General features: G+C 39.0%; 1 long non-coding RNA gene across 1 annotated transcript; it reads left to right on the forward strand.

Moving 5' to 3' along the window:
* Window positions 1-18,981: 18,981 nt before the first annotated feature.
* Window positions 18,982-23,302, forward strand: LOC142182540 (uncharacterized). Its single transcript, XR_012711344.1, has 2 exons — window positions 18,982-19,665; window positions 23,027-23,302. It is a non-coding gene; the product is annotated as an uncharacterized LOC142182540 (long non-coding RNA).
* Window positions 23,303-72,089: the final 48,787 nt, after the last annotated feature.

Raw genomic sequence — 72,089 nt, forward strand, 5'->3', positions numbered from 1 at the left:
CTTATACTGCCGTGATTTCCAACCAAAGTGCGTCCCCTTTTCAAAAAGTCTTAAATGGGTCGAATTGGATAGGTTACATGGCCTTCTCCTCACTCGACTTCTAGAATAATTGACTATATTATTGTCATGTTAGGGGAGTTTTTCTACCCTTGGTATTGTATTCCACCTCCTTGGGTGGATAGGAGTGTCATTTGTCTTTCTCCCTGGAGCATCATGTTAACCATCAGAACGCCTCTAACCAATACATGATTTCACCCCAACATCTAGATGTCCTAACTATGTGGTTTTACTCGTGAAAGGGTGAGATTAGATGCCTTCAAATTTTTGCACATATCATGAGCATATTGATTTGGAAGACAAGTTGTCATATCTTTAGTTCTCTCATATAGGATTAATTGTCAGGGACGGTTAAGATGTTTGAATTATGATAATCTTATAAGTGTTTAACTTCATTTTCATCCTCATGGGCTTATGGCATAGATTTCTTGTGTCAGCTAACGTCAGGAGTGTAATTCCACTTCATGTATTTTGAATCCCATATCGCATTAAAGGTGCCAGAGTGTAAATTGATTTTCCCTACACTCTAGGAGATGACTGGGTCATGTACTATATTCCTCCTTAATGATTCCTATTACCAATGTACTACTTACCCCTATGCCTCATTTGTGTAATAATTTATGTCATCACAGTGATTAACCATGTCAGCATTGTTAGTTGTAACTTTCATGTCCCTTAGCATATAACCTCAGAAAGTACTCTACTCAGTGCATTAATGAATTCCTTGATAACTCCAGCCCAATCTTGAACTCTGTGTTCCTCATTGCATTAAATTTATTAGGTATTGAAGGTCCAAACAAGTCAAATGGGGATCATCACTGTGTGATCACATATGTTCGATAGGTAGTATTATGGCCAGTTTATGATAGAACATCTTAGAGTAATCATCAAAGGTCATCAAAGGTTTAGCATGAGTGTTAGAGTAGAGATTTAGAATTCAGGAGGGTGAACCAGTTATTCTCAAAAATTTCCCATGTAGATATAATGTGAATTGATGATAAAGGGTACGCAAGCGCATTTCCCATTGGGTCGCACTAGGAGTATGATGTTTCCCCATAGTTGTTCCTCATGAATTTGTGTTTTCATATGTCTATGTCTAAGAAGGTAGGTGGAGATCATTTGTGTATCATCCTGGTGTAAATTATTGATGGTGAATGTTAATGGATAGTTAGCTTATGCAAGGTATCTAGTTGTCATCCTTGTTAGATAAGTTTAGTGGTTGGGATTGCTTCCGTGAATGTGTTATGGCAAAGCTTGTGAGTTGAGGATGCCTCCTTGAAGGCCGAAAGTATCGTGGAAGGAAAATATTTTCTCTTGATTGTATATCAAAAAGCTCTAACTTGAAAGGTACCTTATAGGTGTTATGATTTACAAATGTGCAGTCCATGTCCAGGTATCATCGTGATAATGAAGTGCTTGTAATGCTGAGGTTCATGTTATTGATATATATATTGTGGTGATTTATCGAGTTGTGGATGCATTTTTAGGATAGTTTTGGTAGTTCCCTGACAGGTGAATAGTCCTAGTTACAAAGGAGACTCTGTCGGAATTTCTAAAAAATTTGGGAGTTAGTCAAAATTTAGGGACTTAAAGTAGGTTAGAAAAGAGATATGTGATGTTAAAGTGTTTGGGGCGGACTCTACTCCTCATTCAAGGACGAATGATCCTAAGGGGGGTAGGATGTAAGGCCCCGAAAACTTTTGCTAGGTAATCTAGGATTTCGTGATACCACGTAGGCTAATTATAATATTTTATGTTCTATTAACATGGTGGGCATCAATTGGATTTGGTAAACAAGTGTATGAGTCATATATTAAGTAAGTTGGGGTCCAAGGAGAGGCCTAAGTGTAAGCCAAATAGGAAAATTTTCATAATAGGCTAGGATTCCAAATGAATTTGCACAAGTCCACACTTTGAACAAACACATCTAAATATGTATAAGGTTTTATGTGGTGAATAACTTATCATATGAAAGGTCCTTGAATCTAGTTTCTAACGCTTCAAACCGTTCGTCATTTGGTCATTCCTACACAGTTATGATCAAATTAACAAAGGCTAGAAAAATGCGATCCTGTGTCGAATCTGCGATCGCAAATCTGTCGCATTTTTGATTTTGCGGTCGCAGATCTGTAGCAAATTGGGCCAGTGTTGCCCAGTTTTTGGCACCTATTTTGCAGTGCATTATGCGGCCCACGTTCTTGTTTTGCGGTCCATTCTGGGATCGCAGACCCAACGTCGGAGGCTTATTTATCCTATTTTTATAACCCGACCCCATTTTAATATATAGGCTTTGGGGTTCATTTTGGGGTCATTTTCTACTAATTTTAGAGGGATATGAGAGCATATAGAGAGATAAAGGAGGGGCCTAACTTCGTAATCATCCAAATCCTGCTCAAGTCTTCAAGAATCAAGGAAGATAACCATAGATTGTCCTCCATCCGGGCAAGTCCTACTTCCAAAACTTCATGCAATAGGTTAAAGGTTCAAATATGTTTTGGGGGTCATAAATAGGCCATGCATGTGGGACTAAGTTTTAGTATGTGATGTTAAAGAACTACTATGGGTAGTTCATGTTAAAATTGGTTGAGGGAGGAATGAATTGCCATTTCTAAACCTTGTAGTCTACTTCACATGCTAGGTGTTTGATGAAACTCTTAAGAGAGTTACACCATGGATAATCTTCCTAATTATTAATCAATTTCCGCTCTCTCCTTATAGATTGTTATTGCTAGAGGTTTTGGTGTATTGTAGAGAATTAAGGAATGCTTCATTGAGATATGTATGGCTAAAACCCCGTCTTTTAGAAATTGAGCTTCATCGATGTTTGTGTGAATATGGTAAGATTAAAGTTGAATTGTTGTATTGATTGTTGTTTCACATGAATATGGGGTTGCGACCTTATATGCATGAAAAATGTATCTCAATATGATCAATGTGCTATTCTTGATAATTTGAAATAGGCAAAAGATATGAATTATGTATTAAAATGCTTAGACCTTAAATTTAGATTGAAGTTGCATTGTTGTGCCATCTTCGTGAAGTCTTATCTATGCTTACAATTTAAATTGCTCTTCTGGGCACCTACTGTTCTAAATGGCAAAGCTAATATTGAATGTGGGAATGATATAAAAATGCAGCATAGTGCCAAGGATATTGTGATACGTTGTGGCCCCGAGTGCATACGAAATGATATATGTGAAACGAAGTGATTAATGCAAATGGAACAATGCCATGGAAAGGTGGCCTAGCCGATCGGGCCGAGATCGGACTCCGCTCAAGATAGAGGTGGTATTGTGAATGAATTCCGGAAGGCAAAATGAGATTGTGATTGAAGTATATGCCTCAAATTAGGCGACCTAGCCGATCGGGTCGAGATCGGACTCCGCTCAAGATAGTGGTGGTATTGTGAACAAATGATGAATAGTGTGAAATGCCCCAAACTAAAAGCTATGGGAAAATGATGAGAAAGTTGTATGATTCTTTTATTTGATAATGTGGTGATCATTTAAAGTTTTGAGCTATACTTGTGATTTCTTATTCTTGTATGAAAGTTCTTTCTAAGCAGATGGTGTTTAGTTATACATACTAGTGCTATTCGATGGCACTAATGTCCCTTTTGCCGGGGGCGCTACATCTTTAATGGATGTAGGTGTTTCTATAGAAGGCAGTGTTGGTCGTAGCTAGTGCTGCATCATCCTTTCAGTTGACTTGGTGATCCCCACTTCATTTCGGGGTCCTGTTTCATCTGTTCATCATGTACTTTGTATTTGAGGTATAGCCGGAGCCTTATTACCGACATTTCCATATTATATTACTCTTCAGTTGTGTTTACAGGCTCCGTAGACAAGTTTTGGTAGTGTCGGGTATTAGAATTAAAGTAGAAATATTGATGTTGGCAAAGACTTATAAAACTTGTAATATTTTGATAATTATGATTTAAGCTGCTAATGGAAATGAAATGGAAGTTGTTAATGAAATACTTACTAAGTATGATTAATGGAGTCCATCTCCTAGTTATTCATGAATTAGTTTGGGTACAATGAAACCTAACAAGCTTGCTCAGTTGGGTTTACTCGGTTGAGCGTCGGTCGCGCTCCTCGAATTTTGGGGCGTGACAGTCTGGGGCAGAGTTAAACGCCCAAAGATTATATCATCGATAGGATGGGAAAGATGTTCGTGAATATGATTGAAGAATGCTGTGAAGGAACTGACATCAAGACATTGACTATTAGGGATGCCAAACTAGGGGAAGAATTGCAGAATTTGATAACCAGGCTATCTTTAGTTCACCCAGAGTCTTGATAGTATGGAACTATAAACGTTTTCTTTTGAAAGAACACAGTTAATTGAGTCATGTATCGTGTATGTACCTTTTTTGTCATTTGCTTCTTATGAATGCTTAAGACGTTCCCTTTTGATAAAATCAAAAGAATCTTTTTTTTGTTAAAAATCATAATTTATTTTACTATTTTTAATATCTAGCTTTTCTTTTCAGTAATCAAACCGATAAAAACTGTGTTCCACGATTTTGACATGTAACGAAACCGCTGAGTGCAACGATTCAGATTACGAGGAATATGACGAGAGTATGATGCCAGACAATCTCCCGCAGGAGATCGAACAGCTGGAGAGTCGAAAGAAGCCCAAACTCGAAGAAACGAAAGTAGTCAATCTTGGAAATGAAGTGATACATCTCGCGTTTTCGTACGGTAAAATTTTGTTTTCAGTTAATTGACGTAGACTCGCCGATGAGAACATCTTGAAATTAACGTACTTACGTTATTTACAACAAGCGATAAATAAGTGTTTTGAAGGATAAAGGGGTACATGGATTAAAGAAAACGAGTTTCATTAAAAATGGCCTATTTGGAATAAAATATGAGTCGAGCGATAATACCCGATAATTATCAAATAGTACCATGCAAGGTACCATATGACCACGGTAACATAATATATAAAGTATATATGAAGTATTTTAAAAATAAATAGAATTTTAAGTAATTTGTGGTAATTTCTAAATTATGCGGGTAATTGATTAATTACCGGGTAACTGGACATTACCCAATGAACTAATAAGTGGATAAAAATTAATAAAATAACCCCCCCCCCCACCACCACCACGTGGCAAGAAGCCACACACCTTGAAATAGACTAAGTAGTCATTATTCTAGGTGGCCACCTATGAGTTAAGTTAAGTCTTGGAAAGACTGGTAAAACTTTATCCAATTCTTGCCAAATTAGCTTCAATTTATATCCTTGGCTTGAAACCAAGAAACAGAAACATTTCATTCAATTCCAAAGATAAGAAACACACTCCATCTTTCCAATTTCAATTCCTCAAACTAGAGGAAGCCTATTTAATCATTTGGTTCAAAAAGAGCAGAACGTCATTTGGTTCAAAAGAAGAGAAGCAGTTTCGTCTAAAAATTTCAACGAAATAAGGAATGCATAAGCAAATTCACTACGTGAAGACCAACAACTAAGATTTCGACTCTCTTCTTCTTTGGTTTTTTAGTATCAATAATCACGAAAGATGAGTTCAATCAGCCAATTTGAGAAACAATAGGAAATACCAGGGGTCAGTGGATATTTAAAAATCCATTAAACTAATCGAACTGTATCGCACTGAATCAATTTTTAGGTTTCTTTTAAAAAAACATAAGTTTTTATAGAAATTTATAACCATAGAGATAATTAGGATAAGTTTTGTATTTAACAAAAATAAACCGGAAAAATAATGAATTGTACCGAATAAATTTTACATGTGAAAAATATATTTATATGGTAAATTTAAAAATAATAAAGCATTAAATTTTTCCTTGGACCATCCAAAGCCAAATTTCGTGTGTAAATTTTGCGGAAGCAGATTCATTTAAATAATTCCAAAAACAGGTATCTTAAAGCACTCCCTTCTTTATTTTGGCATATTCTAAATTGTACTAAAGAAACGTGCAAACACACAGTTTCCATAAATTACTCTATTCATAGAATTATTAGGGGTGTCTATATTCTTGATTCCCCAATAAAAGTATTATTATTTTCTGTACATGGGTCTCAGAATAATTCACAGTTGGAAAAGTTTATTCGGAAGGAATATTAAGATTATTATGTATTTTTCATGCATTTCATGCATGTGCATTGACCCATGACCAGATGTCATTATATACGTGTATATATGTAAATATATGTATATGGGATATGGGAAAAGGTTACGGCGTTATATACGCACCACCACCTGATCAGCTGGTATATGTTGATGATGTTGCCCACAGTGGCTGAGATGATATGATGGGATGCCTTGAGTGGCTTGATGATATTACGTACACTCATAACTATGCATGACACGACATTTATATGCGTGTGCATTACATTATAAATGTTACAGAATTTACAAAGTTATTCAGATTTAAAGATGTGTTTCATTATTCCATGTTTCATCTATGCCTTTTACGTACTAATTTTCATGCCTTACATACTCAGTGCATTTTTCTTACTGATACCCTATTTCACATGGCCTGCATTTCATGCCCGCAGGTGCAGGTAGGTAAGCTGATGGACCCCCTTCTTAGGATCCTTGTTCAGCGAGAGTTGGCGTGCTCCACTTGATCCGGAGCTACTTTTGATTTTGGTACGATACGTTTGTATATATATATATAGGTATATGGGTATTACGTGGCTCAGTCTCGTCTTTGTATAATTATGTTTCTATTAGAGGTCTATAGATAGTATGTCTAGTTGGGTTGTATGTGGCCTTGTCGGCTTTCAGTTCTGGATGTATAGTTGTCTATAGCAGCCTTGCCGGCTCTCCCACTGTATTCTGCAGGTATACGTACATATGACTTTATGGAAGGTTTCCTTCACGTATGTTATTTTCGTAATGTTGTAGATGTTATTCAGGTTCATATCTTAGACGCATTCTTAGGGGTGTTTGACAGGTAGTACTCAGGCACCCATTATAGCCCATCGATTTGGGTTGTGACAAAAGTGGTATCAGAGCAGTTCTGTCCTAGGGTTGTCTATAGACCGTGTCTAGTAGAGTCTTGTTTGTGGGTGTGTCGTGCACCACACTTATAAACAGGAGGCTACATGACATATAGGATGTCATCCTCTCTTTTTATCTCAGATCGTGTGATACAAGAATTCATGTTCCTAATGATACGTTATATTTTCAGCAGTGCCTCCAAAGAGTACGGCCGCCCAGAAGGGATAGTTCGTGGCTGGTGAGACTACTAGTCGAGCTCTACGAGTTACTAGGGCTTGGGGAGAGTCTCATGGTGAGGTTCCATCTTAGACTTCATATACCGTGCCCTTTCCAGAAGAGCTCTAAGGGGCACCAGCTCCGGCGCCCACCCCTGTACATTCAGCACCTTAGCCAGATGCACCAGGTCAGGAGATGAGAGATGTTATTCAGTTATTGACCCGATTAGTAGCCGTATAGGCTCGGCGTTATGAAGTAGGTATTGGTTACGCAGATAGGTCCATGAGTGCGAGGGTTTGTGACTTTATTAATATAGACCCTCTGGTATTCACTAGAGCTGATCCAAACGAGAACCCTCCGGTATTTATTGATAGAGTGCAGAGGACGTTAAGGGTAATGAAGGCCACTGCGACTGAGTCAGCTGAGCTAGCTTCTTATAGACCCCGTGATGTTGCAGTAAATTGGTACGGGTCTTGGGAATTGTCCAGAGGATGAGGATGCCCCTCCAGCGGTATGATAGGAGTTTATAGAAGCTTTTTATCGTCATTATCTGCCACTAGAGCTTAGGCGAGCCAGAGTTGATAGGTTCTTGATCCTTCGATAGGGTAACATGAGTGTTCGGGAGTACAATCTTTAGTTTGATTAAATGGCTAGGTATGCTCTCACTATTGTATCTAAGATGGAGGATCGGGTTCACCGGTTCGTAATGGTATTAGAGCGTTACTTGCTTAACAATTGTATGACAGTCTCACTTCAGCCAGACATGGATATTTCTTGTATTCAGGCATGCGCTCAGGGTGTAGAGGAGTGTAAAGAAAAATAGAGGGCTGATTGTGAGCATAATAGGGCCCAGAATAAGAGAGCGAGGTCTCCGGGTCCTTCTGGTGAGTTTCAAGGTGGTCAGAGGCAGCAGTACTCGAGGTATATAGCCCAGCTCTCGGCTAGCGCGCCCCCTCAGTTTGGCGGTAAGAGACTTTATTGTGCTACATATTGAGGGTCTGGTCAGAATTTCAGGGCCTCAGGTTCTTAGTATGGGGTGAGTCAAATTAGATGAAGCCACCCTTGCCACGATGTACTCAATGTGGTAAGCAGCATACTGGCAGTGTCGTATGGGATTAGGTGTTTGTTATACTTGTGGTTATCCGGGCCACGTTATGAGGGATAGTCCGATGAGAGGTGATGCAAGCATAGCTCAGCCATCAGGATCTGTAGTTGGTTCGTCATCATCAGTACGCCCCTCTGGGCAAGGTCCCCAAGCACCAATGAGTCGTGATAGAGGCGGAGGCGGAGCATCTAGCTCGAGCAGCCCTCAGAACTGCATTATGCGTTTGCAGGACGATAGGACCAGGAGTCATTGCTTGATGTTGTTACAGGTATATTATCAGTCTCCTCATATGATGTATATGCACTAATTGAGCTAGGTTCCACCTTATCATATGTTACTCTGCTAGTTGCTGGTAAGTTTGGAATAAAACCTGAATTGGTTAAACCTTTTGAGGTATCTACACTTGTTGGGGACTCGGTGATAGCTAAGCAAGTATATAGGGGTTATATAATAGTAGTTCATGGTCGAACTAACGTAGCAGACTTAATCGAGTTAGATATGGTAGAATTTGATGTTATAATGGGTATGGATTGGTTGGCTTCTTATCATGCAAACGTTGATTGTAGATTAAAGATAGTCAGATTTCAATTTCCTGGGGAGCCTATTTTGGAGTAGAAAGGTAATACGGCATCGCCGAGAGGAAGATTCATTTCCTATCTCAAGGCAAGGAAGATGATTAGAAAGGGTTGTATTTATCACTTAGTTCAGGTTCAAGATGTGGAAGGGGAATCACCAACCATTCAGTCCATCCCTATAGTGAATTAGTTTCCCGATGTTTTTCCCGAGGAGCTTCCGGATCTCCCACCAGAGCGAGAAATTAGGTTTTCTATTGACCTACTACCAGATACTCACCCAATATCTATTCCTCCCTATAGAATGGCCCCCGCATAGCTGAAAGAATTGAAAGAACAATTAAAGGACTTACTTGAAAAAGGTTTTATCAGACCTAGTACGTCACCATGGGGAGAACCTGTTTTGTTTATGAGAAAGAAAGATGGTTCCTTACGAATGTGTATCGATTATAGGCAGCTGAATAAGGTGACAATCAAGAATACGTACCTGTTCCCAAGAATTGATGATTTATTTGATCAGTTGCAAGGTGCTAAGTGTTTTTCAAAGATAGACTTGAGGTCTGGGTACCATCAGGTAAGGGTTAAGGATGAAGATATTCCAAAGATAGCGTTCAGGACTAGATGTGGGCACTTTGAGTTTCGAGTTATGTCATTCGGTCTGACCAATGCCCCAGCAGTATTCAGGGATATGATGAACCGTGTGTTCAGGCATTTTTTAGATCTGTTCGTAATTGTATTTATCGACGATATATTAGTGTATTGTCGTTCTGAGGATGAGCATGTTGATCATATGTGTATTGTGCTCAGAGTTCTACAAATAGGAAAGTTTTAAAGGGGGAAGGATGTTACATCTCGCATTTTCGTATGGTAAAATTTCGTTTTCAGTTAACTGATGTAGAGCGGGGATGAGATCATCATGACGTTAATGTACTTATGCTATTTATAACAAGCGATAAATAAGTGTTATGAAGGATAAAGGGGTATACAGAATAAAGAAAATGAGTTTCGTTAAAAGTGGCCAATTTGGAATAAAATACAGGTCAAGCGATAATAGCCGATAATTATGAACTAGTACCATGCAAGGAACCATATGACCACGGTAATATAATATATAAAGAATATATGAAGTATTTTTAAAATAAATATAATTTTAAATAATTTGTGGTAATTTTTAAATTATGCAGGTAATTGATTAATTACCGGGTAACAGGACATTACCCAGTTAACTAATAAGTGGATAAAAATTAATAAATTAACCCCCCCCACACACACACACGTGGCAAGAAACCACACACCTAGAAAATGACTAAGTAGTCATAATTCTAGGTGGCCACCTATGAGTTAAGTTGAGTCTTGGAAAGACCTGTAAAACTTTATCCAATTCTTGCCAAATTAGCTTCAATTTATTTCCTCAGCTTGAAACCAAGAAACAGAAATATTTTGTTCAATTCCAAAGATAAGAAATACACTTCATCTTTCCAATTTCAATTCCTCAAACTAGAGGAAGCCTATTTCATCATTTGGTTCAAAAAGAGCAGAACGTCATTTGGTTCAAAAGAACAGAAGCAATTTTGTCTAAAAATTTCAACGAAATCCAAAGCCAAATTTTGTGTGTAAATTTCGCAGAAGCATATTTGTTTAAATAATTCCAGAAATAGGTATGTTAAGGTCCTCCCATCTTTCTTTTGGCATGGTCCAAATTGTACTAAAGAAACGAACAAACACTCAGTTTTCATAATTTACACTATTCATAGAATTATTAGGGGTGTCTATATTCTTCATTCCCTATGAAAAGTATTATTATTTTCTGTTCATTAGTCTCAGACTAATACGCAGTTGGAAAAGTTTATTCGGAAGGAATATTGAGATTATTACGTATTTTTCATGCATTTCATACATGTGCATTGACCCATGACCAGATGGCGTTATATACGCGTATATATGTAAATATATGTATATGGGATATGGGAAAAGGTTACAGTGTTATATACGCACCACCACCTGTTCAGCTGGTATATGTTGATGATGTTGCCCACAGTGGCCGAGACGATATGATGCGATGCCTTGATGATATTATGTACACTCATATCTATGCATGACATGATATTTATACGCATGTGCATGACATTATAAACATTACAGAATTTACAAAGTTATTTAGATTTAAAGATGTGTTTCCTTATTCCATGTTTCATTTATGTCTTTTACGTACTAATTTTCATGCCTTACATACTTAGTACATTTTTCGTACTGACGCCCTATTTCACGTGGCCTGCGTTTCATCCCGCAGGTGCAGGTAGGAAAGCTGGCGGTAACCTTTCTTAGGATCTCTGATCAGCGAGAGTTGGCATGCTCCATTTGATCCGGAGCTGCTTTTGATTTTGGTACTATACGTTTGTGTATATATATATATGTGTGTATATATATATATGGGTATGACGTGGCTCAGTACCGTCTTTGTACAATTATGTTTCCATTAGAGGTCTGTAGACAATATGTCTAGTTGGGTTGTATGTGGCCTTGTCGGCTTTCATTTTTGGATGTATAGTTGTCTATAGCAGCCTTCCCGGCTCGCCCACTGTATTCTGTATGTATACATACATATCCCTTGATGGCAGGTTTCCTTCACGTATGTCATTTTCGTAATGTTGTAGGTGTTATTCAGGTTCATATATTAGATGCATGCTTAGGGGTGTTTGACATATAGTACTAAGGCACTCATCGCATCCCATCAGTTTGGGTCGTGACATGAAGAAGACGTGAAAGAAACTAGAATCAGCATTCATCTAGAAGCAAAGCAAAACAAAAAAAATTAAGCTCCCCTTGCAGTACGTCGATGTGTTCGTGTGGTCCTATGATGGCATGCCAGGATTAAGCACCGACATTGTCTCGCATCGACTACCCACTGACCCTTCCAAACCGCCAGTCAAGCAGAAGCCCAGGAAATTCAAACCTGATTTAAGTCCGAGGATAAAGAAGGAGGTGACCAAATAGATAGAAGCAAATGTAGTAAGGGTCACCAACTATACAAGCTGGTTAGCAAACATCGTCCCAGTTCCCAAAAAGGACAGAAAGATCATATTATGTGTGGACTACCAAGATCTCAACAAAGCTAGTTCGAAGGATGGTTTCCCTTTGCCAGATATGCACATTATCCTCAACAACTGTGCGAAGCATGAACTGCAATCGTTTGTGGCTTATTTTACTGGATACCATCAAATCCTAATGCACAAGGAAAACGCAGAGAAGACAGATTTCACCATTCCCTGGGAGTCTACTATTATAGGGTTATGACATTCGGTCCCAATAATGCTGGCGCCACTTATATGAGAGCCATGACGACCCTCTTTCAAGACATGATTCATAAGGAGATCGAAGCGTATGCGGCTGTTGTCATCATAAATCGCGAAAGAGTTCAGAAAACATGGACGACTTAAGGAAATTTTTCGAACGCCTGTGAAGGTATAATTTGAAGCTAAATCCAGCAAAGTGCGCGTTTGGCGTCCCTGCCGGAAAACTATTTGGTTTTATTGTAAGCAGGAAAGGGATAGAAATGGACCCATAAAAAATAAGGCAATCCAGGAATTACCGCCACTAAAGAGCAAGAAGGATGTCATGAGTTTCTTGGGAAGATTTAATTACATCGGTCACTTCATAGCTCAATCCACCATAATCTGCGAACCTATCTTCAAAATTTTAAAGAAGGATGCCACCACAAAATGGACGGAGGAATGCCAGAAAGCCTTCGACAGAATCAAAGTATATCTTTCAAACCCGCCAGTGTTGGTTCCCCCTGAACCAAGGAAACCATTGTTTCTCTATTTCTCAGTCTTGGACAATGCCTTTAGTTGTGTGTTGGGCAGCATGACGAAATAGAAAGGAAGGAGCAGGCCATCTACTACTTAAGCAAGAAGTTCACACCATGCTAGGCCAAGTATTCTTTGATAGAACACACTTGTTGTGCTCTGACCTGGATCGCTCAAAAGCTAAGGCATTACATATCATCATACACCACACATCTGATATCTCGGATCTTTCCAATCAAGTATATTTTTTAGAATCCAATGCCTACTAGGAAGCTAGCTAAGTGGAAAATTCTCCTTGATGAATTGGACATCATGTACATAACTTAGAAGGCTATCAAAGGACAAGCCGTAGCCGACCACCTCGCCGAGAATCTAGTGGATGGGACTACAAGCTAAATGTATTTTCCCGATGAAGATGTCCTATTTGTAGGAGAAGACATTGCAGAATCATACCTCGGATGGAAGATCTTTTTTATGGAGTAGCAAACTTCAATAGAGTCGGGATTGGGGCGGTCCTGATTTTAGAATATGGACAACACTATCCAGCATTGGTAAAGATAAGATTCCTGTGTACCAATAATATGGCTGAATACGAGATGTGCATCCATGGAAACAAAATGGCAGCCAACATGAACATCAAATGACTATTGGTCATAGGATATTCCAATCTGCTAATACACCAGGTGCAAGGAGAATGGTCAACTAAGAATGCCAAGATACTGCCATACATGCATTTCATGAAGGACCTGTCCAAGAAGTTCACGAAAATATAGTTCAAACATGTCCCCATGATTCAGAACGAGTTACCCGACGCCTTTGCAACCTTATCATCTATGATTCAGCATCTAGACAAGAACTACATTGACCCCATCGAGATGGAAATAAAGGATCAACATGCTTATTACTTCCATGTGAATGAAGAACCAGATGGCAAACCATGGTATCACGACATCAAAAAGCTCCTTGCAACCCACGAGTAAAAAATAAAATGCTACAAATGGTCAAAAGCGAGCCCTCAAGAGGTTGGCGAACCATTTTTTCCTCAACGATGCAGTCCTGTACAGGAGGACCCTAGATTTAGGTCGGCTGAGATGTGTAGATGCCGTCGAAGCAACCAGACTGCTGTAAGAAATACATGAAGGGATGTGTAGACCCCACATGAACGGGCTCATATTAGATAAGAAGATTTTAAGAGCCGGATAATTTTGGATGACATGGAAAGATACAACATCCTCTATGTGAGGAAGTGTCACTAGTATCACATTCACGAAGACTTCATCCAGGTTCCACCAAATGCATTAAATGTAATGGGATCACCCTGGCCTTTCACTGCCTACGACATGGATGTGATAGGACCCATAGAGCCTGCATCTTCCAACGGACATCGTTTCATTTTGGTATCCATCGACTATTTCACCAAATGGGCCGAGGGATCTACTTACAAGGTTGTCACAAAGAAAGTAGTGGCAGAGTTTTTTGGAAGAACATCGTATGTAGATGTGGGATACCAGAATCCATCATCACCAACAATGCCACTAATCTCTATAGCGCCTCATGAGGGAAATCTGTAAGAAGTTCAAAATCATCCACCCCAATTCCATAACTTACAGACCACAAATGAATGGTACAGTCGAGGCAGCTAACAAGAATATCAAGAGGATTCTATGAAAGATAGTGGACAATCATAGACAATGGCACGAGAAGATACATTTTGCTTTATTGGGTTACCGAACTACCATGAGTACATCTAGTAGGGAAACGTTGTACATGTTGGTATATGACACTGAAACGGTGATACCCATAGAAGTCGAAATTCAGTCCTTAAGAGTCATCTAAGAAGCAAAATTGGACGACGCCGAGTGGATATGAGTTAGGAAAGAACAACTCATGCTAACTGACTAGAAAAGAATGGATGTATTTTGTCATGGGCAACTATATAGAATAGGATGGCTAGTTTGTTTAACAAAAGAGTAAAGCCTCGTCAATTCGTACTAGGGCAGTTGGTTCTGAAGAAAATCTTTCCCCATCAAGAGGAAGCTAAAGGGTAGTTTGCACCAAACTAGCAAGGTTCTTATGTGGTCCAAAAAGCATTGTCTGGTGGACATCTAATCTTGGCAGAAATGGATGGAAGAGTCAGCACGAAGCCGATCAACTTGGATGCAATCAAGAGATATTATGTTTAAGGACATATATAGCTAGGATTTTGATATAATAGAACTACGTTCAACCTGACTTTCCACTGAGGGATACATAGGCAACCCATGCAGGGCTCGATTTCTCTCCCCCTTTCTCTTATAATAGAAAAAACAAATGTCACTTTTGTATGTTGTTCAAGAACTGTGCCGACTTGATTTCCTCATAAATGAATACGTAGGCAATCCTCACCGGATTCAGTCGTCTTTTGTAATTGAACTATGTTTTGGCCTAATTCCACTTGGATACATAGGTTTTCTGAGTCATCCTCGGCCATTTTCATTCTTAATTTCATCTTTTGCAACTGTTGTAATCGAACTACGTCCGGACCTGATTCCATTTTAGATGCGTAGGGTTCATGAGTCAGGCTCGGTCATTTCATCACATTTCATCATTTATCCCACGAACTACATTCAGACCTGATTCCATTTTATTAGATACATAGGCAACCTGAAAAAGTTTGGTCAAAACCTTAGAAAACCTCTGTAACGCATTAGTTTTAATTAAGACGCAGTCACAATGACTAGTAGTTGTGTTGTCAGAGATACCACAGAATATTGACATCAATAGGACGAAGTTCTCAGAGCAATGTGCTCGCGTGTAGAGAACCTTTCATAACATGTCATAATCCGGGACGATGAAGTTTCCCTTAAAATAACAAGTATTTTCAATATATATATAAAGTAATTTGTTCCATCTGCCAAACTCTGTGGCACAATCATGTCAAAGGCTGGGGCAAATCAATACCAGGATCGGCGCAAACCAACTCCCCCCCTTTCCCCCACACTAAGGAGTTTTCTTTGAGTGCAGGGTCAACAGGGAGTAAAGAATCATGAGATGATTGATGCAAAAGGGAAACGTCTTGGTACAACGGCTTAGCCGATCGGGCTGTGATCGAATGTCATGCCGCACACATGGTGGTATTGTGTTGATATTGAAACCGGAAAGAGAGAATGAAATTGTGATTGAGGTATATGTCGTGAATGAGGCAACTTAGCCGATCGGGTCGTGATTGGACTCCGCGCAAGAAAGTTGTGGTATTGTGAATGATGATGCAATAGTATTAAATGTCTCAACCTAAAGCTATGGAATTATGTAAAAGTTATGTGATCCCTTTTATTTGATGATATAATGATTGTCTAAAGCTTTTGTTGATCCCTATGATTTCTTTATTCTTGTATGGTTGTTCTTTCAAATATGATGGTGTTTAGTAATACATACTAGTACTATTTCATGGTACTAACATACCTTTTGTCGGGGGCGCTACATCTTTAAATGGATATAGGTAGTTCAATAGTAGACAGTGCCGATCGCAGGTAGCGGAGCATCCTTTTCTCAGCAATCTTGGTGAGCCCCTTCTCTTCCAGGGGTTATGTAGTATACCTTTTATTATAAATTACCACTTTTTGAGGTATAGTCGGGGCCTTATTGCTGGCGTTATCATGACAGTCTTTTGTATCTTTAGAGGCTCCGAAGACGTTTGTGTGGGTCATGTACGGGTGTTGGATGGGTCACTGGACTGTGTTATAATTATAAACTCTTTTCTCCTAAACCGTAACTATATGAAGTTTTGGAAACTTAACTGCGGTTTAAGGGTTGTAATATAAAATGAACTAGCAATGTTATATGTACGATCTTTCCTACTGCCTAATTAAATGAAAGCATTCTTAATAATAGTGAGTTGGGTAGAAAGTGTCTAAAAGGCTTGCTCAGTCGGGTTCACTCGATTGAGTGTCGGACGCGCCTCCCAAGGTTGGGGCGTGACACTACAGGTGCAAATACAACAATTACGGGTCCAGCACAAGTACAAAGTATTCTAGCACTTTCCTTTTGGGCCTTCACCAGCCGTACTCTTGCATAGTTAACAAGCCCAATACTTAGGATCGCTTGCTTGTCTAACCAGTCAGATCCAATAACACACACGACCCAATAAGCCAGGCCCCAAACATGAAGACAGTTGTCTTTCTTACCCATAAACAAATTATAGGAACGTAAGGACATAAAACATATCATTCAAATAACTCAGAGTTTAGGCAAAGACACATGGATTCCTATTATTACAATTAGCAGCAGAAAGGTTTTTTATGTATCATCTTAGGGGTGACATATAACAGGTGGGAGGATACACATGTACAAAGACCTTACAATGAGTAAATATGTGAGGCTTTCAAACTAACAAATAATTTCAAAGCACAGACTTCTTAAGATTCAGCAGATTAGTTATAGGAAACATGAATCCACAAAGCAGAAATTGAGAATAAGAGTTAAGGACATGGATTAGTTCTAAGGTAATTAACAAGTGACAATGACATGCTCGAGAGACTCCCCTTTGGGGTAGATATTACAATAGCCTTCCTAAAAGAACATAAGGATTCAATGCAGGACATAACTAAGAGTTGTAGACTAATTCAGGGCAAGTAGAAGTGCTACTAAGGAAACCTATTATAGAAGCTTAAGGTCAATTATCATGAACTTAACACCACAACTAGTTAGTAAACAAGTACTTAATACAAATTGATTACATATAGCAAATTCAGTTATGCACATCAAAGATTCCTTAGGCATTAAACCTAAGCAATCGTAACATTAGAAGGCATGATTCTACAAAACAAGATGGTAGTGAAGCAAGCAACTATAATGAGGATTGGGGTTCACAAAGGGTATAGTAGCATGCTTGTCTGAAGAGTTCAGAACTCATATAGACATGACAAAGTAGCAAGTTATGCCTGAATGGCTTAGCATAGAGAAGTATAGTCGAGCAAATCTGGGCATGAATAAGTATCTCAAGAGTTCCAATACAATAATTCAGAGCAATGTATGAACAAGAAACATACATAGGAAACTCATGTGTGCATAAACATAATAGACTAAGTAAGTTCAAGATGGTCAAAATATACATAGTGGGCAAACATCCAAGTACAAGATTTAGGCAAGCTTAGATGCTAGAGAATACAGGACTATAGGCTAACTTCGAGGAAGATAGTATTGCAAAACAAAGGTAACAACATATTGTAATCATATAGGTTCAAAATATTAGAACAAGCATGGTATTAAAGTCATGAGCACAACTAATAATAGAATTACAAGAGTCAAGGTACTCACCAGTTGCAAATTAAACGAACAAGGAAGTTAAGTTCCAATAGCAAATCAATTGGCAATATATAGCAGGACTCCCAGAATCTCAGTGCATCAGAGTTCCGAAGGTCTCAAATGAACCCCGAGCAATGCTCATACTTAGAAAGGAGCAACAATTAAATTCTTGTAGCCTTGGCTTTCAGCCGGCCAAGGTCTCAAATTTAAGAAAAGTAGAATGAGTGAGTGTGATATAATAACAATGGTTAAAGTCATGTTTTAGGGGAATAAGTGTAAGGTTTTATATAGTGTTGAAATTGAATGAACAAACAAGGAAAATAATTGATTAATCATAAATAAGGAAAGAAAATATCGCATGTGTGAGGATGTTATTTTTTCTCTATATGAAATACTCCTATAAAATCAAAGAAAATAGATTTTTTCCGATAATTTGCCATTTTATAGGATTTTTTGTAGGATTTTATTAATTGTTTGCATTTTTGTGCACGTTTAATTTTTGTTAAAAAAATAAAAGAATAAAAAATGTCAAAAATACCATTCATTGCATTTAGATTTTTGTTTTTATATTTTAGGATTAATAAGTTAACTAATTTCTTTATTAAAAATAAAAATCACAAAAATGGCTCATTTTACATTTTTTACCTTTTAATTTTTAGATTAGTGATTTTTCTCTTTTAATTTAGGATCACCTAATTTTTATAAATATTATGGTTAGATAATTAGCTTAATTTTATAATTTGTATTAATTTAGGAATTTAATTTAGATTTTTAATTAATTAAAGAAAGAAAAGAAAACAAAAGAAAAGGAAATTGAAAAAGGTTAGTTTTAAATTCAATTAGGCCAAATATTTTAGAAGCTCAAATTTTACCCCAACCCAACACCCAAGATCCGGACCCTTCTTCTTATTAAACTAACCTAATTTCCTAGACCCCTACCCCTTTAGACCCAGTGTCGTTTCCATCAGCTCTAAGCAGGCCCCTCCCTCTCCATCTTCTTGCTTCCCTTTTCATTTTTATAAAACACAGAACAAGAGATCTGAGACCTAGACATTCAAAAAAAAATCAAGGACTTTCTCTTCCAGAAAACAATGGAACAGCGGTGCAAGAGAGAACAGCGCACCCCCCTCATTCTCTCATCTCCCCATCTTCTTTGCATAGACCTGTCGCCATTGCCAGAGTGTTAGATGACTGGCGACCACCATAAACTCCCTTCCCACTCTTCTATAATTTCCTATCCCTCACCATAAGATCTCAACAGCTACCATCGATGGTTACTGTTTATCGGAGTTACTTTCAGATTTGACCAGATTTTTCACTTCCTAATGAACTCCATTAACTCTAGCAAAACAGAGCTCAAATCCACTGAAACAACTTTCAAAATATAAAAGAAAAACAGGAAGAAAGAATTGCAGATCTGAAAACAAAAATACAAAACAATAACAAAAAACTTTAAAAAAAAGAAGAAAAAGGATCTAAGTTTTTGCTGCTGTTTTTTCTTTCACCGACTGAGTTCCTCGCCCAGTTTCTCTGACCTTTATTTGGTCTTGCTTAGATGATTTTCCTTACAAATAGTTGCTCCCTCATACCTGCTTCTGATGTTGTTCATATTTAAAGATATAAATGTCTTTTGCTGCATTGCAGGTCCGTTTCTCTGTTTATTTTGTTCTTCCATACACTTGTTAGTTTGTTAAATAGTGTAAAATGCTTTTAACTCATGAAATACCTCTGAATGCTATTTATTGGCTTCCACTACGTATAAGCTATGAAAGTTCATTTCATCTTAAATTAGTTTATTATTAAATATGTCTTAGATGGTATCTTTTAATCATTTATTTTCCTTTATCTTGGACCATCCGGTCTATTTTCCACCGATTTGATCTCCGTTCGGATTGTTAAGCTGCAAACCAAGAGTGTAACAATTTTCTTGTTGCTATTCTTAAGAATAAATGAGCGACTTTTCTAGCAGCAAAAACAAAAGACACGCAAAGTCCAAGCTCTTAATATGCAAATTCTGGTTTTCAGCTAACCCGTGGCTTGACACACATTTACCATATTGTAGAGATGCAATGAAAAGGGTATACTTTATTTGATATGGAAGGGCTGTAATTGGTTAATTCATTTGGACTGTATGGTCGTTAACTTTAATAAGTCTAATTTGAGGCTCCGAATGATTCGAGACAAATTAAAACATATCAGTTTAGTAAGCCTTTAATAATTTTTTTATCCATAATTCATGGCCTTCCAATAATCTCTAACTTAGAAAGATATAATTATGAACATCCCTAGTTTGCTATAGGCACGCAATTAAATCATTACAACTACGGGTATAGTTCCCGTGACGTAGTTGTGATGCACAATCTCAAATTAGATTTAAATGGGAGAATCCTTAGTTTGCTTTAGTAAAAATATAAATCTTTTAAAAATAAATCGAGGTGTGCCATTCACAATCGAATCACTTAAATCTATGGCCCTCATATTAGTATTATAACTTAGTATAGAAAACATTTTTAAACATTCGCAGCTTGCTTTAGGCGTGTTTATAATAAAATTATCGTAGCTACGGGTACGGTTCCCGTGACGTAGTTGTGATACCTGTGACGATCCGGCCAGTCGTCTCATGAGTTACCTCTCCATTTTCCCCATTTCTGCTTCTTTATGCCTTGTTATATGTGTTTTGTAATATCAGGTTGGTCGGATCGAATCCAGAATGATTTTGATAAGGTTTGAGACACTTAGTCTCTTTTAAGGAAATTTAAGTTGGAAAAGTCAACCGAATGTTGACTTATATGTTAGAGGGCTCGGATGTGAGTTTTGGAGGTTCGGAGTAGATTTAGGCTTGAATTGGCGAAGTTGATATTTTGGCGATGTCCAGTTACTAGGTGAGATTTTGATATAGGGGTCAGAATGGAATTCTGATAGTTTCAGTAGTTCTGTTGTGTCATTTGGAATATGTGTGCAAAATTTCAGGTCATTTAGATGTGGTTAGGCTGGATTTTTTTATCAAAACTGAAATTCGGAAGATTTTAGAAAGTTTGGCTTGAATTCGATGTGTTTTGGGTTATTTCATGTTGTTTGAGGTGTTTTTATAAATGGAACAAGTTTGAATAAGGTATTAGGATAAGTTTGTGCTTTTGGTTGAGGTCCCGAGGACCTCGGGGTGATTTTGGATGGCTGACGGAAAGGTTTGAGACTTGTGATGTTATAGAATCTCAGCTGCTTCTGCTATTTCCACACCTGTGGATTAGGGACCGCAGGTTCGATGCTGCACGTGCGGAAGAGGAGTTGCGGAAGCGGATTTTGGAGGAATCGTTAGGAATCGCAGATGTGGTAGTGTGACCGCACCTACGAAGACGCATGTGCGGAGAGTTGATCGTAGATGCGGATTAGGCCTTGTTAGTGAAGAACCGCAGAAGCGGTAATTTGGCCACATATGTGGTACCACAAAAGCAGGTAATGTGTCATAGATGCAAAAATACCTGGGCAAAAAGTATAAATTGTGGCCTTCACTAATTTTAGCTAATTTCACCATTTTTATCTCGGCTTTGGAGCTTTTTGGCCGATTTGAAAGAGGGATTTCAAGGGAATTTCATTGAGGTAAGGAATTTGAACCTAAAACTCGTTCCTATGTTATCATTTCATGGATTAGAGCTAGAAATCATGGAAATTAAGGGTGAAAATTGGGGAAAATAGGGCATGGGAACTTAGGCCTTTAATTGAGCATTTGAAGGACCATTTGAGGTCGGATTTCAGAACTTTTGATATGTATGAACTCGTGGGGAGATAAGGAACCTATTGATGTAAAAATTATTGAATTTCGAGATATGGGCCCGGGGGTCGGGTTTTGGTAATTTCGGGATTTGTGTAGTATTTTGATTACTCTTGCTTGAGCTTCGTTCCCTTAGCCTATTTTGACGTCCTCGTTCTGATTTTGGATAAATTCGATGCGAGTGGAGGCCGATTCGAGGGGAAAAGGCATCGTGAGCTAGAGCTTTGACCGGTTCGAGGTGAGTAATGATTGTAAATGATGTTCTGAGGGTTTGAAACCCCGGATTGCACATCGTAGTGCTATATTGACGTGAGACACACGCTTGATGATGAGTGTGGGGTCGTGCACTATTGGGGATTGTGACTTGGTCTATCCCGATTGATGATTTTACTGTGTATTCGGCTGAAATCTAATTGCTATCATCATTATTTGGGTTGAATCATCATTATTTGGGCTGAATGCCAACTATTTGAACCCTTCGGGATTTTTACTGATATTTCCTAACTGTTTTGACTCTATACTTGAAATCAGTCATGTTATTTTCCACTATTTTCATACTCAGCCTTGTTTACTCAGTTTTAAAACTTAAATGACATTTTACTTGATGTTTGGGCTGAGAAACACTATTTCACTATTGCCCGAGTGGCTTGTGAGGATTTTTGACTGAGTAAGGTCGATGGCCTATGTTGTGAGGAAATACTGATATTGATTTGAGGCCGAGGTCCTGAGATATGTATGCCACGAGGTTCTTGATTGATATGAGGCCGAGGGCCTGGTGATGACGCCACTAGATGGCTTGATATTGCGCTTGGGCCGTAAGGGGCCCCTCCAGGAGTCTGTACACCCTAAGTGAGCGCGGGTACCCATTGTGATGTGAGATTGAGCCCAAGGGACTACTATTATTCTATATGATTGCACGAGGGGCTGGTGCTGTTTTGAGATGTTGCCCGAGGGGCGGTTTTGTTGATATTGTGCCTGAGGGGCGAGCCTTTATGTGTTTACTTTCTATAATTGACTGTCAATTACCTGCTTAATTATTGAAAAAGGCTTTTCATGAAACTACATTTGAGTTAAAGGATTTTACCTATCTTTCAATAATTTACTGATTTTAACTGGATTTACTGCTTCATTATAGAATGTTTTGTGCCTTACATGATTCTTGCTTTTAGTCTTTATTTACATTTGTTGATCACTGATTTGGAGCACTCACTTTACTCCCTGCACCCCTATGTGCAGATTCAGGCATTGCGGATCCTACTAGTGCGAGTTGAGAGCTCCCGGTAGATAACAGATTCCACGAGGTAGTTGCTTGTCGTCCGCAGTCCCGTGTTTCTCCTCCTTTGTCATTTCTATCTCTTTTTAGACATTTGTACTAGCTCATAGACTTAACAGACTTGTATTATTACTTATAGATGCTCATGACTAGTGACACCCCAGTATCGAGTTGTGTTGGGTTGTTCTTTCGTGTATTTAAAATATTATCGGCTACTTTGGATTATTTTATCATGTTTAGATTGTTTCTTAATTGTTATCTATTAAAAATTGGAAAATGGGAAGTGTCGGCTGGCCTTGTCTTCATAAGAGACGCTATCACGACCGGGTTCAGGTTTGGGGTCGTGACAAGTTGATATCAGAGCCTAGGTTACATAGGTCTCACGAGTCATCAGTAGGTTTAGTAGAGTCTCGCGGATCGGTATGGAGATGTCTGTATTTATCCTCGAGACGTCTGTATTCAACCACTACAGTCGCAGCTACTTATCAAGCTGGGAAAGGCAATCAGACTCCCGCCGCTCACACATTTGAGCAGGTCATGCAGGGACTTCAGACACTAGGGGCACACCCAGCCCAGCCGGTTGCAGCTGCTCATGACAATGTAGTTCTATGAGCAGCGTAGGTTGAAGAGGTTTGGTAGATTGCAGCCTCCGACCTTCAGTGGTGCAGAGTGCGAGGATGCCCAGGGTTTCTTAGACAAGTGCTAGAGGATGCTTCGTATAGCGGGTATTCTGGAGACCAGCAGGGTCGCTTTCACTACTTATCAGTTTTTTGGAACTGCCTTCACTTGGTGGGAGGATTTTGAGAGGTGTACGCCTGTTGGTGCATCAACCCTTACCTGGCAACAGTTCTCCCTTCTCTTTCTGGAGAAGTATGTGCCGCAGTCCTACTGAAAGGAGATGCGTAGAGAGTTTGAGTGGTTGCGTCAGGGAGATATAACTGTGACGTAGTGCGGGATGAGGTTCTCCGAGTTAGCTCGTCATGCCATTTGGATGGTTCAGTGAGAGGATTAAGAGATTCGTTGATGGCCTCACTTATCAGCTTCATATTCTCATGACCGATGAGAGGGTGATTGGTGTTACTTTTAAGGAGGTTGTGGATATTGCCCATGAGATTGAGTATGTTCGTTGCCAGGCACGAGAGGATAGGGTGGACAAGAGGCCTCGAGGATATGGTAGTTATAGTGGTACTCCTTCGAGAGGTCAGTTTCAGCATGGCACATGTCGTTCATTCAGGCATGCTCAGCCAGCTCGCCCAGGTAATTGTGGGGCGTCATCAAGTCATGGTTCTCATAGTTCTAATCAAGGTCCAGTCATCACTTAGTGCCCTTCCAACTTAGAGTTCGTCTCGTGCTCTATCAGTCCAGGGCTCTTCTATGCCGAGTGCATATGCTAGTCACTTCGGTGTCAGGGGTTCCCTTCAGTCCCCTTCTCCATCACCTGGGAGTTGATAGAGTGTGGTGAGATGGGTCATATGTGGAGGCAGTGCCCTCATCGTCTTGCGAGTTCATCTCAGCAGAGGGGTCAGTCATTGGCTTCAGCGCCAGTTACCTCACCACCACTCACCCAGCCAGCTAGGGGTGGAGGTCAGGCAGCTAGGGGTCACCACAGAGGGGGAGGACGATCAAGTGGCGGTCAGGCCCGTTTCTATGCACTTCAAGACAGACCCGATGCTATTGCTTCAAATGTTCTTATTACAAGTATTGTTTCAGTCTGCCACATAGATGCCTCTGTATTATTTGATCCCGGTTCCACCTTTTCTTATGTGTTATCATACTTTGGTAGTTATTTGGGTACGCCCCGTGAGTTTCTTGCTTCACCTGTTTATGTATCTACCCCAGTGGGCGATACTGTTGTTGTAAACCATGTGTACCGGTCGTGTGTGGTAACTATTGGGGGTATGGATACCCGTGTGGATCTTTTATTATTATGTATGGTGGATTTCAATGTCATTTTGGGCATGGATTGGCTATCTCCGTGTCGTGCTATTCTGGACTGTCATGCTAAGATAGTCACATTGGCTATGCCGGGTGTGCCAAGGATTGAGTGGCGAGGTGTGACTGATTATGTTCCTAGTAGAGTGATCTCATTCTTGAAAACCTAGCGTATGGTTGGGAAGGGTTGTCTTTCGTATCTAGCTTTTGTGAGGGATGTTGGAGCTGAGACTCCCAGTATTGATTTTGTTCCAATTGTGAGGGATTTTCCCGATATATTTCCTGCAGACTTGACGGGCATACCACCGGACAGGGATATTGATTTTGGTATTGACCTGGTGCAGGGCACTCAGCCCATTTCTATTTCGCTGTATCGTATGGAACTAGGGGAGTTGAAGGAGTTAAAGGAGCAGCTTCAGGAACTCCTTGACAAAGGGTTCATTCGGCCTAGTGTGTCACCTTGGGGTGCCGGTTCTATTTGTGAAGCAAAAGGATGGCACTATAAGGATGTGCATTGATTATAGGCAATTGAACAAAGTAACAATTAAGAACAAGTATCCTTTGCCTCGCATTGATGATTTATTCGAATAGCTTTAGCGAGCGAGAGTGTTCTCCAAGATTGATCTCCATTCAGGTTATCACCAGTTGAAGATCAGGGACTCCAATATTCTTAAGACAGCATTCAGGACCCGATATGGTCATTATGAGTTCTTGATGATGTCTTTTCGGCTCACTAATGCCCCAACAACATTCATGCATTTGATGAACAGTGTGTTCTGGCCTTATCTTGACTCATTTTGTCATAATCTTCATAGATGATATTCTGGTGTATTCACGTAGTCAGGAAGAGCACGCTGAGCATTTGAAAATTGTGTTGTAGAGATTGAGAGAGGACATGCTTTATGCAAAATTCTCCAAGTGTGAGTTTTGGCTCAGTTCAGTGGCTTTCTTGGGGCACTTGGTGTCCAGCGAGGGTATTCAGATTGATCCGAAGAAGATAGATGTGGTTCAGAGTTGGCCCAAACCGTCCTCAGCCACAGAGATTCGCAACTTTCTTGGTTTGGCAGGTTATTATCGCTGTTTTGTTCAGGGATTCTCGTCTATCGCATCGCCCTTGACCAAGTTGACTCAGAAGGGTGCTTCATTTGTATGGTCGGACGAGTGTGAGGAGATCTTTCAAAAGCTCAAGACAACTTTGACCACAACTCCAATGTTAGTTTTGTCATCAACATCAGGTTCATATACAGTGTATTGTGATGCTTCGAGAGTTGTCATTGGTTGTGTACTGATGCAGAAGGGTAGAGTTATTGCTTATGCTTCTCGTCAGTTGAAGCCCATGAGAAGAACTACCCCGTTCATGATTTGGAGTTGGCTGTCATAGTTCACGCACTGAAGATTTGGAGGCATTACTTGTATGGTGTGTCTTGTGAGGTGTTTACTAATCATCGCAGTCTTCAACATTTGTTCAAGCAAAACGATCTTAATTTGAGGTAGCGGAGATGGTTGGGAGTTGCTTAAGGATTATGATATCACTATATTGTACAATCCGGGAAAGGCCAATGTGGTGGTCAATGCCTTGATCCAAAAAGCGGTGAGTATAGGGAGTTTGGAATATATTCTAGTTGGATCGCAGTTGATGTTCAGGACTTGGCCAATCGGTCCGTGAGGTTAGATATTTCGGAGCCCAGTCGGGTATTGGCTTGTGTGGTTTCTCGGTCATCCTTATATGATCACATCAGAGAGCACCAGTATGATGATCCGCATTTGGTAATCCTAAAGAACAGAGTTCATCATGATGATGCCAGAGATGTGACCATTGATGATGATGGGGTGTTGAGGATGCAGAGCCGGATTTGTGTGCCCAATGTGGATGGGCTTCAGGAGTTGATTCTGGAGGAGGCCCATAGCTCCGGGTATTCCATTCATCTGAGTGCTGCGAAGATGTATCAGGATTTGAGGCATCACTATTAGTAGAGGAGAATGAAGAAAGACATTGTGGGATTTGTAGCTCGATGTCTCAATTGTTAGCAGGTGAAATATGAGCATCAGAGACCCGGTGGCTTGCTTCAGCAGATGGATATTCCCAACCGGAAGTGGGAGAGGATCACTATGGACTTTGTTGTTGGACTTCCACAGACTTTGAGAAAGTTTGATGCTATTTGAGTGATTATGGATCGGCTGACCAAGTTCGCGCACTTCATTCCTATGTGTACTACCTATTCTTCAGAGCGGTTGGCATAGATCTATATCCGAGAGATTGTTCAGTTGCATGGCCTCCCAGTTTCTATCATTTTAGATAGGGACACTCAATTTATATCGCAGTTTTGGAGGTCTGTGAAGCAAGAGTTGGGTACTTAGGTTGAGTTAAGCACAACTTTTCACCTTCAAACGGATGGACAGTATGAGCAAACTATTCAGATATTGGAGGACATGTTGCGTACTTGTATCATTGATTTCGTAGGGTCATGGGATCAGTTTCTACCGCTTGCAGAGTTTGCTTACAACAACAACTATCAGTCGAGTATTCAGATGGCTCCATATGAGGCTTTGTATAGGAGGCGGTGTAGATCCCCAGTTGGTTGGTTCGAGCTCGGTGAGGCTAGGCTATTGGGGACAGACTTGGTGTAGGATGCTTTAGAAAAGGTAAAGGTGATTCAAGAGAGGCTTCGTATAGCTCAGTCGAGATAGAAGAGCTATGCTGATAAGAAGGTTCAGGATGTGTCCTACATGGTTGGCGAGAAGGTTCTATTTAAGGTTTCACCCATGAAAGGTGTTATGAGATTTGGGAAGAAAGGGAAATTGAGTCCTCGGTTCATTGGGCCTTTTGAGGTGTTTCGGAGGATTGGGGAGGTGGCTTATGAGCTTGCTTTGCCACCCAGCTTATCGAGTATGCATCCGGTATTTCATATTTCTATGCTCCTGAATTATATTAGGGATCCGTCTCATGTTTTGGATTTCAGCACGGTTCAGTTGGATAATGATTTAACTTATGATGTGGAGCCAGTAACAACTTTGGGTCGTCAGGTTCGAAAGTTGAGGTTAAAGGATATAGCTTCAGTGAAAATGCAGTGGAGAGGTCGGCCCGTGGAGGAGGCTACCTGGGAGACCGAGCGGGAGATGCGGAGCAGATATCCTCACATGTTTAAGGCTTCAGGTATGTTTCTTGATTCGTTTACGAACGAACATTTGTTTAATTAGGGAGGATGTGACGACCCGGCCAGTTGTCTCATGAGTTACCGCTCTGTTTTTCCTATTTCTGCTTCTTTATGCCTTGATATCTGTTTTTTGTGGTATCCGGTTGGTCGGATCGAATCTGGAATGATTTTGGTAAGGTTTGAGACACTTAGTCTCCTTTAAGGAAGTTTAAGTTGGAAAAGTCAATCGGATGTTGACTTATGTGTTAGAGGGCTCAGATGTGAGTTCCGCTGGTTCGGTTAGCTTCGGGAGGTGATTTATGACTTAGGAGCATGATCAACATGAGTTTTGGAGGTTCGGAGAAGATTTAGGCTTGAATTGGCGTAGTTGATATTTTGGCGACTTTCGGTTGGTAGGAGAGATTTTGATATAGGGGTCGGAAAGGAATTACGAGAGTTGTAGCAGTTCCGTTGTGTCATTTGGAATGTATGTGCAACATTTCAGGTCATTCAGACGTGGTTTGGCTGGGTTTTAGATCAAAGGCGAAATTCGGAATATTTTAGAAAGTTTGGCTTGAATCCGATGTATTTTGGGTGATTTGACATTGTTTGAGGTGTTTTGATGATTGGAACAAGTTTGAATAAGGTATTAGGATATGTTTGTGCTTTTGGTTGAGGTACCAGGGGCCTCGGGGTGATTTGGGATGGTTGACGGAAAGGTTTGAGACTTGTGAAGTTGCAGAATGTCAGCTGCTTCTGGTATTTCCGCACCTGCGGATTGGGGACAGCAGGTGCGATGCTGCACGTGCGGAAGAGGAGCCGCAGAAGTGGATTTTGGAGGAATCGTCAGGAACCACTGATGCGGTAGTGTGACCGCACCTACGAAAGCGCAGGTGCGGAGAGTTGACCGCAGAAGCGGTAATTTGGCCGCATATACGGTACCGCAGAAGCGGGTATTGTTTCGCAGATGCGAAAATGCCTGGGCAGAAAGTATAAATTGTGGCCTTCACGAATTTTAGCTAATTTCACCATTTTTATCTCGGCTTTGGATCTTTTTGGGAGATTTGAAAGAGATATTTCAAGGGAACTTCATTGAGGTAAGGAGTTTGGACCTAAAACTCAATTCTATGCTATTATTTCATGGACTAGAGCTAGAACTCATGGAAATTAAGGGTGAAAATTGGGGAAACTTGGGCTTGGGAACATAGGCCTTTAATTGAGGATTTAAAGGATCATTTGAGGTCAAATTTCAGAACTTTTGATATGTATGAAGTCGTGGGGAGATAAGGAACCTATTAATGTAAAAATTATTGAATTTCGAGACGTGGGTCCGGGGGTCGGGTTTTGATAATTTCGGGATTTGTGTAGTATTTGATTACTTTCTCTTGGGTTTCGTTCCCTTAGCCAATTTTGACGTCCTCGTTCTGATTTTGGATAGATTCGACGCGAGTGGTGGCCGATTAGAGAGGCAAAGGCATTGCGAGCAAGAGCTTTGACCGGTTCGAGGTGAGTAATGATTGTAAATGATGTTCTGAGGGTTTGAAACCCCGGTTTGCACATCGTTGTGCTATATTGAGGTGAGACACACGCTTGATGATGAGCGTGGGGTCGTGCACTATTAGGGATTGTGACTTGGTCTGTCCCGATTGATGATTTTACTGTGTATTTGGCTGAAATCTAATTGTTATCATCATTATTTGGGCTGAATGCCATATTTGGGCTTCAAACCAACTATTTAAACCCTTCAGGGATTTTTACTGATATTTCCTCACTGTTTTGACTCTATACTTGAACTCAGTCATGTTATTTTCCACTGTTTTCATACTCAACCTTGTTTACTCAGTTTTAAAACATAAATGATATTTTACATGATGTTTGGGCTGAGAAACACTATTTTACTATTGCCCGAGTGGCTTGTGAGAATTTTTGACTGAGTAATGACAATGGCCTATGTTGTGAGGAAACACTGATATTGATTTGAGGTCGAGGGCCTGAGATATGTATGCCACGAGGTGGCTTGATTGATATGAGGCCGAGGGCCTAGTGATGACGCCTCAACCTCATGTCGGATCCCTAGTAGGAACGCTTGTCCCTAGTAGGAACATTTTACCCCAGTGATCGCGGGTACCCATTGTGATGTGAGATTGAGCCCGAGGGGCTGGTATTGTTCTATATGATTGCCCGAGGAGATGGTATTGTTCTGAGATATTGCCCGAGGGGCGGTTTTGTTGATATTGTGCCCTCGGGGAGAACCTTTATGTGTTTACTTTTCATAATCGTCTGCCAATTACCTGCTTAATTATTGAAAAAGGTTTTTCATGAAACTACATTTGAGTTGAAGGATTTTACCTATCTTTCACTAATATACTGATTTTAACTGGATTTACTACTTCATTATAGAATGCTTTGTGCCTTACGTGATTTCTTGCTTTCAGTCTTTATTTACATTTGTTGATCACTGAGTTGGAGTACTCACTTTACTCTCTGCACCTCTGTGTGCAGATTCAGGCATTGCGGATCCAGCTAGTTAGAGTTGAGAGCTCACGGCAGATATCGGAGTCGACGAGGTAGCTTCTTGACGTCCGCAGTCCCGTGTTTCTCCTCTTTTATCATTTCTATCTCTTTTCAGACATTTGTACTTGCTTATAGACTTAGCAGACTTGTATTATGACTTAAAGATGCTTATGACTAGTGACACCCCGGTATCGGGCTGTGTTGGGTTGTTCTTCCGCGTATTTATGATATTATCGGCTACTTTGGATTATTTTTATCATGTTTAGACTGTTTCATAATGCTTAACTGTTAAACATTGGAAAATGGGAAGTGTCAGCTGGCCTTGTCTTCACGAGAGGCGTCATCATGACCGGGTTGGTGTTTGGGGTCGTGACAATACCTAATTTCCAAATTCGGGGGAGCATTTATGTGACCCGTCCACAACTTCTAATAACTTTAATAGTTTAAACATATTGTAGATCGTGGGTACGGTTCCCATGACACGATTCACAATGTGTATCAAACAAACAAGTGTACGACAATCGTAGCTTATTCCAGAATAATTTCATAAAATAATTGAAAAGCGGTTATAAAGTTAAAAATGCACAATAGGTTTAAAATGTGTAGTAAATCAGATTATAGGCCAATTATTAATATTTTAAGCGACTATGCTAGAACCACGGAAGCCGGGAATGCCTAACACCTTCTTCCGAGTTAAGAGAATTCCTTACTTAGAATTTCTGGTTCGGCAGACTTTTAAATAAAGTCAAAATTTCCTCAATTTGCGATTTAAAATAAACCGATGACTTGGGAAACCCAAAATAATTATCCCAAGTGGCGACTCTCAAAAGATAAATAAAATAATCCCATTTTGAATAATGTCACTTTAATTGGAAAAACTCCCTTACATATCCCCTCGGGCGGGTAAAAAGGAGGTGTGACAACTCTGGCGACTCCGCTGGGGATCGAACCCAGAATCTTTGGTTCAGGGTTTAAGAATTCGAGCTTATAATAACTGTTATGCTTGGCTTTATTTATCTAATTTTTACATGTTTGGGACTAATGTGCTAAATGCCGTTTTTTACCGCTTTGATATTATTTGAATTGTATATAAACTGTTGCGAAACCCTTCTCCTCTCATCTTCGGAGAAGTGTACGCTGGCGTGACTTCTTTTTTGTTAGTGTCATACCCTAATTTTGAAAGTGGTTCGGACAAGTTACAAAGCCATATGACCTTTTGGTTCCCGGTATGTAGCCCCCCTCCGGCTCGAGTTGTCCGCTCGGTTACACCAAGTCTAGACCAATAAACATTTTAAACCTAGAATAACTCAACCTCATGTCGGATCCCTAGTAGGAACGCTTGTCCCTAGTAGGAACATTTTACCCCAGTGATCGCGGGTACCCATTGTGATGTGAGATTGAGCCCGAGGGGCTGGTATTGTTCTATATGATTGCCCGAGGAGATGGTATTGTTATAAGATGTTGCCCGAGGGGCGGTTTTGTTGATATTGTGCCCTCGGGGAGAACCTTTATGTGTTTACTTTTCATAATCGTCTGCCAATTACCTGCTTAATTATTGAAAAAGGTTTTTCATGAAACTACATTTGAGTTGAAGGATTTTACCTATCTTTCACTAATATACTGATTTTAACTGGATTACTGCTTCATTATAGAATGCTTTGTGCCTTACGTGATTTCTTGCTTTCAGTCTTTATTTACATTTGTTGATCACTGAGTTGGAGTACTCACTTTACTCTCTGCACCCCTGTGTGCAGATTCAGGCATTGCGGATCCAGCTAGTTAGAGTTGAGAGCTCACGGCAGATATCGGAGTCGACGAGGTAGCTTCTTGACGTCCGCAGTCCCGTGTTTCTCCTCTTTTATCATTTCTATCTCCTTTCAGACATTTGTACTTGCTTATAGACTTAGCAGACTTGTATTATGACTTAAAGATGCTTATGACTAGTGACACCCCGGTATCGGGCTGTGTTGGGTTGTTCTTCCGCGTATTTATGATATTATCGGCTACTTTGGATTATTTTTATCATGTTTAGACTGTTTCATAATGCTTAACTGTTAAACATTGGAAAATGGGAAGTGTCAGCTGGCCTTGTCTTCACGAGAGGCATCATTATGACCGGGTTGGTGTTTGGGGTCGTGACAATACCTAATTTCCAAATTCGGGGGAGCATTTATGTGACCCGTCCACAACTTCTAATAACTTTAATAGTTTAAACATATTGTAGATCGTGGGTACGGTTCCCATGACACGATTCACAATGTGTATCAAACAAACAAGTGTACGACAATCGTAGCTTATTCCAGAATAATTTCATAAAATAATTGAAAAGCGGTTATAAAGTTAAAAATGCACAATAGGTTTAAAATGTGTAGTAAATCAGATTATAGGCCAATTATTAATAGTTTAAGCGACTATGCTAGAACCACGGAAGCCGGGAATGCCTAACACCTTCTTCCGAGTTAAGAGAATTCCTTACTTAGAATTTCTGGTTCGGCAGACTTTTAAATAAAGTCGAAATTTCCTCAATTTGCGATTTAAAATAAACCGATGACTTGGGAAACCCAAAATAATTATCCCAAGTGGAGACTCTCAAAAGATAAATAAAATAACCCCATTTTGAATAATGTCACTTTAATTGAAAAAACTCCCTTACATATCCCCTCGGGCGGGTAGAAAGGAGGTGTGACAACTCTGGCGACTCCGCTGGGGATCGAACCCAGAATCTTTGGTTCAGGGTTTAAGAATTCGAGCTTATAATAACTGTTATGCTTGGCTTTATTTATCTAATTTTTACATGTTTGGGACTAATGTGCTAAATGCCGCTTTTTACCGCTTTGATATTATTTGAACTGTATATAAACTGTTGCGAAACCCTTCTCCTCTCATCTTCGGAGAAGTGTACGCTGGCGTGACTTCTTTTTTGTTAGTGTCATACCCTAATTTTGAAAGTGGTTCGGACAAGTTACAAAGCCATATGACCTTTTGGTTCCTGGTATGTAGCCCCCCTCCGGCTCGAGTTGTCCGCTCGGTTATACCAAGTCTAGACCAATAAACATTTTAAACCTAGAATAACTCAACCTCATGTCGGATCCCTAGTAGGAACGCTTGTTTGCATCACGTGCATCTGACTTTGGGGACTCAACATTGGGGTTGGGTCCGTCTAGGACAGGTGAACCCTATTTAGAAGACCATCTTAATGTATCTTACGTGTTACTTGCTTATCTGTTTGTATCGGTTTGCTTGTTGACCGGCTTCTAGGACAGAGAAAGAAAATCAAAAAAAAAGAAAGAAAAAAAGACCAAGAGTGAGGTAGGTATTTGAAAATCCGGAAACTTTGCCGAAATTCTGAAAAAGAAAAAAGAAAAAAAAGTCATTTCAAAATGAACCAAAATTTTCTAGTGCCATGCTTCCCTTATTCCGTCAAAACTGCCCGAACTACGCGGATCTGATTCTCATCTGATGTGAGATACGTAGGAAAACTTCACCGGTCCCGACCCCAATTTTTCAAAAAAAAAATTCAAAAATATTTTCCTTTAATTCCTTCTTTAGAAGCACTTCCTTAGAAAATACAAAAAAATGATTTTTAAAACTCAAAAAAAGTAGTTTCCTTCCTTCTGAAGTCTTTCATACGGAAAAAGAAATAAAAAGAAAAATCAATAAAAATCAAAATCCAAAATACGGGTTTCCTTCATTTTGAAGTATTTTTCCAAAAAATCCAAAAAAAAAATCAAAATCAGAAACAAAAATCCAAAATATTCTTTTCTTCTTTAGAAGACTTTCTTTCGTAAATGACCATAAAAAATTGAGAAATAAAAGTCCAAAAATATTTGTGCTTTTCTTTAAAAGTACTTTTGTAAATAAAATAAATAAATAAAAAAAACTCAATAATCCAAAATATTTTCTTAAAAGTCCCTCTTTCGAAAATTAAGAGGCAACATCAAAAATTCAAAAACATTTTATTCCTTCTTTAGAAAAAGAGAAAACAAATGAAAATTAAAAAACAATTCCTTTTACTTTTGGAATTCCGAAAGTTCAAATCAAAAGCGAATGAATTTTTAGAAGTCTTTCTTTCAAAAATTAAAATAAAATAAAAAATTCCAAAAAAATATTTCCTTTCTTCTATTAAAGCATTTCTTTCAAAAATTCCAAAAATAGACCAAAAAAAAAAATAAAAAATTTATGTTTTTCTTTTTCTTAAAGATTTCATGGTCTAAGTTTTATAAAAAATAAAAAAAATGAGTTAGCTTATTTACTCCATTCTCGATCTTCCCGGACTACGCAAGATCTGATTCATGCGGCGTCATGATACGTAGGAAATCCCCATCGGATTCGATCATAGCTGTAAAATAAAACTGAGTGAAAAATAAGTCGAAAAAAAGAGAGGGAAAGAAAAAAATTGATTCAGTGAAAAAGAAAGAAAAGGAGAGGCAACAAATAAAAAGTTACAAAAACAAAAACAAAAAGAAAAGAGAGTGCCAAAAATAAAAGAGCGACAAAAACAAAATCAATATCAAGAGTGATTAGAGAGAGGCCAGAAAAAAGAGGTGCAGATTGAAAAAAAGAGAGGGTTAATTAAGTCTGGGATAAAACATGCAACCATTCAAACACATGGTAGAAACGTTTAACTGTTTAGGTGCATTGCATCCAAACGTGCGATTTCCTACATGTTAAGCGTCTCAAAACTAACAAGGTTATTGGGTGTGCAAACTAGCCAGTTTTTGGTGGTTGGTGTTGGTAGTCTAGCCTCCCCTCCTTCTCAAGATCCAAAGGCACAGATGGCCTCCGCAAGTAATCTACCAATCATCTGTCTTGAGGATATCCGGGCATCGGCTATTCTGCAGCTAGAATCAGCAGCTGCTAGAGAGAATAAGATGTTGCGTCTCCGCATATTGGAAATGTGGGAGGTGTGGTCTAATAGTAGGGGACCGCCAAGTGCAATCCCTGGGTTCCCTAAGTTGATCCCCAGGTCAGGTGAGGTTACCAACGCCCCTATGCCTAACCCACTCATCCCATGCGGGCACCCCTCCAATGCCCCCCAATGATCATGGCATGCCTTCTGTGGTTCGCCCCCAGGCACCGGCTTCAAGGACACTGCCTCCAATGTTCACCTTTCAGAGTCCACAACTTCAATCTGAAATAACATATGTGACCCCGTACTCCTTCACTCAACCTCCGCAATATGATCTCTCGGTGGAGCAAGAAAAGGTGGTTAAAAACCCCGAGCAAGAGGAAATGGCTCGGAATATGAAGATCCTGGAACAAATCCTGAAAAACATGCAAGGTATGAGAGGCCGAAAGAGTGTCTCATACTCTGACCTCTGTATGTTTCTCCGTGTCCACTTGCCAGCTGTCTTCAAGATGCCAAAATTTGAAAATTACAACGGGCATGGAGACCCGGTCGCTCATCTGAAACGGTACTGTTACCAGCTCAGGGGTGCTGGTGGAAAAGAAAAGCTGTTAATGGCCTATTTTGGGGAAAGCCTCACCAGAGTCACTTCTGAATGGTATACGGATCAAACAATTACCCATTGGCACATGTGGGACGATATGGCCCGAGATTTTATCAGCCAGTTCCAGTATAATGTGGACATCGCTCACAACAGAAACTCTTTGTCCAATTTGAAAAAGAAAACCGCGGAAAGCTTTCGCGAAAATGATGTCAAATGGTGTGAGCAAGATGCTAGGGTAAAGCCTCCAATAGACGAAATTGAAATGGTCACGATCTTTCTACAGGCCCAAGAGGTGGACTACTTCCAGAACATAATGTTCGTTATTGATAAGTCGTTCGCTGAGGCTCTCAAAATTGGAGAAATGGTGGAAAATGGGTTAAAAATCTGTCGAATGTTGAGTCATGCCACTTTTAAGGTCACATCACAGGCTGCTCAGAATGGTTCGGAGGATTTGATGAACCAAGCTCTAGGGGTGCGCCAGTCATTCAACCAATCATATGTGTCTCCTATGGTCCCACCATACTATTATCCCCTTCAATATGCTGCTTACGCTCGTGGCACCGCCTCCCTATGCTGTGATGAACGCGCAACCTTACATGCGTCCACAACATTATACACAAAACTGAGCTCCACCTCCCAGAAATGCCCATCCTTACCAAGCTCCATATAATCCTCAACCAAATGATCCCCAATACAATCCTCGCCCAAGAGAGCCTTTCAGAATGAATCAGTTCACCCCTATTAGTGAATCGTATTCAAGCTTGTTCCCAAAGCTAATCAGGCTAAATCTATTGCAGTTAGTAGCCCCGAACCGGCCGAACCCCGAGTCCCCAAAGCACCGAGCTGATGCTAGATGTGAATACCAATCTGGAGCAGTATGCCACAGTACAGAGGACTGTTGGACCCTTAAAAGGGTAGTTGAAGACTTGATTGAAGCTGAAAGAATCATTTTTTGGGATGAAGAAGATCCTGATATGATGAACAATCTATTGCCTGATCACAACACTGGGCCAATAGTTGGAATGATTTGTGAAGCTGAGGAATTTGATCTGGCACTGAAGGCCATTGCAGCCATTGTCGCGACAGAAGGAAAGCCAAAAAACGGTTGCCAAGCCTGAAAGTTCCCAATCAGATGGGAGTCTCGGTAGCCAGTCTTGCTATCCTTTCTGCATCCGGATTATCTCAGGGTGTGATCCAGATGTTTTACTTTATTGTCTTACTTTCCGATGTAAACCCTTCTATCTTTAAAATTCAAAAATAAAAAAAATCATCAAAATCCAAAAAAATCAAATGAAATCAATATTTCATTTTCCAGAAATGTCTCTTTTCTTAATTTCACTTTTCTTATTCTCTTGTTAGTTCTGTTATATGCAGATTTCAATAACATGACATGCTTGCAGACTTCATGCCCAGATCCTGAAACGCTTTTAGATCTTAAAATAATGAGTCAAGAATTAGATCACAATGAAGATAAATTTAAGGAAATAAAATAAAGATTCAGAACATCTGAAGGAAAATTGGTTCAAGACTGGAAAGGTCCATACATTGCAACAAGCGTACTGCCAAAAGAGTGTGTTGTACTTGGGATACATCGAAGGAAATGTCCCTAAAACAACTGTCAATTCAAATGTAGCCAAAAGGTACTATATTTGATCCTCCATATAGTATTAATATTCTCCGGTTGGGATGATGAATGCTTTCATTCTCGCTACACAAACACTATTAACCCTTTTTGCAAACTATTTGAGCCGGTTACTCTTCTTTGATTGCACTCTTTGGAACCTAAAAGTGTTATTGAAAAAAAAAATTTAAAAAAATGAAAAAGTAGAAGAAAAGGAAAGATTAAAAAAGGGAAGAAAAGACAAAGAAAATGAAATGGAAAAAAAATGAGGAAAAGGAAAAGAAAAAGAAAGAGAAAACAAAACAAAAACAGAAAAAAAACAAAAGAAAATCAAAAACAAAGTTTCCCTAAACTACATTCGACTTGATTTCGAAAGGATACGTAGGCAGCTTCTCTTTGGGGTTCAGTCATACCAAAATAAAAATACAAATCCCCCCAAAAGTGAAACTGGGGCAGAAGTTATAATGGTTCAGCGATGGTTCGCATGAAAGGTTCCAAAGTTGTAATTCAATCCAAACTATTTTTACCCCAAATCCTGTTCAAGTCCTTCCGATCAATCGGTGAGAATGTTCAAGGATCAGAGAATACATCTACTTGGATCTGATGCAACAAAAATGAGAGAGTCTTATTGGTGAAAACACACACAGGCACTGTGACGCGACAGTAAGCAGAGAAAATAAAAATGAGAGAGTCTTGTTAGTGAAAACTCGCAAAGAGCACTATAAGGCGACAGTGAGAAGAGAAGTGAGAGAGGTCAGCTGGTGAAAACCCGCAAAGGGTGCCCCTGATCGAAAAGAGAATCCTCATAGCCATTGACATTGCTAGAGTCCTAACAAGGTTTCTTAATTTTGAGGCAAAAGTTGTGATGAATTACTGAGAGTCGGACGGCTTACACAGATTAGGCATCCATTCCAAAAGGCATGTCATGTTCATTAAAGTCCACATGTACTCCAAATAAGTCCTTCTTTCCTTTCCCTGAAAGGGACACTTCTTGTTTTAAACTCATTCCACACTCCACTGTTTGTTTTCTTTGAATCCCTTTCGGTCTAACTCTGTTCTGAAACTAAGACAAAGAAAAGATGGTAAGACTGATTTACAGGGTTCTCATATGGTACAAGCTAATATGCAAAAAGGCACCCAGCCTCGTCGGGGGCATCAATTCAACCTCGACCGGCCATGGCGGCTGATGTTTAGAAATTGAAAAACTCCAAAAAGAAAAGAAATTAAAGTCAAATGCCTACAAAGGCAAAATGAAGTTAAAAAGGTTGAGTCTCACGTGGCTAACCGTCTTGGCAAAGGTTTGAAAAGCCAAGGTACCCCAAATGCTCTAAAATTGAAGTTGGAAGAAAGAATCCAAAAATAAAAGGCCTACAAAGGCGAAATAAAGGTGGAAAAGGTTAAGTCCCACACGACTAGCCGTTGCGACAAAGTTTGAGAAGGAAAAAGTTCCCCAATGCTCCTAAGTTAAAAAAAAAGAAAAAAAAAAGAAAAAAAGAAAAAAAAGGCAACAAGTCAGAAGGGAAAGACCCACAAAGGCGAAATAAAGTTGGAAGCTGAAGTCTCATGTGACCAACCGTCATGGAAAAGTCTGGAAAAACCAGAGGTTCTCCAGGGCCTAAAATGAAATCGGTCCTCAGGAAACAAGTAGATGCAGTTGAGGTCTTCATCAAAGAAGCTAGACCGAGATTAAGTGATTGAAACCATCAAGGCTACAAAACCAACCACCGTTTCAAACTAACAATTGTTCTTTGTTAGAAAACAAGAAACAGGTGCAATCCAAAGCAACCTTACAAGAAGCAGGTGCAACCAAAAAGAAACTGCACAAGGGCTAGAAATAGCTTTGCAGCAATAATCAATCCGAAAAGGAAGTCTCTTCCAAATTCTTTCCTGCATTTTTACTCATTTTTCTCAAATAAGAAAAAAAAAGAGAAGAAGAAAAATTATGGAAAAAGGGAAGAAGAAGAAGAAGAAAAATTCAAAATCACAGTAGCATAGGGTCCTACTCCCTAGCTGATGCCAGCATAACCTGGTAATCTTTTTCAACATAGGGTCTCATTCCCTAGTTGTCCCCGGCATAACCCCATGACCTTTTTCTTTTCCGGCATAGCTCGATGGCCTTTCCCGGTATAACCCGTGGACCTCCCCGGCATAACCCGAGGACCTTTTTCTTTTTCCGGCATAACCCGATAACCTTTCCCGGCATAACCCGTGGACCTCCCCGGCATAACTCGAGGACCTTTTTCTTTTCCGGTATAACCCGATGACCTTTCCCGACATAACCCATGGACCTCCCCGGCATAACCTGAGGACATTTTTCTTTTTCCGGCATAATCCGGTGAACTTTTCTAGTATAACCCGTGGACCTCTCCGTCATAACCCGAGGACCTTTTTCTTTTTCCGGCATAACTCGATAACCTTTCCCAGCATAACCCGTGGACCTCCCTGGCATAACCCGAGGACCTTTTTCTTTTTCCGGCATAACCTACTGACCTTTCCCGACATAACCCGTGGGCCTCCCCGTCATAACCCGAGGACCTTTTTCTTTTCTGGCATAACCCGATGACTTTCCCGGCTTAACCCGTGGACCTCCCCAGCATAACCCGAGGACCTTTTTCTTTTTCAGCATAACCCGATGACTTTTCCGGCATAACCCGAGGACCTTTGTCTTTTCCGGCATAACCCGATAACCTTCCCCGGCATAACCCGAGGACCTTTTTTCTTTTCCGGCATAACCCGAGGACTTTCCTCGGCCTAACCCCTTTTCCGGCATAACCTGGTCATTTCTCCAGCATAATCTGTTAATCGTCCCAACTTAGGGCCTCCGATCCCCGTTTGATTGCATTTTAGATATGGGGTCTCCACTCCCTAATCTTTTTTTCTCAGGGATACACAATCCCGATTTTAATTGCTTTCAATAAAGATATAGTTAGATTTTGTTACAATAACTCACGAAATTTTCCTTGTAAAAACTTGGGTAGAAAAATTTTATTCGTTTGTTTGCATTGGTGCATGAACAGGTTTTCACCGTGAGGCACATGGTTTGAGATGACCAAAAGAAGAAGTCTCAACCCAAATAAAAGAAAAAAGAAGTTGAACTCTAAGTGTAGAAGTAGAGAAAAGATGCGGACTGCTCAAGATATGATTGAAGTCACAAGCTTTGCATGTCCCGCCTTGATCCAAAAAGCTAAAGAAGAATGAACCAGCGGTTGCAGCTTACGAGCATCAAGATTCAGATCAGAGTCTGCAGTAAAAACCAACCAAGACTCAAGATCAAGCCTGAGAAGGTTATATATAGGAATCTTGTAACTCATAGTTGATAGGTTTAGCTAGTTTATCTTTTTACTTTGCATTTTGGTGTAATAAGGAGCTCAGCAAGCGAAAACAGCAGCAACAACAGTGAAATCACAGTTTCCCGATAGTCCCAGCTACCAAAACTTCCCGAACTACACTGACCTGATTCCTTTACAGCCAAGGATATGTAGGAAATCTCGGAAGAAAGGTTCGGTTAGATCTTTCAAAAATGCTTCCCACTGAGTATTCAAACGGGCAAAAATCGCTCGTATCCGCTCACTTTATCTTTGCCCGAAAACCCTTTGTGTTTTCAAGAAAAAAGGAGCAGCCGTGAGCACGTGATTTTTGCCCTATATGAAATACTCCTATAAAATCAAAGAACATAGATTTTTTTCGATTATTTGCCATTTTATAGGATTTTTTTGTATGATTTTATTAATTGTTTACATTTTTGTGCACGTTTAATTTTTGTTAAAAAAAAGCATAAAAATATCAAAAATACCATGCATTGCATTTAGATTTTTGGTTTTATATTTTAGGATTAATTAGTTAATTAATTGCTTTATTAAAAATGAAAATCACAAAAATGTCTTATTTTACATTTTTTACCTTTTAATTTTTAAATTAGTGATTTTTCTCTTTTAATTCAGGATCAACTAATTTTTATAAATATTATGGTTAGATAATTAGCTTAATTTTACAATTTGAATTAATTTAGGTTATTAATTAATTAAAGAAAAAAAAAGAAAACAAAAAGAAAAGGAAATTGAAAAAGGCTGGTTTTATATTCAATTGGGCCAAACATTTTAGAAGCCCAAATTTTCCCCAACGCAGCCAAGACCGGTCGACCCGACCCAACACCCAAGATCCGGACCCTTCTTCTTATTAAACTAACCTAATTTCCTAGACCCCTACCCTTTTAGACCAAGTGTCGTTTCCATCAGCTCTAAGCAGACCCTCCCTCTCCATCTTCTTGCTTCTCTTTCCATTCTTACACAACACAAAACAAGAGATTTGAGACCTAGACACAAAAAAAAATTAAAGACTCTCTCTTCTAGAAAACAACGGAGCAGCGGCGCAAGAGAGAACGGCGCACCCCTCTCGTTCTCTCATCTCCCCATCTTCTTTGCATAGACCTGTTGCCGTTGCCGGAGTGGTAGATGACCGATGACCACCGTAAAATCCCTTCCCCCTCTTCTATCATTTCCTATCCCTCACTATAAGATCTCGACAACTACCATCGATGGTTATTGTTCATCGGAGATACCTTCAGATTTGACCGAATTTTTCACTTCCTGATGAACTCCATTAACTCTAGCGAAACAGAGCTCAAATCCACTGAAACAACTTTCAAAAAATAAAAGAAAAATGGGAAGAAAGAATTGCAGATCTGAAAACAAAAATACAAAACAATAACAGAAAACTATAAAAAAGAAGAAGGATCTGGGTTTTTGCTGCTGCTATTTCTTCTTTCACCGACTGAGTTCCTCACCCACTTTTTGACTTTTATTTGGTCTTACTTAGCTAATTTTCCTTGCAAATAGTTTCTCCCTCATACCGGCTTCCGATGTTGTTTATATTTAGAAATATAAATGTCTTTTGCTGCATTACAGGTCCATTTCTCTATTTATTCTATTCTTCCATGCACTTGTTAGTTTGTTAAATAGTGTAAAATGATTTTAGCTCATGAAATACCTCTGAATACTATTTGTTGGCTTCCATTACGTATAAGCTATGAAAGTTCCATTTCATCTTAAATTAGTTTATTATTAAATATGTCTTAGATAGTATTTTTTTAATCACTTGTTTTCCTTTATCTTGGACCATCCGGTCTATTTTCCACCGATTTGATCTCCACTTTCGGATTGTTAAGCTGCAAACCAAGAGTATAACAATTTTCTTGTTGCTATTCTTAAGAATAAATGAGCGTTTTTCTAGCAGCAAAAACAAAAGACATGCAAAGTCCAAGCTCTTAATATGCAAATTCTGGTTTTGAGCTAACCTGTGGCTTGACACACATTTACCATATTGTAGAGATGCAACGAAAAGGGTGTACTTTATTTGTTATGGAAGGGCTGTAATTGGTTAATTCATTTGGACCGTATGGTCATTAACTTTAATTAGGCTCCGAATGATTCGAGACAAATTAAAACATATCAGGTTAGTAAGCCTTTAATAATTTTTTTATCCATAATTCATGACCATGCAAATAATCTCCAACTTAGAAAGAAATAATTATGAACAATTGTAGTTTGCTATAGGCACACGCAATTAAATAAATACAACTACGGGTACGGTTCCCATGGCGTAGTTATGATGTCCAATCTCAAATTAAATTTAAATGGGAGCATCCTTAGTTTGCTTTAGTAAAAATACAAATCTTTTAAAAATAAATCGAGGTGTGTCATTCACAATCGAATCACTTAAATCTATGGCCCTTATATTAGTATTATAACTTAGTATAAAAAACATTTTTAAACATTCATAGCTTTCTTTAGGCGCATTTATAATAAAATCATCATAGCTACAGGTACGGTTCTCGTGACGTAGTTGTGATACCTAATAACTTTAATAATTTAAACATATTGTAGATCGTGGGTATGGTTCTCGTGACACGATTCACAATGTGTATCAAACAAACAAGTGTACGACAATCATAACTTGTTCAAGAATAATTTCATAAAATATTTGAAAAGCGGTTATAAAGTTAAAAATGCACAATAGGTTTAAAATGTGTAGTAAATCACATAATAGGCCAATTATTAATAGTTTAAGCGACCGTGCTAGAACCACGAAACCCGGGAATGCCTAACACCTTCTCCCGAGTTAACAGAATTCCTTAAATAGAATTTCTAGTTCGCTGACTTTTAAATAAAGTCAAAATTTCCTCGATTTGGGATTTAAAATAAACCGGTGACTTGGCACACTCAAAATAATTATCCCAAGTGGCGACTCTCAAAAGATAAATAAAATAATCCCATTTCGAATAATGTCACTTTAATTGGAAAAACTCCTTTGCATACCTCCTCGGGTGGGTAAAAAGGAGGTGTGACAACATGCAATTAATAAAAAAAATGTCTGTAACGACTTGACCGGTCATTTTGAGCTCTATTGCATCGTTCGGTAGTTTGAGGCCATGAGTAGCTTCACTTCAGGTATTATGACTTGTGCGCGTGGTCAGTATTGAATTTCAGGAAGTTCGGAGTTGATTTGGAAAGAAAATTCTCATTTCGAAAGCTTTAAGTTGGAAGAATTTACCAAGGTTTAATTTTGGAGTAAACGATCTTGGAATCAGGATTTGAAGGTTCTAACTGGTTTGTATGATGATTTTGGACGTGGGCGTATGTCCAGATCGGATTTGAAACGTATTGGTATAATTGGTTGAGGTCTTGAGGGCCTCGGGTGGATTTCGGATGGTCAACAGATCGAGTTTGGACTTGGAAGAAATGTTGAAATATCTGCCTTCTGGTGTAACTGCACCTGCGAGGTTTTTCCCGCATGTGCGGAGCCACAGAAGTGGCAACCAGGGACGCAGATGCTATTTTTGTTGGGCAATGTTGAGACCACAAATGTGGTTATCTCACCGCAGAAGTTAGACCGCACATGAGGAAGGGAAGGCGCTGAAGGGAAAACGGGCAGTTGGGGGCATCTTCGCAGAAGCAGAATATTTGCCGCACCTGTGGAACCGCAGAAGCGATCAAGTGACTGTAGGTGCGAGAAGCCACAGGGCAGAAGGGTTCTGTAAGAATGGGGATTTGGCCTATTTTCCTCCATTCTCTCTTGGTTGGGCGATTTTTGGAGACTTTCAAGTGGGGGTTTTCATCATCTACGTCATGGTAAGTTATTCCCATCCATTGTTAGTTAAATACATGGTTTTTATATGGATTCAAGCATTAAAATTTGTAGAAATTTAGGATTTTGAAGAAAAAACCTAGAAATTTATATTTTTTGATTTTTACCACGAAATTAGACATGGAATTTAGAATAAATTATATATTCGAGGTCGTGGTGTTATGAGTAAGGTTTATCTTCGAAAATATTTGGAAATCGGGCACGTAGGCCCGAGGGTGATTTTATTGACACTTCGAGCGGAGTTAGAAATTGTTATAAATTGGATTATAATGAGTATTAGAGTATATATTTATGGATTTGCACATTTATTGATTAGTTTTTGAGCATTGGGCATCGGTTTGAGTTGTTTGAAAGGCTTGGGAGCTGGCTATGGAACTTCGGAGCGAGGTAAGTCTCTTTTCTAACCTTGTAAGAGGGAATTAACCATCGAGAATAACCACCAACATCATTTCATCCAATGGCTATGGATGATCACCACAAACATCTTGGAGCTGAACTAACAGTCCAAAGGAAATTAAAGCTTTCAACACACTGTCAGCACCACAATAGAAGAACTATCATGATAATACAGGAATTTTTAGCTAACCTTGTTCTCTTTTTTGCAGGAATAGCAGAAATGTCTAGATCACTGGTGGAAGTCCAATGTGTGATATTAGCATTCTTGATGCTCATTCTATTGGATAGCCTTCAATGTAGATGGACATTTCCTGCTACTTCAATTGGAATCCACCACCTCCCAATCACTACCAGTAACACCCCAATCGCACTCACAAAAATCCATTCAAGCAAGATGACATATACTAACCCACACACACATACACATAAAGTGCATCTCCATACCACAACACCTCCCACATTCCATCATATTTACAAGCAAGCTCATCACCCCCTGAACATCTCACACAAAGCTCCAGTACACACAAGAACCTGGCAGCAGCTGGATGCAGCAGCACCACATCTCACCAATTTTTGGGACCCAAAACACACAAGAACCTGGCTACTAAGGCTTCAAGCTCCAGCATTGGGATGGCATCATTTCACACTGTCAACACCCTAACCATCACAACTCCTAGAACACACAAGAACCTCAGAGAAAGTTTTTATCTAACCGGTTTATTTTCCTCTTCAGGTATAATGGCTATATCCGGATTGTTGATTCACTTGCAAGGTGTGGTATTAACATCTCTGATGTTCAATCTCTTGAGAGTGCATCAACTTTCTTGGGCATGCCAAAGAAACAAATACAGTCATAGATAGCTCACAATACACATCAGAAAATGCACATTGGTAGTCACAAAACCACATGCAAGAACATCAATCTAGCTTAGCATTGCACACCCCAGAAATACATAGTCAAGCTCCTAGTACCCAGAAGTTTACCACAATAGCTTCAATTTTGGATACAAGTTGCAGGCCATCTGTAGGACTTTGCTAGATGTATAGACCTAGCCTTTATGCTTTCTTTTTTCACATGTTCTCAACAACATCAACCCACTACTGGCTCCAACATCTTCAACAGTCAGATGTCATCACCCTCACTTGTATGCCTAGAGAGCATCTATATAATAGATGTACACCACTGCTCACTCTCCTTTGTCAGAAATAATAGACAACAACAGTGATGTTCTAAACGTCAATACCACACAAGAGGGGGGTGATTTATGTGGTACCCAATTTTTGCTCTAGAAGAACTTGGTTCTTCTAGGTGTTCTAACTACTACTGTTTGCGGAATAAAAGGTACATAAAATAAAAAATACAGAGATTTTTACGTGGAAAACACCTGGCTCAAAAGGTGAAAAAACCACAACCTACTACTCAGTAGGATTTTCCCAATCGTCCACTAAAATCACTGAGCCAAAACAACATTTACAAAAATTCTTTGTAAACCTAAGGATTAACTCTAATCTCGTTGTAGCACACAACCTCAACTGTTGCGACAACTTCAAGTTAGCTTATAACTTGAACACTCAAAGTACCTAATACAATTGCTTCTATAAAATCTAAAAGGTACAACTTTAAACCACCTACTACAATTGAACTAGAATAAGAAAAAACACAAAGGAACTAGTTCTTCTATCTCGTTCAAGTAGCTTCAGGAGTGCACACTCAAATCTCAGATAAATTGCTTGCAAAATTGACTTGCTTTTTTGCTTTCAATTTAGTTTAACTTCTGCGTTTGTGCAATACATGTAAAAGAGATTAATCACTTTCATTTAATAGGTTAGTAATCAGAGTTTGATTAGGACTCAATTGTTGATCTTCTATCATAGTTGAGTCCTTGAAGATCTCAAACTTCAACACTATATTTTATCCAGATTATGTTCTCTTCATATAGGGAGACCTTCTCCCCTTATCCAATATGGAACCTTTTCGATCAGATCACGAGATGTTGTTGATGACTTATCTTCTTCATGCTCATCTCCTTCACGTGCATCTCACATATTTAGATCAAGACTGTGTTTCACCAGATGGACCTAATTCATTACTGAGTTCATTTGTCATTCTTCAAAACGTTACCTGTTCCTGGGCCAACAAATTTCCCCTTTTTGATGATGGAAAACTCTGTGCTTTTTACCTATCAAAGAACCTGTAAGAACTCAGCTTAACCATCAACACTAAACTTAGAAAATTTACTTATCATCAAGGACCAGGTTAATTAGGTTATAGATATCACATATTTCAGAATAATGTATAAAGCACAATATCTCTTCCCCCTTTTGGCATCATCAAAAAGTTACATACACAGTGTGAATTCCAGATTTTAATAAGTACTCATGGCCACTGGGGCAACTGCAAGTGAAAACATGGTGCAATTATCAATAATCAACAAACATATTTAAACTATTAAGGTCAGAATCATCATAGAACAAGAGAAAACATTTGTTATCATTGATCATGATATGTTGCCATTAACAATCCACAAAAAGAAAGAAAAACTTTCAAAACATGAGCAAAAACAGAAAAATCCCTAATTCAGGTCACTGGGTTCACTAGGGGTACTAGACAGGTTTAGAAGACAAGTGCTAGGAGACCTAAGGCTTGGAGGAACTAGAGGGTTGAGTCTGAAAAAGATTCAGCATATTCTGAAGGATTCCATCACTCTTCTCCTTTTCTTTTGCTAGCTCAGTTCTAAGGCCATCCCTCTCAGTTTCCAATTCAGACACATGAGCCTTGAGCCTAACAATTTCAGCATCCTTTGTTGCACATTCCTAAACCAAAGTCCTAACCTTGTTGTTGATGGGTGTCTTCAGAGATGAACCAAGTTCAACTGGGATGGCATTGACTGGATAGTCACAAGCCAGAAGAGTCTTAATGCCAAAATGTTCCTTGCTTGATGCCATTTCCCATTTCTTCAAAGGCACGTTCAACCTGTCCAGAATAATAGTCAGTATGAAGCCATATGGAGTAGCATGAGCCTTGGAGCCATTGATGACCCTGTCTAGCAATTTTACAATGAGAGAATGCCAGTTGATCTACTTTCCTCCCTCAAGGCACTCCAGAAGAACTAGGTCCATGTAATTTGCAGTATGTCTTTTCTCTTGTCTGGGCAGTAGGCACTTGTTGACAAACTCAAACACAACCTTGTGCTCAGCCCTCATCTCACTTTTTTGCACAGCCCTAGCTTCATTCACATCCTCTGAATCACAGAACCTCTTGGTGATCTCAATAGCAGTAGGTAGGGAGTCCAGGCATGGCCACCTTTGCCTAGTGTAGTCATCAAACCCTTCAGAGGGTATATCCAGAATTTCTCCCAGTTTCTCAGCATCAAATTGCACTGGGACTCCCTTCACCAAGCTACTGACAACCCCATCCTTAACAGTAGCATTAGCCATGAACTTAACTAGTCTCCCATCAATCTGAAGGACCATGTCCTCCCAACCTTGAGCAGCTAAAGAGTCAACCAACCTCATCATCCCTGGTTCCACCAGGTACTTCAACAATCTACCTTTTAAAAAATTTCTCCTGCCAAAGATGACAAACTTGTCATGTTCCTTCTCATATTCCTCTTCTTCTTCTTCTCCATTCCACTCTTCATCATCTGAAACTTTTGCTTGTTTAGTTTTCACTGCATATCTTGTCCTCTTGGCTAGTGAGGGTTCAGCAGACACAGGTACAGAAGAAGACTTCATGGAAGAAGTCTTGGACTTTTTAGGTTTTGGTGTAGGAACCTTCATTGTTGTACCCCTTTCTTGGTGGACCAGTTCCATCTCCTCTTCATCTACAACCTCAGAGGATTCTGCAACCTTTCCCTTTCCCTTCTCCATTTTCTTTTTCTTGCTTTCTTCTAGAGCCTTTTGTAAGTCTGCTTCACTTTGTTTTACCCTGCTTCTTGTGGCTATTCCCTTAGGCATTGAAGAGACAGTAGGTTTTGGGGATGAAGTTTTTCTTTTCTTGGATGGCTTGGAAACATTTGGGTCTTTTGGTGTGGTAGCTTTGCATTTCTTTGGGTCATAACTTGCCCCAATCTTTCTTAGTAGATCAGGTAGGGTCTCTTCAGTAGATGAAACGGGTTCATCTCTCCTTTTGCTCAGATGAACCAACCCCTCAGCAGCCTCCCCAGACCCACTTCTCACTGACTTCATGCCACTCTCTTCTAACCTCTCTTGTGCAAACCCCACATATAGCAATAACTGCTCCCTTACCATTTCCTCTCTCTTCACCACATGCACCCTCTCTCTTTTTCTTTTTTAGACTTATTTTTACCTCCACTCCTACTCGTCTCAGCCAACTTAACATCCCTAATAGGTCCAACCAGAACAAACCTAGTTTCTACGTTTTCAATAACAGATGAACTTACCTCAGTAGGGAATTCTTGAGTCTTCTCAGAGTCAGAAGAACATGTCTATCTCCCTCAGTCGAGGATTGAAAAGATTCAGTCTCAAAGCTAGAATCAAAATTTTGATCAAGGCTTTCTTTCACTTGGCTAGCTTTAAAGATATCGTTTAAAACCTTCCTTAGAGCCCCAGATGCTATAGTTTTTCGGGCTAGCATTTTTTCCCTTCAAAACCTAGGTTTTGGAGATTCACTGGGTGGAGTAGTTGAGGATGAATTTGAGGGAGAATGTGGAGGAGAGATTCCAGGATGATCTTGTGGGTTAGACATGGTTGTTGATTTCTTGAGAGAATTTGGGAATTTTCGAGAGGAGAGCAATTAGGTAGAAGATGAATTTTTGACGGTTTTATAATTTTGAAGAGGGTTGGAGATGTGATGTGTATTTAAACAGAATTAGACGTTAATTAGATAATGACAGCTTTTTCAGGGGTCAAATAGAAGTCTAATCAAACTGAAATTCCAGCATTTTAATGATAGATTTGGCTTCCCTAGATTTTTGGCAAAAGTCGCAGTTTAGTGTGTATGGTGGATCTCGACATCATTTTGGGTATATACTGGCTATCTCCATGTCGTGCTATTCTGGATTGTCATGCCAAGACAGTCACATCGACTATACCGGGTGTGCCACAGATTGAGTGGCAAGGCTTGACTGATTATGTTCCCAATAGAGTGATCTCATTCTTGAAGGCCCAGCATATGGTTGGGAAGTGATGTATTTCGTATCAAGCCTTTGTGAGGGATGTCGGTGCTGAGACTCCCAATATTGATTCTGTTCCAATTGTGAGGGATTTTCCCGATATGTTTCCTAGAGACCTGCTTGGCATACCACCGGACAGGGATGTTGATTTTTTATTGACCTGGTGCCGGGCACTCAGCCCATTTCTATTCCGCCATATCATATGGCACCAGCGGAGTTGAAGGAATTAAAAGAGCAACTTCAAAATCTCCTCGATAAGGGGTTCATTCGGCCTACTGCATCAACTTAGGGTGTGCCGATTCTATTTGTGAATAAGAAGGATGGCACTATGAGAATGTGCATTGATTATTGGAAATTAAACAAATTAACAATTAAGAACAAGTATCATTTGCCTCGCATTGATGATTTGTTAGACCAACTTTAGGGAGGGAGAGTGTTCTCCAAGATTGATCTTTGTTCGGGTTATCACCAGTTGAAGATCGGGGACTCGGATATTCATACGACAACCTTCAGGACCCGATATGGTCATTATAAGTTCTTGTTTATGTCTTTTGGGCTGACCAATGCCCTAGCAGCATTCATGCACTTGATGAACAGCGTGTTCCGGCCTTATCTCGATTCGTTTGTTATAGTCTTCTTTGATGATATTCTGGTGTATTCGCGTAGTCAAGAGGAGCACGTGGGGCATTTGAGAGTAGTGTTGCAGAGATTGAAGGAGGAGAAGCTTTATGTAAAATTTTCCAAGTGTGAGTTTTAGCTCAGTTAAGTGTCTTTCTTGGGGCATGTTGTGTCTAGCGAGGGTATTCAAGTTGATCCAAAGAAGATGGAGGCAGTTTAGAGTTGGCCCAGAAGGGTGATTCATTTGTATGGTCAGACGAGTGTGAGGAGAGCTTTCAGAAGCTCAAGACAGCTTTGACCATAGCTCGAGTGTTGGTTTTGCCATCAGCTTCAGGTTCATATACCGTGTATTGTTATGCTTCGAGAGTTAGGGTGGGTTGTGTGTTGATGCAGGAGGAAAGAGTTATTTCTTATGCTTCTCGTTAGTTGAAGCCCCATGAGAAGAACTACCCCGTTCATGATTTGGAGTTGGCTACCATAGTTCACACATTGAAGATTTGGATGCATTACTTGTATAGCATGTCTTGTGAGGTGTTCACTGATCATCGCAGTCTTCAGCACTTGTTCAAGCAAAAGGATCTTAATTTGAGGCAACGGAGATGGTTGGAGTTTCTTAAGGATTATGATATAACTATATTGTTCCATCCGGGGAAAGGCCAATGTGGTGGCCGATGCTTTGAGACGAAAGGCAGTGAGTATGGGGATTTTGGCATATATTCCAGTTGGGGAGAGACTTCTTGCAGTTGGTGTTCAGGCCTTGGCCAATCGGTTCATGAGGTTATCCGGAGCCTAGTCGGGTGTTGGCTTGCGTGGTTTCTCGATCTTCCTTATATGATCGCATCAGAGAGCGCCAGTATGATAATCCGCATTTGTTTTTCCTTAAGGATAGAGTTCAGCACGATGATGCCAGAGATGTGACCATTGGTGATGATGGGGTGTTGAGGATGCAAGGCCGAATTTCCGTGCCCAATGTAAACGGGCTTCAGGAGTGGATCCTGAAGGAGGCCCATAGCTCGCAGTATTCAATTCATCTGGGTGCCGCGAAGATGTATCTAGATTTGAGGCAGCACTATTGGTGGAGAAGAATGAAGAAAGACATTGTGGGATTTGTAGCTTGGTGTCTCAATTGTCAGCAGGTGAAATATGAGCACCAAAGACCGGGTGGCTTGCTTCTGCAGATGGATATTCCTGAGTGGAAGTGGGAGAGGATCACTATGAACTTTGTTGTTGGACTTCCACGGACTTTGAGGAAGTTCGACACTATTTGGGTGATTGTGGATCAGCTGACCAAGTCCGCGCACTTTATTCATGTGTGTACTACCTATTCTTCAGAGCAGTTGGTAGAGATCTATATCTGGTAGATTGTTCGTTTGCATGGTATCCCAGTTTCCATCATCTCAGATAGAGGAACTCAATTTACTTTGCAGTTTTGGAGGTCTGTGTAGCGAGAGTTGGGTACTCAGGTTGAGCTGAACACAACTTTTCACCCTCAGACGGACGGGCAGTCCAAGCGCACTATTCAGATATTAGAGGACATGTTGTGTGCTTGTGTAATTTATTTTGAAGGGTCATGGGATCAGTTTCTACCACTTGTAGAGTTTTCTTATAACAACAGCTACCAGTCGAGTATTCAGATGGCTCCATATGAGGCTTTGTATGGTAGGCAGTGTAGATCTCCAGTTGATTGGTTCGAGCCCGACGAGGCAAGACTATTGGGGACAAACTTGGTGCAGGATGCTTTAGAAAAGGTGAAGGTGATTCATGAGAGGTTTCGTACAGCGTAGTCGAGGCAGAAGAGCTATGCTGATAGGAAGGTTCGGGATGTGTCCTACATGGTTGGGGAGAAGGTTCTATTGAAGGTTTCACCCATGAAGGGTGTTATGAGATTTGGGAAGAAAGGGAAATTGAGTCCTCGGTTTATTGGGCCTTTTGAGGTGCTTCGGAGGATTGGGGAGGTGGCTTATGAGCTTACTTTACCGCCTAGATTGTCGAGTGTGCATCCGGTATTTCATGTTTCTATGCTCCGGAAGTATATTGGGGATCTGTCTCATGTTTTGGATTTCAGCACGGTTCAGTTGGATGATGATCTGACTTATGATATGGAGCTAGTAGCTATTATGGGTCGTCAGGTTCGAAAGTTGAGGTCAAAGGATATAGCTTCAGTGAAAGTGCAGTGGAGAGGTCGGCCCGTGGATGAGGCTACCTGGGAGATCGAGAGGGAGATGCAAAGCAGATATCCTCACCTGTTTGAGGCTTCAGGTATGTTTCTTGACTCGTTCGAGGACGAACGCTTGTTTAATTTAGGGAGGATGTGATGACTCGGCCAGTCGTCTCATGAGTTACCACTCCATTTCTCCCATTTCTACTTCTAATTGCTTTGTATAATGGTTCTATATTTGATCGGGTTGATTGGTTAGGGTTCAGAAAGGATTTGGTAAGGTTTGAGACACTTAGTCTCTTTGAAGGAAGGTCAAGTTGGTAAAGTCAACCAGATGTTGACTTATGTGTTAGAGGGCTCGGATGTGAGTTTCGATGATTCAGTTAGCTTCGGAAGGTGATTTGGGACTTAGGAGCGCAATCGGAATGAGTTTTGGAAGTCTGGGTATGTAGGTGCATCGGTGCCAACATAGGTGCTTCGCGTTTGCGGGTGTGTAGTCGCGTTCGCATAGAAGGAAAAGAGAGGTTGAGCTTCAGTGGAATTAACTCATCGCGATCGCGATCGATGGAACATGTTCGCGATGGTCCATCTGGGTAAAGCATCTCGTTCGCGAGGGTTTGTTCGCGATCACATAAGAGGAAAAATTGGTCAAAGTTAAGTTGTGCTTCGCGAACGTGAGGCTTTGACCGCATTCGCGAAGAAGGATTTTCAGGCCTGGGCGGAAGGTTTAAAAGGTCGTCTTGTCCGCGAATGTGGGGTTTATTTCCTCCATAGTTGGTCGTTTTTGGAGCTTTTTGAAGAAGATTGAAGAGGAATTCAAAGGGAAACATTTGGAGGTAAGAATTTTGGACTTAAAACTCGATTCTATTGTGAAATATACCTAATAAATCATGGAATCTAAGCCTAAAATTGAGGAATTAGGGCTTGAGATTAATAGACTTTAAATTAGGATTTGAGGGGGCATTTGGACTCCGATTTCAGTGTTCTTGATATGTATATACTCATGGGAGGATAAGGATTCTAGTGATGTGATTTTTTTCGAGTTTCATGATGTGGGCTCGGGGGTCGGCTTTGGCCAATATCGAGATTTTTGGTATTATTTGATTGTTTTCGCTTGAGTTTCGATTCCTTAGCATATTCTGATGCTGTGATTCTGATTTTGGATAGATTCAACGTGAGTGGAGGCCGATTCAAGGGGCAAAGGCGTCGGGGAGTAGCATTTCCCCAGTTTGAGGTAAGTAACCATTGTAAATCTGGAACTGAGGGTACAAAAACCCCGGTATTTGACTTGTTTTGATAAACGCAGCGACACACATGATAGGTGACGAGCGTGTGGGCATGCACCGGTAGGGATTGTGACTTGGTCCGTCCCGTAGAGACTATTAAGCCGTGTATTTGATTTGGAAATATTATATTATTTCGTATTTTGGATATTTATACTTTATTATGGGTTGTATGCCATGTTTGGGGCCTTGTGCCGACCTATAGAAACCCTTAGGGGCATTTTGACTGTTTTACTCACTTTACTTGCTAAAAGCATGTCCTCAGTCATGTTTTACCTGTTTAAATGTTTAAAATCGGTTTCCTAAATGAGAGGATTGTTTGGACTGAGTTTCCTAATTTCCACTGTTGTGCCTGAGAGGCTGTGAGGTTAATGACTTAGAGAGGTTGAGAACCTAGCTGTGAGGATATTTATATATACATATATGTGAGTTATGGATCGGGCTGCACGCCGCAGTGATACTTATATGAAATGGGCTACACGCCGCAGTGATATATATATTGGATCGGGCTGCGCTCCACAGCGATATGACGCTTGGGCTATAGGTGCCCCTCCAGAGTCTACACACCCCCAGTGAGCGTAGTCGACTATAAATTATGTATTGGGCTGCACGCCGTAGCGGTTATTATGATTTCTATTATTACGAGTTATTAAAGAGACTGAGTGACGAGAGTTGAGTCACGAGTGACTGAGAGGCTGCCCAAGAGGCCATATTCTGAGTGACTCCTTACCCGAGGGGCCCAGTTATGATGTTTTCACTAATTTCACACTTCTTCTAAATAAGACTTTGTGGGAAATATTGCTAAGTATATGATTTCAAGTGTTTAAACTGCAAATGTTGATTTGATGACGAAACTAGTTTTAAACTGTAAAGTTGATCCGTTATTCTGTTGTTTATTCAGTTATATTATTTTGAACTGCTCGTCACTGCTTTCATACCTTATTTACCTTAGTTACTTTCTGATTTGGCGAACTCACGTTACTCTCTACACCTTGTGTATAGATCCAAGTACCCGAGCGGCCGAGTGAGGGTCTTCAGTTGATTCAGCGTTTGCCGGAGATTTCCAGGTAGTTGCATGGCGTTTGCAGCCCTATTTTCTCCTCCCTATCTTGTTATTTTTTCATATTTTCTAGTCTTGTGATGTAGTAGATGCTCAGACATGTATTAGAGGCTCTAGACCCGTGACACCAAATTTTGGGGCTGTGTAGTTTCCTGTTTATTTGACTTCCGCATATTTTTCTGTAGCTTTAAACGTTTATAATGAAATTTGGTATTTAAAACCTGTGTTAGAAAATGGCTTATTGTTAAAGGAAAAAGGGTTGTGGTTAATTGATTGGTTGGCTTATCTAGTAATGTGATAGGCGCCATCACGACCGATATTTGGTGTCGTGACAACCTATGTCCCGGTAGTTTTAGGTTTACACCATGCATTGTTGATACCGTTATTTGATTAAGTTTTATTATTTGCCTTGAAAAGAGTTGAGATCGAGTATACTTAATAATTGCCTTGATAGGAGTTGAAATTGAGGATTTCGAGATTTGAAAGTTTTCATTTGAATTTCGTATTTTGAAAAGAATTGAGGAATATTATAATAATATGAGAAATATATGTTCAACTACGTCGCAAATATATTCCGCGAGCAGGGTAAATTTCCACTACTCTCATGGGAGCGGGTCATTTACCTCGCCGGCTTAATTGATGCATCTATGGTTCATGTCGTTCGATCCTCGGTTGTTCACAGTTTATATTTATATGTTGGATCGGGTCGTACTACTTTGGCATGACTTGCGCATGATAATTCTTTGGAACTAATAATAATTGACATTAATTTATTGGCTTGCGATATAAATTGTTAAATGATGAAAATGAATTTGGAAATTTCTATTCGTAAAAGGATTGTTCATTATTTCCGATTATTAAATTTTTAGTTATGTTATTTATTCCATGCTTAAATATAATATTAGCATTTTATTGTTAGCCCATAGTAAGTGTCGGAGTCGACCCCTCGTCACTACTTCTTTAAGGTTAGACTAGATACTTACTGGGTACGCGTTGATTTTCGTACTCATACTACACTTGTTGCATATTCTTGTACAGGTTCATATATGTCTTGTGGCCTTGTGTGCATAGAGACGTGGTTATTTGCGAGGACATAGGTGCACTGCATCCTATGTTACGAGTCTGCACCATGCAGAGTCTCCTTCAGAGTTATTTATATTTTTTCTGTCTAATTTATATTCAGGACATATGTTGTAATTTATTTTACTCCCTAGTTTATGCTCATGCACTTGTGACATCGGGTTTTAGAGGTACATATGAGTTGTTCAGTATTGTAGTTGGGAAACTATTATCAATTACTCCATAAGTTTTTATTTCTTATTATTTAAATGAGGGAAAAATATCATTTCAAAATACTAAAATGAATAATTGAGTTAATCAGTTATTGTTGGCTTACCTAACAGCAGTGTTATGCGACATCATAGCCTTTAATGGATTTTGGGTCGTGACAACATAGTATCAAAGCATAGGTTCATTAGGTCTCTCAAGTCATGAGAAAGTCTAGTAAAGTCTTGTGGATCGGGACAGAGACGTCTGTACGTATCTTTGGGAGGCTACAGGGATATTAGGAGAACTTCCCTTCTTGATTCCTCGTCGTGCGATTAGATTCCTTTGAGGCTTATGCTTATCTTTTGGGACGTGAATCGCTTGTTATAAATCAAGAATCGAGGAATTGTAATGGTACTAAATATGTGGTGCAGGATGTTTTACCCTACGTATTTGATTGGTCTATTGTCGGCGCCTTGCGGAAGGTCGTACTGTTGTTTCAGCTCAATATTTGTATTACCTATGGTTTTGAGATTTGGCATTGATTTTTTATGATGATTCGTGCATTTCTATCACACGGTGTTTATGTAATGGTAGGATGCTTCTCTATGCGTCGAGGCAGTGAATGACTTGAAAGAAGGTTTACTCAATGCATGATTCAGAGATTCGGTATTTTATTTCCAGTGGAGGAAACACAATCGGACTACGAATGCTCAGATTTGGGTTGATGGAGTAACGAGACTTTGTGTATTCGAGCGTGGGGGAATTTTCATCTGTGATGTGGTATCGTCGCTCTTGACTGAATGTGTTAAGTTCACTGGTGTTATGGTCTTCATGGGCAGAGTAGTGTGAGATGGTTCCAGAGAAGCGATTGTCAGAGATAGTGGAGTGTAGAAATTTTGGAATCAAATAGGTATTTCTAATGTTGAGGGCTCGAGAAAGATGATCTTCGGAAAGGATTAAATTTAGTAGCGATCTATTAGTTCAAGTGCTACAGAGATAGATTTTGATCTAAGGCAACAACTGGGCATCAAAGGAAGAGGAAGGACATGTGTGAGGTGTCTTGCAGTGGTTAAATTTCTAGAAGGCCAAGTGTGAGAAATAGAAGTCAAGTAGTTGCTTAAAGGAGAGGGCTTGGCAAAAGTGGTAGAGTGGCAAGGTAACATATGGGTTACGTGGTAGGATAACTATACGTCTTGAGGAAAGTTTTGTTTGGGATTCATGGTGGACAGTGACTAGGTTTACATACTTATGTCGGAATGTTGACTACTATACTGGGGAAGATTGGATATAATGGAAAGGAGTTTTCTTGATATGAAGAGGAACGCAACATGACTTCGGGTTGGAATGTATTGTCACACTTTTAGTGATGTCAATGGGGAGTGGACGGACTTGCACAGTTGGTGAAGGGGCACGGGCTAAGAATAGTTTATTGATTTTGTAGTAATTGTACACAGAGCAGTGTCATTAGAAGATGTCGGCATGGAAATTTCCACAGGTTAGCCATCTCCTATGAGCAAGTTAGCAGTTGCGTGGTGTTGACAAAGCTTCTTGAAGAATTCTACTGGCTATCTAGTAAGGGATCGAATATGTTAATGTGTCTAGTGGTTCAGAGTGTTTATAAAAATGTTTAACAGGAAGATACCGAGAAATTAGGTGGGTTGATTGTGCAGGATCATGTCAATGGGGGATAAGGAGTCTTGGTGGGTTCAAGAGTAATACAATGGTAGCTTAAAGCTAAGTGGGAGAGCCCCACCACCTACGATTGGATTGCATGGTTATCTACTTATAAGGTTCTTGTTATTGACATATTAGTGGGTTATTACGATTAAGGAAATAGAACATCTGTGGTAATTTGAGCAAAGGATTTGAGGAATGTGTGCTATAATTGTCCTTATCGATTCATGTTCAGGATTTGTGAAGACTCAGGGTTTATGCTTCGTGTAGATGTGATGTACAAGGAAAGTGATCCAGTCGAGTGCTTCTTTGAAAGGGTGTTCATGTGCTATTAGGGCCTTGGAGTTTGATTATATTCAAGACCAACACAGAGCGGGTGACTCTCAACAACGGTCCTAATGGATTAAAAAGTTAATGTGCGGTGCATAAGGATTTTGAGTCCGCAATGTGGTTAAGTATCGAGCTTTTGCAGTGGGTCATGAAAGGGGCTTGGAGTGTTCTATGTTATCTGCGGTTTGCGGTGTAGCATTGGGGGGGAATGGGAGAAAATAACTTCGGATATATAGAGGAATTTTTGGAATGGGTGTAACAGTTGAATATGCAGATATGCGCACAAGGAGGGTATGAGATGGTTCGTGGGTTTTGAGACAACGTGGTCTCGTGAAATAAGGTCACTCAAGATGAGCGTGAATTTAGGTTCGGTATGTTTTGAATGGAGCAACTATTACTTCTAAGGTAAGTCTAGAGTAAATTAGAAAAAGTCGGACCGTTTAGCAATGGTTGAATCGGCATGATGTTGGAATGATCAGTTCCTTCAACGTGTTAAGTTATACATGTGATTTGTGACAGTGCGTGCGACTTGACGGCCGCCGCAATGGATTTTATTTGAGGGCATTCGAGAATTATGGCATGTTATGTGTACACGAATCCCAGAAGAGTCATTTAGGATTGTATTTTCTACGGTTATTGGAATTCAGTTGTGTGTTCCATTGGTTCATCTAAGATGAGCTAAGTAAAAGGTTTCTATATTATGAAATATTTATTCTACTAGTGTTTCAAGGGTTAGGGTTAAAGTCTTGTATTGTCGCGTATTGGCATGTTAGATGCAGTGAGCGGCATAGGAATTGGAAGTTGAGGATCAAGGTTGCTGTTTGGTGTTAGAAAGAATATCATGAGCTCGGATGAGCAAGAAAGGATTCAGATGGTTAGAGTAAACTGGTATTATCTTTGGTCTCACCTGAGATCAATGTCATGTGTAAGAGGATTTACTTACTGATTGTGGATTCTTGATTTGCTTTACAGCATTAGTGTGGCCGGTGGTATGGATGTGCAGACTTGTTATCTGGTGCGGAAGGTTGATGAGTGGTGATTTTACTACTCATTCTAGTCTCTTTTCCTTAGTTTTTATGTCCTTTAACTATAATATGAGGTCGTTTATGGTGTGTATTGTTAGAGTTTCAGGTAAATGATGCGACAAACAGATTTAAATTCAATTGGAGCAGAATCGAGCAAAAAAGGGGTGAAAACCATGCAAAACCTCCCTGTGATTTCGCATCTGCGGAAGATTGGTCACAGAAGTGACTCCACTTCTGCGTGAATAGGCCCGCATCTGCGATAAAAAGTGACTTCACAAGAAACTGCATCTGTAGTTAGCTTACCGCTTCTGCACTTGGTGGACCACTTCTGCGGTGGCAGAAGATAATTGATTTTTTCACTTCTGCGATGGGCTATCCGCATTAGCGGAGCCGCACCTACGAGTTTTCTTCCGCAGGTGCGGTAAACGGGCATCAGACCTGGGCAGTTTAGGCATTTCACATGTTCTCAATACCAAAACCACAAATACTCGTCCTAGCAGATATTTTCATCATCTTTTGGAATATTTTCAGTCTTAAGGCTAGAGAGAACAAGGTGGAAAGCTAGGGTTTATGCACTTACACTTGGATCTTGAAGATTTGAAAATTGTGGTTAAGAATTTCTTACCCATTTGTATTTATATTTTCTTACTTTGTATTGATTATTTAAGTGTGTAGTATTGTATCCAACACTTGAATCTTGTTTATGGAAATATTCATATTTAAAGTGTACATTAAATACCTTGTTATGCTTATGTATTGAATGATTTTTATTCTTTTATGAAGTGAGTTATTGTTACTTTAATTATTCTTGTTCTTTAGTGTTTTCAAAGGGATTAGCTAACCCTAGGACTCTCCCATTAACTCTGAATTAATTTTGGAAAAGATTATTTGGGGTTGGGAAAGATTAATTAACAAGAACTTGAGGCTTTAACCCTCATTTTATAGATTCTACCTAAGGATAGGATTGAACTACTTGTAGCCATATCTGGGTGTGCTTAATCCCTTAACTGTTTTAGGGATAATTCAATTCGGAAGTCTTGTTAGTCTTCGGAAGAACCTAATATAGAATTATTACCCGTGGCTAATTAACATAAACTCGCTCATATTTGTAAAATCATGAAATACATTGGATCGTTACTTGAGTGTAATTCTCGATGCATCCATCCTTGTAGCCATTAATAATTTTACATGCTTTCTAGGTTAGTTTACATTTCCGCATATAGGTATAAATATTTTCTCAAACCAATTCTAAGTGTTTGGCATTGCATAACAAGTGATAATTATCTTACATTCCTAATCGCCTACATATTGTTCTCTGTGGGATTCAACCCCAACTCATAGTTTGGTAAATTATATTGCATGCGACCGTGTCCATTTACTTTTTAGTAGTGGATTTGGACGTTATCAAAATTGGTTCTGTTACCGGGAATCGAACTCGTGTCTCCTGCATTAAAGCCAGATATCCTAACCGCTGAACGATAACGTCCCAATCCACCACTAAAAAGTAAATGGACACGGTCGCATGCAATATACATTACCTGACTATGAGTCGGGGTTGAATCCCGCAGAGAACAACATGTAGGCGATTAGGAATGAAAGATAATTATCACTTGTTATGCAATGCCAAACACTTAGAATTGGTTTGAGAAAATATGTATACCTAAATTAGGAAATGTGAACTAACCTAGAAAGCAAGTAAAATGATCAACGGCTACAAGGATGGATGTATCGGGAATTACACTCAAGTAACGATCCAATGTATTTCATGATTTTACAAATATGAGCGAGTTTATGTTAATTAGCCACGGGTAATAGTTCTATATTAGCTTCTTCCGAAGACTAACAAGACTTCCTAATTAAATTATCCCTAAAACAATTAAGAGATTAAGCACACCCGGATATGGCTACAAGTAGTTCAATCCTATCCCAAGGTAGAGTCTATAAAATGAGGGTTAAAGCCTCAAGTTCTTATTAATTAATCTTTTCCAACCCCAAAAAATCTTTTCCAAAATTAATTCGGAGTTAATGGGCGAGTCCTAGGGTTAGATAATCCCTTTGGAAATATTAAAGAACAAAAATAATTAAAGTAACAATAACTCACATCATAAAAGAATAAAAATCATTCAATACATATTATTTAATCCACACTTTAAACATGAATATTTCCATAAACAAGATTCAAGTGTTGGATACAATACTACACACTTAGATAATCAATACAAAAGCAAGGAAATGAAGAAATAAATACAAATGGGTAAGAAATTCTTAACCACAATCTTCAAATCTTCAAGACCCAAGTGTAAGTGCATAAACCCTAGCTTCCCACATTGTTCTCTCTAGCCCTAAGACTGAAAATATGCCAAAAGATGATGAAAATATCTGCTAGGATTAGTATTTGTGGGTTTGGAATTGAGAACATAAGAAATGCCTAAACTGCCCAGGTCTGAGGCCCGTTGACCGCACCTGCGGAAGAAAACTCCTTCCACTGGAGTCCATTTCTTTTTAGTAGTGGATTTGGACGTTATCATCCATCGGTTAAGATATCTGGCTTTCACCCAGGAGACCCGAGTTCGATTCTCGGTAACGGAACCAATTTTGATAACGTCCAAATCCACTACTAAAAGTAAATGGACACGGTTGCATGCAATACAATTTACCCAACTATGAGTCGGGGTTGAATCCCATAGGGAACAATATATAGGCGATTAGGAATGTAAGAAAATTATCGCTTGTTATGCAATGCCAAACACTTAGAATTGGTTTGAAAAAATATTTATACCTAAATGCGGAAATGTAAACTAACCTAGAAAGCAAATAAAATGATCAATGACTACAAGGATGGATGCATCGGGAATTACACTCAAGTAATGATCCAATGTATTTCATGATTTTAAAAATATAAGCGAGTTTATGTTAATTAGCCACGAGTAATAATTCTATATTAGGTTCTTCCGAAGACTAACAAAACTTCCTAATTAAATTATCTCTAAAACAATTAAGAGATTAAGCACAACAAAATATGGTTACAAGTAGTTCAATCCTATCCCAAGGTAGAATCTATAAAATGAGGGTTAAAACCTCAAGTTCTTATTAATTAATCTTTCCCAATCTGAAATAATCTTTCCCAAAATTTATTCGGAGTTAATGGGCGAGTCCTAGGGTTAGATAATCCTTTTGGAAACATTAAAGAACAAAAATAATTAAAGTAACAATAACTCACATCATAAAAGAATAAAAATCATTCAATACATAAGCATAACAAGTTATTTAATCCACACTTTAAACATGAATATTTTCATAAACAATATTCATGTGTTGGATACAATACTACACACTTAGATAATCAAAACAAAAGCAAGGAACTGAAGAAATAAATACAAATGGGTAAGAAATTCTTAACCACAATCTTCAAATCTTCAAGACCCAAGTGTAAGTGCATAAACCCTAGCTTCCCACCTTGTTCTCTCTAGCCCTAAGACTGAAATATGCCAAAAGATGATGAAAATATATGCTAGGATGAGTATTTGTGGGTTTGGAATTGAGAACATAAGAAATGCCTAAACTGCCCAAGTCTGAGGCCTATTGACCGCACCTGCGGAAGAAAACTCCTTCCACTGGAGTCCATTTACTTTTTAGTAGTGGATTTGGACGTTATCATCCAGCGGTTAGGATATCTGGCTTTCACCCAGGAGACCCGAGTTCGATTCTCAGTAACGGAACCAATTTTGATAACGTCCAAATCCACTACTAAAAGTAAATGGACACGGTTGCATGCAATATAATTTACCCAACTATGAGTCGAGGTCGAATCCCAAGGGGAACAATATGTAGGCGATTAGTAATATAAGATAATTATCACTTGTTATGCAATGCCAAACACTTAGAATTGGTTTGAGAAAATATTTATACCTAAATGCGGAAATGTAAACTAACCTAGAAAGCAAGTAAAATGATCAATGGCTACAAGGATGGATGCATCGGGAATTACACTCAAATAATGATCCAATGTATTTCATGATTTTACAAATATGAGGGAGTTTATGTTAATTAGCCACGGGTAATAATTCTATATTAGGTTCTTCCGAAGACTAACAAGACTTCCTAATTAAATTATCCCTAAAACAATTAAGAGATTAAGCACACCCGGATATGGCTACAAGTAGTTCAATCCTATCCCAAGGTAGAATCTATAAAATGAGGGTTAAAGCCTCAAGTTCTTATTAATTAATCTTTCCCAACCCGAAATAATCTTTCCCAAAATTAATTCGGGATTAATGGGCGAGTCCTAGGGTTAGCAAATCCCTTTGAAAACATTAAAGAACAAAAATAAGTAAAGTAACAATAACTCACTTCATAAAAGAATAAAAATCATTCAATACAAAAGCATAACAAGATATTTCATCCACACTTTAAACATGAATATTTCCATAAACAAGATTCAAGTGTTGGATACAATACTACACACTTAGATAATCAATACAAAGCAATGAAATGAAGAAATAAATACAAATGAGTAAGAAATTCTTAACCACAATCTTCAAATCTTCAAGACCCAAGTGTAAGTGCATAAACCCTAGTTTCCCACCTTGTTCTCTCAAGCCCTAAGACTGAAAATATGCCAAAAGATGATGAAAATATCTTCTAGGATGAGTATTTGTGGGTTTGGAATTGAGAACATAAGAAATGCCTAAACTGCCCAGGTCTGAGGCCTATTGACCGCACCTGCGGAAGAAAACTCCTTCCACTGGAGTCCATTTACTTTTTAGTAGTGGATTTGGACGTTATCATCCAGCGGTTAGGATATCTGGCTTTCACCCAGGAGACCCGAGTTCGATTCTCAGTAACGGAACCAATTTTGATAACGTCCAAATCCACTACTAAAAGTAAATGGACACGGTTGCATGCAATATAATTTACCTAACTATGAGTCGAGGTCGAATCCCACAGGGAACAATATGTAGGCGATTAGTAATGTAAGATAATTATCACTTGTTATGCAATGCCAAACACTTAGAATTGGTTTGAGAAAATATTTATACCTAAATGCGGAAATGTAAACTAACCTAGAAAGCAAGTAAAATGATCAATGGCTACAAGGATGGATGCATCGGGAATTACACTCAAGTAATGATCCAATGTGTTTCATGATTTTACAAATATGAGCGAGTTTATGTTAATTAGCCACGGGTAATAATTCTATATTAGGTTCTTCCGAAGACTAACAAGACTTCCTAATTAAATTATCCCTAAAACAATTAAGAGATTAAGCACACCCGGATATGGCTAGAAGTAGTTCAATCCTATCCCAAGGTAGAATCTATAAAATGAGGGTTAAAGCCTCAAGTTCTTATTAATTAATCTTTCCCAACCCGAAATAATCTTTCCCAAAATTAATTCGGGATTAATGGGCGAGTCCTAGGGTTAGGAAATCCCTTTGAAAACATTAAAGAACAAAAATAATTAAAGTAACAATAACTCACTTCATAAAAGAATAAAAATCATTCAATACAAAAGCATAACAAGATATTTCATCCACACTTTAAACATGAATATTTCCATAAACAAGATTCAAGTGTTGGATACAATACTACACACTTAGATAATCAATACAAAAGCAAGGAAATGAAGAAATAAATACAAATGGGTAAGAAATTCTTAACCACAATCTTCAAATCTTCAAGACCCAAGTGTAAGTGCATAAACCCTAGCTTCCCACCTTGTTCTCTCAAGCCCTAAGACTGAAAATATGCCAAAAGATGATGAAAATATCTGCTAGGATGATTATTTGTGAGTTTGGAATTGAGAGCATAAGAAATGCCTAAACTGCCCAGGTCTGAGGCCTATTGACCGCACCTGCGGAAGAAAACTCCTTCCACTGGAGTCCATTTACTTTTTAGTAGTGGATTTGGACGTTATCATCCAGCGGTTAGGATATCTGGCTTTCACCCAGGAGACCCGAGTTCGATTCTCAGTAACGGAACAAATTTTGATAACGTCCAAATCCACTACTAAAAGTAAATGGACACGGTTGCATGCAATATAATTTACCCAACTATGAGTCGAGGTCGAATCCCACGGGGAACAATATGTAGGCGATTAGTAATGTAAGATAATTATCACTTGTTATGCAATGCCAAACACTTAGAATTGGTTTGAGAAAATATTTATACCTAAATGCGGAAATGTAAACTAACCTAGAAAGCAAGTAAAATGATCAATGGCTACAAGGATGGATGCATCGGGAATTACACTCAAGTAATGATCCAATGTATTTCATGATTTTACAAATATGAGCGAGTTTATGTTAATTAGCCACGGGTAATAATTCTATATTAGGTTCTTCCGAAGACTAACAAGACTTCCTAATTAAATTATCCCTAAAACAATTAAGAGATTAAGCACACCCGGATATGGCTACAAGTAGTTCAATCCTATCCCAAGGTAGAATCTATAAAATGAGGGTTAAAGCCTCAAGTTCTTATTAATTAATCTTTCCCAACCCGAAATAATCTTTCCCAAAATTAATTCGGGATTAATGGGCGAGTCCTAGGGTTAGCAAATCCCTTTGAAAACATTAAAGAACAAAAATAATTAAAGTAACAATAACTCACTTCATAAAAGAATAAAAATCATTCAATACAAAAGCATAACAAGATATTTCATCCACACTTTAAACATGAATATTTCCATAAACAAGATTCAAGTGTTGGATACAATACTACACACTTAGATAATCAATACAAAGCAATGAAATAAAGAAATAAATACAAATGAGTAAGAAATTCTTAACCACAATCTTCAAATCTTCAAGACCCAAGTGTAAGTGCATAAACCCTAGCTTCCCACCTTGTTCTCTCTAGCCCTAAGACTGAAAATATGCCAAAAGATGATGAAAATATCTGCTAGGATGATTATTTGTGGGTTTGGAATTGAGAACATAAGAAATGCCTAAACTGCCCAGGTCTGAGGCCTATTGACCGCACCTGCGGAAGAAAACTCCTTCCACTGGAGTCCATTTACTTTTTAGTAGTGGATTTGGACGTTATCATCCAGCGGTTAGGATATCTGGCTTTCACCCAGGAGACCCGAGATCGATTCTCAGTAACGGAACCAATTTTGATAACGTCCAAATCCACTACTAAAAGTAAATGGACACGGTTGCATGCAATATAATTTACCCAACTATGAGTCGAGGTCGAATCCCACAGGGAACAATATGTAGGCGATTAGTAATGTAAGATAATTATCACTTGTTATGCAATGCCAAACACTTAGAATTGGTTTGAGAAAATATTTATACCTAAATGCGGAAATGTAAACTAACCTAGAAAGCAAGTAAAATGATCAATGGCTACAAGGATGGATGCATCGGGAATTACACTCAAGTAATGATCCAATGTATTTCATGATTTTACAAATATGAGCGAGTTTATGTTGATTAGCCACGGGTAATAATTCTATATTAGGTTCTTCCGAAGACTAACAAGACTTCCTAATTAAATTATCCCTAAAACAATTAAGAGATTAAGCACACCCGGATATGGCTACAAGTAGTTCAATCCTATCCCAAGGTAGAATCTATAAAATGAGGGTTAAAGCCTCAAGTTCTTATTAATTAATCTTTCCCAACCCGAAATAATCTTTCCCAAAATTAATTCGGGATTAATGGGCGAGTCCTAGGGTTAGGAAATCCCTTTGAAAACATTAAAGAACAAAAATAATTAAAGTAACAATAACTCACTTCATAAAAGAATAAAAATCATTCAATACAAAAGCATAACAAGATATTTCATCCACACTTTAAACATGAATATTTCCATAAACAAGATTCAAGTGTTGGATACAATACTACACACTTAGATAATCAATACAAAAGCAAGGAAATGAAGAAATAAATACAAATGGGTAAGAAATTCTTAACCACAATCTTCAAATCTTTAAGACCCAAGTGTAAGTGCATAAACCCTAGCTTCCCACCTTGTTCTCTCTAGCCTTAAGACTGAAAATATGCCAAAAGATGATGAAAATATCTGCTAGGATGATTATTTGTGGGTTTGGAATTGAGAACATAAGAAATGCCTAAACTGCCCAGGTCTGAGGCCTATTGACCGCACCTGCGGAAGAAAACTCCTTCCACTGGAGTCCATTTACTTTTTAGTAGTGGATTTGGACGTTATCATCCAGCGGTTAGGATATCTGGCTTTCACCCAGGAGACCCGAGTTCGATTCTCAGTAACGGAACCAATTTTGATAACGTCCAAATCCACTACTAAAAGTAAATGGACACGGTTGCATGCAATATAATTTACCCAACTATGAGTCGAGGTCGAATCCCACGGGAAACAATATGTAGGCGATTAGTAATGTAAGATAATTATCACTTGTTATGCAATGCCAAACACTTAGAATTGGTTTGAGAAAATATTTATACCTAAATGCGGAAATGTAAACTAACCTAGAAAGCAAGTAAAATGATCAATGGCTACAAGGATGGATGCATCGGGAATTACACTCAAGTAATGATCCAATGTATTTCATGATTTTACAAATATGAGCGAGTTTATGTTGATTAGCCACGGGTAATAATTCTATATTAGGTTCTTCCGAAGACTAACAAGACTTCCTAATTAAATTATCCCTAAAACAATTAAGAGATTAAGCACACCCGGATATGGCTACAAGTAGTTCAATCATATCCCAAGGTAGAATCTATAAAATGAGGGTTAAAGCCTCAAGTTCTTATTAATTAATCTTTCCCAACCCGAAATAATCTTTCCCAAAATTAATTCGGGATTAATGGGCGAGTCCTAGGGTTAGGAAATCCCTTTGAAAACATTAAAGAACAAAAATAATTAAAGTAACAATAACTCACTTCATAAAAGAATAAAAATCATTCAATACAAAAGCATAACAAGATATTTCATCCACACTTTAAACATGAATATTTCCATAAACAAGATTCAAGTGTTGGATACAATACTACACACTTAGATAATCAATACAAAAGCAAGGAAATGAAGAAATAAATACAAATGGGTAAGAAATTCTTAACCACAATCTTCAAATCTTCAAGACCCAAGTGTAAGTGCATAAACCCTAGCTTCCCACCTTGTTCTCTCTAGCCCTAAGACTGAAAATATGCCAAAAGATGATGAAAATATCTGCTAGGATGATTATTTGTGGGTTTGGAATTGAGAACATAAGAAATGCCTAAACTGCCCAGGTCTGAGGCCTATTGACCGCACCTGCGGAAGAAAACTCCTTCCACTGGAGTCCATTTACTTTTTAGTAGTGGATTTGGACGTTATCATCCAGCGGTTAGGATATCTGGCTTTCACCCAGGAGACCCGAGTTCGATTCTCAGTAACGGAACCAATTTTGATAACGTCCAAATCCACTACTAAAAGTAAATGGACACGGTTGCATGCAATATAATTTACCCAACTATGAGTCGAGGTCGAATCCCACGGGGAACAATATGTAGGCGATTAGTAATGTAAGATAATTATCACTTGTTATGCAATGCCAAACACTTAGAATTGGTTTGAGAAAATATTTATACCTAAATGCGGAAATGTAAACTAACCTAGAAAGCAAGTAAAATGAACAATGGCTACAAGGATGGATGCATCGGGAATTACACTCAAGTAATGATCCAATGTATTTCATGATTTTACAAATATGAGCGAGTTTATGTTAATTAGCCACGGGTAATAATTCTATATTAGGTTCTTCCGAAGACTAACAAGACTTCCTAATTAAATTATCCCTAAACAAATTAAGAGATTAAGCACACCCGGATATGGCTACAAGTAGTTCAATCCTATCCCAAGGTAGAATCTATAAAATGAGGGTTAAAGCCTTAAGTTCTTATTAATTAATCTTTCCCAACCCTAAATAATCTTTCCCAAAATTAATTCGGGTTTAATGGGCGAGTCCTAGGGTTAGCAAATCCCTTTGAAAACATTAAAGAACAAAAATAATTAAAGTAACAATAACTCACTTCATAAAAGAATAAAAATCATTCAATACAAAAGCATAACAAGATATTTCATCCACACTTTAAACATGAATATTTCCATAAACAAGATTCAAATGTTGGATACAATACTACACACTTAGATAATCAATACAAAGCAATGAAATAAAGAAATAAATACAAATGAGTAAGAAATTCTTAACCAGAATCTTCAAATCTTCAAGACCCAAGTGTAAGTGCATAAACCCTAGCTTCCCACCTTGTTCTCTCTAGCCCTAAGACTGAAAATATGACAAAAGATGATGAAAATATCTGCTAGGATGAGTATTTGTGGGTTTGGAATTGAGAACATAAGAAATGCCTAAATTGCCCAGGTCTGATGCCCGTTGACCGCACCTGCGGAAGAAAACTCCTTCCACTGGAGTCCATTTACTTTTTAGTAGTGGATTTGGACGTTATCATCTAGCGGTTAGGATATCTGGCTTTCACCCAGGAGACCCGAGTTCGATTCTCAGTAACGGAACCAATTTTGATAACGTCCAAATCCACTACTAAAAGTAAATGGACACGGTTGCATGCAATATAATTTATGCAACTATGAGTCGAGGTCGAATCCCACAGGGAACAATATGTAGGCGATTAGTAATGTAAGATAATTATCACTTGTTATGCAATGCCAAACACTTAGAATTGGTTTGAGAAAATATTTATACCTAAATGCGGAAATGTAAACTAACCTAGAAAGCAAGTAAAATGATCAATGGATACAAGGATGGATGCATCGGGAATTACACTCAAGTAATGATCCAATGTATTTCATGATTTTACAAATATGAGCGAATTTATGTTAATTAGCCACGGGTAATAATTCTATATTAGGTTCTTCCGAAGACTAACAAGACTTCCAAATTAAATTATCTCTAAAACAATTAAGAGATTAAGCACACCCGGATATGTCTACAAGTAGTTCAATCCTATCCCAAGGTAGAATCTATAAAATGAGGGTTAAAGCCTCAAGTTCTTATTAATTAATCTTTCCCAACCCGAAATAATCTTTCCCAAAATTAATTCGGGATTAATGAACGAGTCCTAGGGTTAGGAAATCCCTTTGAAAACATTAAAGAACAAAAATAATTAAAGTAACAATAACTCACTTCATAAAAGAATAAAAATCATTCAATACAAAAGCATAACAAGATATTTCATCCACACTTTAAACCTGAATATTTCCATAAACAAGATTCAAGTGTTGGATGCAATACTACACACTTAGATAATCAATACAAAGCAATGAAATGAAGAAATAAATACAAATGGTAAGAAATTCTTAACCACAATCTTCAAATCTTCAAGACCCAAGTGTAAGTGCATAAACCCTAGCTTCCCACCTTGTTCTCTCTAGCCCTAAGACTGAAAATATGCCAAAAGATGATGAAAATATCTGCTAGGATGATTATTTGTGGGTTTGGAATTGAGAACATAAGAAATGCCTAAACTGCCCAGGTCTGAGGCCTATTGACCGCACCTGCGGAAGAAAACTCCTTCCACTGGAGTCCATTTACTTTTTAGTAGTGGATTTGGACGTTATCATCCAGCGGTTAGGATATCTGGCTTTCACCCAGGAGACCCGAGTTCGATTCTCAGTAACGGAACCAATTTTGATAACGTCCAAATCCACTACTAAAAGTAAATGGACACGGTTGCATGCAATATAATTTATCCAACTATGAGTCGAGGTCGAATCCCACGGGGAACAATATGTAGGCGATTAGTAATGTAAGATAATTATCACTTGTTATGCAATGCCAAACACTTAGAATTGGTTTGAGAAAATATTTATACCTAAATGCGGAAATGTAAACTAACCTATAAAGCAAGTAAAATGATCAATGGCTACAAGGATGGATGCATCGGGAATTACACTCAAGTAATGATCCAATGTATTTCATGATTTTACAAATATGAGCGAGTTTATGTTAATTAGCCACGGGTAATAATTCTATATTAGGTTCTTCCGAAGACTAACAAGACTTCCTAATTAAATTATCCCTAAAACAATTAAGAGATTAAGCACACCCGGATATGGCTACAAGTAGTTCAATCCTATCCCAAGGTAGAATCTATAAAATGAGGGTTAAAGCCTCAAGTTCTTATTAATTAATCTTTCCCAACCCGAAATAATCTTTCCCAAAATTAATTCGGGATTAATGGGCGAGTCCTAGGGTTAGAGAAACCCTTTGAAAACATTAAAGAACAAAAATAATAAAAGTAACAATAACTCACTTCATAAAAGAATAAAAATCAT

This window comes from Nicotiana tabacum, chromosome 7, assembly GCF_000715075.1.
Source record: "Nicotiana tabacum cultivar K326 chromosome 7, ASM71507v2, whole genome shotgun sequence".
Lineage (NCBI taxonomy): Eukaryota > Viridiplantae > Streptophyta > Magnoliopsida > Solanales > Solanaceae > Nicotiana > Nicotiana tabacum.